This window comes from Melozone crissalis, unplaced genomic scaffold, assembly GCF_028551555.1.
Source record: "Melozone crissalis strain CALT ecotype California unplaced genomic scaffold, PUWL_Pcris_2 ptg000027l_1, whole genome shotgun sequence".
NCBI classification, from domain to species: Eukaryota; Metazoa; Chordata; class Aves; order Passeriformes; family Passerellidae; genus Melozone; species Melozone crissalis.
In genome coordinates, this window is record NW_026535805.1 from 1,978,856 (window position 1) to 2,050,944 (window position 72,089).

Sequence of the window (72,089 nt, forward strand, 5' to 3'; positions counted from 1 at the left end):
GATAGCAATATTGCTAATGTTTATATTGGTTTACTGTAATGAAAACAGTATTTTCCAAACTATGAACAAATGCATACCAGTAGTTTTACAGTGGCTTAACCAAAGTACTGGTAGTACTTCAAGAAGGGAATTTATACAATATGTACATTTCTCAGTGCTTCTCATGCCAAACGTAGTAAGGGGGTTCCACTATGAAGATGGAACTTGCTTTTGTCACCAGCAGAGCTGATCTAAGTCCCTTTGTGAGCCATGCAGGGAGCACAAGGCCAGCAGGACTATGGGCAATTCCAGGCTTGACAGCTTGCTGGGTCCAAAAATGACTTCCAAACACTGGAAAACCAAATATTCAGAGCTGGTGGAGTGGAGCATGACACAAGGTTCTCACTTCTCATGACATTACAGAAATTATGAAGGTAATCACTTAACCGCTATTTCAACTGAATGTTAAACGCCTAATTGCAAATATGAAACCAAGGACCTTTATATAAAATGTGAAATTCACATACCATCATCTATCTGGTCAACAAAGCTGCCAAATATTTACATATACACAAAAACATTGACAACCAAGTTGTGCTATAAAAACACTAAAACATCTTGAGGATTTCACTCAGTAATTCCATGCGGTCTGGCATTAATCAGTTGGACATCTTCAGAAAAAATATATTTCCTTAGTGAGGAAAAAATCTGGTTCTTCCAATAAAGTCACCTTCAGTGCTCCCCATGTTTATATTTTTGCTTAGAGAAGCATCATTTAAAAAAAAAAAAACAACAACTGAGAAGGAGCCAAGGATGATTTAATGATGCACTTACTGAAACCTCTGCAAATTGTCCTTTTTGTCAGCTTTTGATATACAAAATCTGCCCTGGCACTTCCAATACTAATATCCATTCTTTTCACCAGCAGAGTTCTGACTTCTGGTTATGATTCATGCTAAATTATAAATACAAACAGAAGCAGAGGCCACATTGTTTCCAAAAAAACATATTAATATATTATTATAAATACCGTCAGCACTATTTGCCATCCAGTTCATTTCTCAGGAAATTATGTTAAATTAGCATGTAGCACTCCACACCACCTCTGTACACGCTGGAGGTGGCCACAGTACAAAAATCTGTAGGGTTCCAAGTGTAGATCTGATGTGATGTGTCATGAAATGAAATGTTTCTCCACAGAATGACTGCCTGAAAGGAGAGGGAACCTACTTCTAAACAAGCTTCCTCTTCCTTCCCAAACCAGTGGGGAAGGAAAGGGGGCAGTCAGACCTGTAAGCCTTACAGTAAACTGAAAGTCCTAACTGAAAAATACTCTGCTGCAAACCAAAGAAAAGTTTAATTCCATTTCTGAACCTTGAGTTCCTCACTGACCATTTGTTTAGCCAAGTTAGAGTGCAATCTGTTCAGTGGAAACAGTGAAAACTATTAATTTCTCTGAGAAAAGCAGGCTCAAGGCTTAAGTCTAAATAGGTCTATGGGTAAACCTGACTTCAATTACCGTGTATTTGGAAAAATCCTAGTGATGAAAATGCCCTAGTTCTTGCCCAGAAGGTCATCAGTCAGCCATTTCTATTTCTGCAGTGCAAAGACAATGAAGGGAAGCTCTGTTTTAAGAGTAGATGAAGTTAGTTGCCTAAATCATGCATTGCATTAACCTGAAAGTTATTCCAACTTCCACTTCATAAAAAGGCAAACACAAAAGAGACTCTCTCCTCTGATACAAAAACAAACCTTGTGTGGACTAGAGATTAGCAATGTAAACTATGGAAGGGGAGCATGGTTAGAACTCAACCATTCTTATTAGTCTGGAAGCATTAAATCACTGCCTTGGCAATTTTGGCATATTAGTGTGACTAAGATTCATAATAATTTTGACTTCTCCTCACAACACCTTGGCTACATTGAGAACTTCACCCCAAATTGTCCAAATTCAAACAAAATAAACTCTATCTTTGAAGCTACGCTTTCCACATAGATCCATCAGTGGGAACCATAGGCTCTAAGGCTCAGAGCTCACATTCACATGCTTGAATATCAGTATTTGACTGGAACATGCCCCAGAAAACATTTTTTCTGCTAAGATGAACTATGACAGCAGGTAACACTTGCAGTCTGATTATTTGTTTCTGCATATTTTAAAAGTCAAGAAGCAGCAGAAGTCATATTTTTATAAATTTTCTACTGTATGCATGACATAAGATCTTGATGGCTGCTTGATTCAAACTATGATCTGACATACTTGATGCCTATCACTGTACATTGTTTGTGGCAACAAACACCTTTAACTAACTAAGAGAGCACAAGCAAGCAATTAATTCTTCTAAGCTTTCATTAGGAGTTGCAGACTATTAGATTATTACTGCTTAATGTTGCATTTAATTTTACACAGTAACTACGTTTAAGAAGCAGGGTAAAATATTCACCAACCACAAAATACTGGCCCTTAGAAGTGGTGGAAGGTTCTAAGCACACTCTCTGGGTCTATTTTGACAATCTCCACTGTGTATTAAGACACAGGTTACAAAGCCTTATTGGCTTTGTTGTCTGGAATAATGATAAATGACAAATTCCTTGTCATTAGCAATTAATGGTTCAAGAGTAATGTCTAACACTCATTACACAACTTTTTTTAAGCACTTAACAAGGAGATACCAACTTTTCCTTGCATTTTTAAAGGATCCTACATATTCACACACTTAACCCACAGAAGATTTTAGGTGCCTCCTCACCAGAACAGTGCCTATAGCCCTCACATACCTAACAGAAGAGTGGGATTTTTGTACTCCAAGCTCACAAAACTTATCTTGATGACAGCAGGTTTGGTATGGTACTCAGGCTCAATGCTACGCCATGGGGAATAAGAGGCCTTCCTGGATTGATGCCACTGGCTCTTTTAAATTACGATTTTTTAATCTAACTGTTCAGTAAACACAGAGCTCACCCAAGGCACAGCTGGGTGCTAAGTCCCAGTGCAGTGTGCCGAGAAATATTTGACCAGATGTGATATTGAAAATAGAACGGCTAGTTTCTCTTCTGAGTCGTGGTATCAGGTTCACACAGTGGAAGAGGATTTGAAAAAGAAACAGAAGTAGGAAACTGAATTGGTAATCATTATTTCCTTTCTCCAGAGCACCCTTTACCAGCTGCATCTCAAATGAAGGTTGAGTCAAGCTGGAAAACTTATGGAACAGATTTCTCTTCTACGATCTCCCAAAGAATCTTCACAGCTGTTCTAGAACATGTGTCAACTGCAAAGTAAACTCATATCTACTTTCCTCCATCTATGTCTTAACAAATTTTGTTCTAACATTGTCCACTAGGTTTCCATTTCCATGTTTTGCCATCTGGATCTCATCGTTATAAATACAAGTTACTCTCACCCACTTGGCTCACTTCATATGTAGAGCCTTTTTAAATGGCTTTAAAGATGATTTACTAAAAAAGCAGTGAAAGATCTAACATGGGAAGAGATTAACTTAAGCAGAGAATTTCTTGCTTTAATGTCAAAATTATGTTACCGATGACTTCTGGCTTCCCACATTGTTCAGCCAATTTCTGCCTTATTCATATTTGTTCTTTGACTTTATATATCTATACAAGCACATTAATTACTCAGAAGGCACCCACATTCACAGCAATGATCTACTCACAAATTTTAAACATCTGAAATACGAATGTGAAGTGTCAGAGAAGTAGAAAGAAGAAAAGGTCCAAACAATACTGCTTTGTTTCTGAAGCACTATGGAACACAGTAACTGAGCCCAAGAGTTAAAGACTTTATTAAATAAGCTTTCTTTTGCCTACTGAATTGTGTATTTCACCAAAACAGAACCAAGTTCCAAGAAAATAGTATCAATCTGAAAGGACTTAGTTATTCCAGTTACACTTTTAAATGGTTTTAGAAGTTTCTACTTTAAAGCCAAACTCTTATCTAACTTTGAAAGGAAAGAAAAAAGTACCTTAAAAAGACTTACAGTAAGAACATAAATCAGCATTGCCAACTAATTGCTCCTGCCCTATCCCTGGAGCAGGACAAAACCACCCTCTTTCGAGTTTATGTTCTCATACTTTCAGTAGGTCAAGTGGTACAGACCCAGGCACGGCTCTTAAATTTTCCAGTATCTTCCTCAAAATGCTGTTCAGGACTGTATCTTTAAACAGGACAAAAACAGAAAGGGGAAAAAAAAAAAAAAAAAAAAAAGGAAAGCACCTCAATTTGATTCCTCCCAAAAGTGAACGGCATCTTTTGCCTTAAGATTTTTGAATGATCAGGAGTGAAACATTATGGATGAACCAGAAATGTTGCATTCTTTATCATTCTCCTCATCTGAATCTAAATTCAGCTGGTAAGACATACCAGTTCAGGGCTCTGTATGCCCTGGCACCTGGTACAGGAAGTCTGTCGCAATAACAAGCAACCATTTAGGCAAAAGTGAAGTTCTTTTTGATTCTTACCGTCTCTAAGAAGCACTTTAAACTCTATCCAGAAATTAACAGGCAGCTCCTGGAGCTGCAGTGCCATAAGCATTGCAGAGATGCTGTTTTGGCAAATAAACCCCCACCCTATTTCCAGTATTAAATTAAAAAATAATTTTTAAAAGTGTAGTAAGAAAGGGCCAGGTTAAAAAAAAGGGCCAATCAGTCAAAAAGCTGTCTGAATTACTTCTAAAACATGCTGTCAAAGAGCTGGGCTAATTTTTGACTATTAAGGTTTTCATTTGACTAGAGATCTAACAGCAGGCCCACTGTCTTCAAGGACTAATATTGCCTCTGGATGCTTCTCAATACCAACCAATAACCCAAATTTTTCTGGGCTAAACTTCAATCTGTTTGTCCAATATGAGCTTGGCACAATCTGGAACACACAGCCACACCATTGTCAGCTAAAGGGACAGGCGAGTCCCACTGTGCTCACTTCTCACAGACTGAAGGAAATCTACTGAGTTCTCCAACATCCCAAAAGTGACCTCAAAGCCTCTGAGATCTGGGGCTCTGTTCAGCATATACCTGATGGATTTCCACTGCTATGTTACAATGCATCTCCTGATTGGTTGGTGTTCACTCACAAGCCAAGAAGATGGAAGAAAATAGATGCAAACTGGGGACTTACTGTTTTCTAAGGATGTCATGACATTTGTGATTCCTTCTCAACTTATAACAGGGGAACTAAGCTAAACCCTGTATCCACTGTATTTGCAATTATTCACATTGCAAAAGCAATCAAAAGAGCTGGGTTTGGCTTGGTAATGTATTCTATTTTCTCCACGGTATTACTTCAACTGTTTTAGGCTATTCTCTGACCCTGTTAAAAGCCACCTTGCCAGAGACCTGCCACTTTCCCATGTGAATGCACTTGTCACCAAAATTAACTGCCACCTTGCATTAGTGGTTCAAAGAGCCTCCTGATAGGAGCTCAGGAAGAGCAGAAAATGGGGCAAAAGTGATGCTTTATCCCTAAAATGCCACTACTTCACTTGTCAGGGATTGCAATCAGAGTTGGGCCAAGGCAATGTTAGCTCAGCTGCATCCGAACACACCTGTTTCAATTTAATTTGCAGTAATTAGGAAGCCTAGGGCACCAGGAAAAACTGCTGTTCACTCCCTCTTTCAAATAGCTGAGTTTTCATGTGCCATTTAAAATGCTGTTTTTCAGAACAGACTGCTGACTTGCTAATGCTAGGAAAATGAAATACAGCAAAATATTTTTAGCAGCAGGAAGTTGTTACTTGCTACTGCCAATTACATGGCTTGTACTTGAACAGTGACATTTTTTTCCCCTTGCTTACTCTTCAAGATAGGTAAAAGCTGGCTGAGGTCTCAGGGCATGAGGATTTGAATAAAACTTAGTCCCTGGGAGCTGGCTGATATTTCTGGAGTCATAGTCAGTACTGGCAGCAATCTGCTGTGACAGAGCAAACAACAGTGTCCCAGATCCACTCCTCAAAAACGGGAAAAGGAGAGGATTAAGCAAGAGACTTGGATCTATTGGCTTTGGCAAAAGGCTGAATAGCTTGTCATGCTAAAAAAATTACTGAAATTGGGGAGTAGAAAATGGGGCAGAGGGGGGGAGAAATAAAAAAAGCATTACAATTACATAAGAATAGATATTTATACTCTGAGTTAATTTATCAAACTGACAGAGAGATGAATCATCCACCATTAAAATAAGGGGATACAAGTTTTCTTTATATCACAATCATTATTTACAACTTTTAAATATTCATGGAGGAGTCAAGTATCCTCATCTTTTAATTTAAAATGTGGCCATGCAGGCCAAAAGAAAAGTCTTGGCAAAAATAAGTTTCTGCAGGAACAGGGCCCAAAGAATGATTTTTTTCAAAAACAGGATAGATCTTAGCAATCATGATGGTAATTCTTTTTTTTTTTTAAATCTACACTGCAAACCACAGAGGGCTCAATAAACTCACACAAACCTAGAGCTCTGTAACAAAACAATGAGAAAGGACAATAACAAGACCCTGTGGTATAGCTAGACACAGCTACTTAGGACTTTTTAAAATAAAACACAAACCTGTTTTTTTTTCAGGGGACATACAGCTCTGCTTTGAGGCAGGTTCATTTCCACATGCTGAGAATCCAATTGAAGCCAATACAGTCCCTACAGTCCCTCTCACTAAACTAACTTGAATAGATGCATGCATTTGTACAAGTAAAACTGTATTATATTAGTAACTGGCCTTTTTTGTTGCTACAATGCCATTAGACACTACCATGCCACTGTATATTTTTCCATCTTAGAACACTTTCCTGCCCAATCCTCCTCACCCAAAAAAAAAAAAAATTATCTGGGAGATTCACAGAACTGCTTCCTGAATATTGCTTTGACTATTTTGGAATGCTTTTAATATTATCAGTTAGTATTTTTTGTAGACTGGCACGTGCCTAAAAACTGGACAAGAAAACAGAAAAAGAAATCCATATAATAAAGTGAGGTTTAGTGTTCAGCATCTTTTTTCACCTCTTAGGTGAACTTTATGGAATATAAAAGTGTTTGCCTGAAGCTATGCTCATATAAGGATATGGGACACCCACATATATGTCACACATGATTTTAAAACTATGAAAAATCAGAAAGTATGAGGCTGGATCTTCATTTATTCATTAGTCTTTGGTGCTTCAACAGGCAATTTCTTTATAATCCAGGATTTTAATTTTTCTATTTCAGTTCTGTTCAGCTCATGATGGAGGTTTGGAAAAGTATGAAGTGACGTTGATACTCCCAGAGACTTTAAGATCTTGTTGGTCTCTTCACCCCATGAGTAGAGAACTAGATTATCAGCAGTTCCATGGCACTGAAATAATTCTGGAAGAGCACTTTCATTTCTTTTCAAAGCCTAGATGGAAAGGAGATACTGTCAGACATACTGCCAAAAATTTAAAAGGAATATTTACAATTACATGGTGACAATTATTGCACTTACTGATCTACATTTTAGGGGTTATACTGTACTATCTCTATAGAAGTAAATAAGGAAATACTGGAAAAAACTGCCCTTCAAGTTTTAATACAAGAACTCTCGACAAATGGTAATGTTTACTTTAAGGTCTATATCCCTCTCCAAATAAGAGAAAGAGAAAAAACTCATGATAGCAAATGGAGCTCGTATTATCATCACACATTTTAAAAGAATACTTATACTTACACAGTCTCTTTAACAATTAAGGACAACTAGTAAAGCATTTCATTTGTTAATCTCTTTCTACACTTTAATATTGTACTGTCTGTGCAAAAAAGTGCAATAAAACATTATTTAAAGACAGCTTTAAAGCTTCACTTTCCTAATATTCTGCTTGTGTATTTCCCAGAAGTAACACAAGTTTGGAATGTGAATCAACTGCCTCAGATGTATAAACATGTATATTGAATTTTAATCACCATGTTTTCCATGTAGCTAAACATGTTTTATATAATATCTACTACACACTCACCTGGTAAACAGCAGAGTCTTTATTCAGAAAACTGGACAAGGCAAAGACTCCTGCCAGATCCTGATGAAACCTAAAGGCCAAATGCATTGCCATTGCACCTCCCATTGAAAAGCCTCCTAGGATGCACCAAAAGAAAAAAAGATTTTTCTATAAGTCTTTGTAACCCAATGTACAATTTATTATCTTCAAACTTGTTTCTTTTATACATAATACAACAAAAAAACCCATCTTGAGTATCATAAAGGTTACAAAGATTTTAGAACTACAGAGTCACTTAGGTTGGAAAAGATGTCTAAGATCATAAAGCCCAACCTATGACTCAACACCACCTTGTCAAGTAGATCATTGCACCAAGTTCCACATTCAGTCATTTCTTGAGCACCTCCAGGGACAGTGCCTCCAGCACCTCCCTGGGCAGCCCATCCCAAAAGTTTAACAACCTTTTTGTGAAGAAATTCTTTCTGACATCCAACCTGAACCTGACGTGGCATAGCTTGAGGTTTAAATCTAAGCATGATGCAATTAAGACAATGGATAGCTAAAGCAGTGCTAAAGATTCATTACTGAGAGAGGACAAAAAATGCCATCAAGTAATACTTCAGAAGGTATTCAGGTAGCTGAATACTGTGGACATGCATACTCTGACATAAACGAAGTAAAACTCTGTGAACAGGTAATTCTCACTGCTTTTTGTATTCAAGTTATTTCTCCCCTAGGCTAGCAGCATTCACACATGAAAGATCTCTATTTTACATAATCAATGAGCACTCACATTCAACTAGCATTGAGGATATTTTTGTTGTTATACCTTGGGATATATCATAAATAGGGAATAAATGCAATGTATATCCCTGAGCTCTAACAGGATCTCTGAACTAATGGCCCTCTGTGATCCATATGTCTCTTCAACTACACTAATTCCTTACCAAAGGTAATTCCTCAGGGATAATTTTTATATGACAAATGCTTATTCAGTAGGAAAGAAATCCAGACAACTACATTACTTCACAAAGACACAGTACACAGGCCATTATATTGACTGTATCCAGATAATGAATAGAGTGAAGCTTCCTTTATTTTCTTATGCAAAATATGGTCACTTATTTCATTTCCTTTTGATCATTCTGAAGAATGCTGTCATCTCCAAACCCCAAAAGAAGCACTTGTACTCTAAGAAACCATTTTTCATTTGCTTACAAATAAATACAGACAATGCTTTATCAACAAAATAAAATGAAGTCCATTTAAAGTATTTCAGATTACAGAAAGAAAAGCTGCATTGAAAAGTCATTACTAGTTTGTAAATGATTTAATCTTAAAATTTTGTACCCAGTTAGTCACAATCTGGCACACTGTCTGCAATTACTCACCAGCAGTCTTTGACAATGCAGTCACCTTCTGTTTAGAAGAATATTAGGTAATGGTTCTTTTATGTGGCTCATACTACTACCAAAAAATGCAATACAAAGGACTAGCTCTTTGAATTTGATTTGCATGGGAATACCTGAAGTTTATCACCCAATACCACAACAATCTCTGAGTAAATGCCATATGCTAAATGCTTCAAAAACAACAATTTGAATAAACATTTATAGATGCAGATTATTTTTTCAATTAAAAGAACCATTTCAGTATATGTGCATGTTTGACATAACACATAAAAGACACTCTTAGTCAAGAACTTCTAAAAGAATTCAAATTTTGGATGAAGGAAAAACAAAAGGAAGGTATAGATATTACACAAAGCCAATGTATGAAATGACAGACTGTAAACAAAACACAAAAGTACATGTATACAGATGATCTCACCATGAAGAATACATAAACTGTACAGCATTGTTAAGCAGATTGTGTCAGGAGTGTTAGATAAAATCAAAATGACACAGCAACATTTCATCCTTAGATGGGCAGAATACTGCAAGGTCTTCACCAATCTACTTCTCTACTTGAGACCAATCTACCTTCAAGAAACACAAAGACTGTGCACAGAAGTTCAGAATTTGCCAGAAGTACGTTCACTTTCAGTTTTCCCTTCATGCCTATTTTATGAGAACTGTGATTAATGCTTCACAACAGTTAAACAGGGTTAGCTCAACAATGCTCAGGATGCCAGTTCAGGAAAGCACCTAACTCTTTGTGTTAACTTCCCTGACTCACAAAGGAGGTTTATGTGTAGACAAATAGGGGAGCACACAAAAAAGACTCAGTTATGTAAAACACTTCCAGTTGCAGAGAAAGTTCACTCAAGGATGCATTTATGAGCTCAAATCTGCTTCAGTGTGGTGCTGATTTTTAGGTAGCACCCCTCTGCAATAAGAAGAAAGCTGCTTGTGACTCACCTTGACAGCTGAGAAAGATCTGCTGAAATCAGACAATCATCACACTTCCAAATTAAAGAATTTGAATCAGAAGGAAACTCCCATGCAATACTTTACTAAAACTAAAACATTCTTTTCTGGAATATAATCTGTAACTAAATTCGGGTGATCTCAGGCACAGGATGATGTAACACAATGTGAACAGAAACAGAATTTCTCAAATGGAATTTATTCCTGATTGAATGAGACAGAAATCCTCACCACAGTTGCCATTTTTCAGTGATAAAATATTTCTTGTAAATGGCCTTAGGAGCCTTTTAAACAAAACTCCAGTTCATTTTTGTAAAAGATCTTGATTTGTATTAATTTGCTTCCCATTTGTATTTGCCTGAAATGATAATCTGGTCCATGATGACATTTGAACGTTATACAGGGCTCAGGAAACCAAGTATTTACCTACTGTCAAACTTTAGCTTTATTTGTTTCTTTATACTTTGTCTAACAATGTCTGTGTTTGCATCTCAGAAAAGACAAACTTTATTATCCAGCACAAAGATTTATTTTGTATCTCCTGTCCTGTATACATAAGAGAATGCTAAAAACAGCCTTCTCCCCTATGCATCACTTTAGTGTCTGCAATGAGCTATTCCTGAATTCACGAAGTTCTTTAGGTGCTCAGTCTTCTTCACAGAAAAAACAGCTCTCTAGCACACACAGGTTTGACATTGCCAAGTGCATCCTGAACCATACAAACCTGACTGTAAAACCTTAGTCCATTTGTTATAATGATCATGGAAACATCACTTTTTCATGCTTTTCAGTAAAACTTTAACATGTGCCCAAAGCTGCTTGCCATACTAGAAATCACAGCCATGGGGAAAAAAAACCAATTATGAATTATATCTAGTGCACAAATTTTGAAGAGAAAAAAGAACAGGAGAAGCTAAACCCCAGATTTTGATGAGATTAGGATTTGGACTTGGGTGTAGGGATGCAGTTTGGGGTGTTTGTTTTAAGCAATATTTCTTCACTAGTTTTTCTGTATTAGTTGTTATTCATCTTTCCTGTATTTTTTCCCATTTGTCAGTACAGCTTTGGTAACAAAGTGGCAAGAAATTAATCCTCCAGCACACAGAGCCTGTGCCAGCCCAGCACAAGACAAACACTCTTCTGTTGTATAAGGCTACACCAGCATAGTCAGAAATTGTCTTGGCCTGTTCTGATATTATTACAATACATTACATACTCTTGCCTCCTTTTCATTCCATTCTCACAGCATTTTTCATTCTCAATTTTTCCTTTTTTAGTATTTCAACTTAGAGTTGCTTTAATCAGTTTGTTATCAAGAATTTCTCCCTAAAGTTATATTCCAGTTTACTTTCCCTCTCCCTAGGGACTAAGTGATTTACCTTATATTAACGGTAACAGCACAACCTTGTTCTACACATCATCTGCAAAGAAGCTGACTTTCTGTTTCGACCTTCCATTTTCATCAATGAATGGAAGTATTATATATATTTAACAGTGTACACAAATGAATATCAGCAAACAGTACAAATGCCAGTGGAACAGCAAATTCCCTTCTCCACAGAACTCCCTGAACACTGCTCCTGTGTTAAGTATTCAAACACTTGCTTTGTCTCAAGTGAATTTCCTCACAGCAGTGATTTTCTCCTTTTAATCTCTTCATGAAACTTCATCAAACCCAAACTTTGCACAGCAGCAGAACTGCAATGAACGATTTCCACCTTTGATAGCCTTGTTATTCTGGTTGTTACTTAGTCTTTACAAGAGCAACAAACTTGAGAGTCGTTATAAGAACAAAGGCAACTTCCCTTGAGTGGCTCAGCCACTTGCTCTTGTTAGGAACGTGAATTAACTTGCTCCCCAACTTTCTCACCAGTCAAAACACATTTTGAAATGCATATTTAAGTGGTATGACTTTTACCACTTTCTTGTAAAAACAAGTGTACTATTGTTTCTAACCAGTTACATTTTATTTTCAACTATTACAGGTAATAGAGGGGAACCCAACATGTGTACCTAAGGGGCTGTAATTTTTAGCACTGGAAGGAAAAAAAAATCCATTAAAAGTCTCGAATCAATTTTTATTACGATGTTACTCTGCCAATCTATGGCTTGCTTCATTTACCCAGTGTGTGTTGTCTTGGTTGTTTCTACAGAGGACAGCAGTGTCTTGCTGCAACACTAACCTGTCATTTTTATAGTCGGCATAACTGCACAACATGGGAAAAAGGAAGAGAAAAACCTATCCTTTATGCTTACAGCATTTGTGACTCTAAAGTGAATCACAGGAAGGAAAGTGGAAAATTGCTCTCTAAAGCAAAGAGTAGCAACGCACAGAAACAAGCTGCTGTTCTGCAGAGCAGTGAACCTTCTGTTAGCAGAGGTCTTTTAGAATTCAGAAAAGCAATGATAAGGATTTGCCTAAATAGAGCTGAGCCTGCACTGGCACATGACAATCGAATAGCAAATGCTGTGAAGTCTCACTTTTCTGTGACTCTGTTGGCACAACTGTGAAGAAAGTACAGGTTAATTTGTACCCTGTGGCATGTCTGCACAACTCCCAAGCATTCTAAAAGCCCATCCATCCATCCATCCATCCATTTAATTTTGCACTGAATTCAGGTATTTATTAAAGATGAGTAAGGACATGTCTTCAACAGAGTTCTTAGTAAGGCTGAAAAGATCAGAACTTGATTATATATAATTATTTTCTTACCAAAGCCATTATCTTATATGCAACGACAAGATCATGATTGAATTATTTTTGAATGATTTTATTAATTTACTTCTGTGAGTCTTGTTTACTCCTAATCTTCACTATCATTTGCTAGACCTGTCATTCACCATACTGGGAATGTGTCATCTTTCAGAGTCTTTAGACACATTAATACTGACACCATCACATGTTGCAACAAGTAATGGTCTAGTCTTGGTTAAAATTAGCATTGTACCTCCTAGCAAAAGACTTACAAAGGAAACAAAGATTAATTTGTTAATGTCTCTTTTTACTTCCTGATGTGTGAGCTAGACTAGCAGAGATCCAAAAGAGACACATGGTCAGTTCAGATACAAAAAAAAAAAAAAACAAAACCAAGAGGACCAAACATTTACCCCAAAGTATAAATGCAAGGCAAATTTACACTGATGCACTGAAAATTAATAAAATGTTGCAGGTATTATGGGGCAGATGAACTAACAGTACTTCTTTCAGCCCAGAGAGAAACCACAAAGCCATGTAATGGGAGGTAGAGAAAGAGAAATCGCATTTGAACTGCAGAGAGAAACAGCAAAATAAACCCATAAATTTCCTCTGTAAGGACAAGGCAGTAAGTACCTCTGAATGGAAGACAATGTCCTCCTAATAAAGACAGAAAATAAAAGATAGGATGAGTGACAGCAAAAGGCTCAGAAGCCAAAAGCATTAAGTGCCAAGATTGTGGGTGAACTAGATGGCTCAACACTTCAACAATTTATTGTTGCAAGTTTTTATCTCCACATATTTATAGAATCTGTTCTCTGGGGCGTCAAAGCCAAGATATTTCCCCCCCATCCCATTCTCACACACACTGAGAGAGAAGGAAATGCTAATATTTACAAGAAGCACAGAGCTTTCATGTTACTTCCACCATGGTTCAGTAGCTATGTAAGAAGTCTAGCAATAAACAAAAAGTGGTTGCGTGCCTTGTGTTACTGTTACAGCACAAGGGGTCAGGAATCATGCATGTGTTTTTTGGCATTTAGTCAAATCTACAGGACTGTTATGGAAAGTTTATTTTCACTGGCTGCTTACACGAGTGACTACAGGTGGCAGAGACCAACGTGCTTGGATCAGCACTTCTGCACTACACAAAAAGTGACCTGTGAAAGCAGGAAAGCAGTGCTAAATTAAGAACAAAAAAAGAATAAAAAGACTGCCTTTCACCAAAGTGTAGTTGACTACAGTAAGCCCCATCAAAATGCTCAAAAAACAAGAGAGCCATTTCTTTCAAGAGCTTCTAACATATTCTTGAATAATATTGTTGAAATCTTAAACAGTTTTCACTGAAGTGGACTTATTTTACAGGGCACTGTCACTAAGGAAGCAGTTAAAAAAACCCAAAACAAAGGAACAACCAGAAGAAAACAAAAAACAAAAGCACCACCACCTGAAAAACCAACTTAGCTTTAGATAGAAAAAGAAATTATTGTCCCACATTTTAAACTGTGGCTTGCTTGACCAATTTAGGAATGAATTCAGGCATTTATAAAGAAGAAATACATCCTGTTTTTAAAGAAAGGATATTATCAAAGCTCCAAGTGTCAAAATTTGACTAAATTTATAACACTCTTTTATCTCCAAAGTCAATAAAAACCTACTTACAGGACTATTTACAAAAAGTCCTTTAGCCAGGAAGACCAGTAAGAGTAACTCAATAAGAATGTCTGGCTAAAAACTAAGTGCCATTATCAAATTCTGGGGATGATATAATTATTTTTTTGAATAATTATGTATTGCTGCTAGTCTCGCTTCCTTCCTCCTCCAAGGTCAGAGGAAATAAAACCTAATCAGAAGTCTACTTTCTTCAAAAGATTTGTGTTAAAAGGAAAGCAACTAATGAAACTGTTAGGAGATAAGAATGGGTAGATAAGCCATGTCACAAAATTAATACGGATGTTTTAAAAATAAGACTTCCTTTAGATCCAGCAAACTAACTAATTTATTTCTTTAGAAGAAGTTTCATAGAGCAGTTGTTAAAGGCAAGGTTGCACCAGCATTTTCCTTGATTAGGAAGAGAGGAGTGGCACTGTACAACCTGGACTCCATCCTCAGCTTTAGAGTTCTGATCTGCAAGCAGTCACATGTGAATTTCAGAGGTATCGAAGCAAACAATGCAGGGTACAATTTCTTTCAGAGAAAATGCTCTTACTGTCCCACTATCTTAGCTCTGTGGAAAGTCTGAATGGCTCAAGAAGGGGAATCATCCCCCAGAACACCAGGTGCTGGGCTTCTCATTGTCCACGTTTGAGAGCCCACTGCTGCTCCCCGTCTCTTCCCACTCGCTCACCTTCACACAGTGCTCTCTCAGATCTTGCCTTCTTATCCCACACCTCTGAGCTGTCAGCCACTGCCCACCTTCCTGCTTGCCCAACACCTCGCTCACCCTCATCCAACAATATCTGACACCCACCCTCAGCCTGTAATTTCTAGTCCTCTATTCCATATAAAACCATAACCTTCAATCTTGTTATGCTCCTCATACTCATTTTGTTTTCTTTCCAGTCATTAAAACTCCCACTTACTACAAAATGGTCACTCAACCCAATTCTCCTTAACCCTTTAAGGAGCATTTAATTCCCTGTAAATACCTTCATATGACTGCTCTGCTCTTTGGCTTCTGTGACTCTACCCAAAAAGGCCCCCACTGTTCTTCACAGACTCCCAAGTTCTCCAGTTGCTTCTCTCAACTATATTGTCTCTGTTTTCCATAAAAAGATGTGTACCATTATGGATTTCCAATATGACTCAACAACACTGCACTATGAATTCATAGCAAAATTTCACCCAACTTCCCCTGCTATAAATGCCTTATTTTTTCCCTTTACCTCACAAAGGCTGCCTCCTCCAACTCCATGGTACCAGCAGTGACAAATCCATCTGTTACCTTAGGCCTCATCTTATTGTACTAGATGGATATTCCTGATATTTTCCAAGAGAAATCTAAAAAGATCTGAGAGAATTTAGTTATCTGACATTCTAAGCAAGTAACCAAACCTTCCCTTATCCCCTGTACACCCATCTTCTAAACTCAGAAAAATTTCAGGCCGTACATTTCTCCTTTTTGAGTGGATATTACACTATGGTGCAGACATACTGACTTGGCCTCATATTTTCTTTTGATAAAAAAAAACACAGAATGGTTTGGGTTGGAAGAAATTCTAAAGACCATTTGGTTCAAACCCTCTGCCATGGGCAGGAAGTCCTTCCATTAGACCAGGTTCCTCAGGGCCCCATCCAACCTGGCCTTCAACACTTCCAGGGATGGACACCCCCAGCTTCTCTGGGCAATATATTCCAGTGTGTTACCACCTTCAAAGTAACAAATTTCTTTTTAATATCTAATCTAAACCTACCCTCTTTCAGTCTAAAGCCATTTCACTCAGTCCTATCATTACATGGCCATGTAAAAAGTCCCTCCTCAGCTTTTATGTGGGACCCTTTAGGTATTGGCAAGTGCTGCAAAATCTCCCCAGAGCCTTCTGTTCTTCAGGCTGAATACTATAAATCTGCAGAGTACCTTTACAGAAGTCCTAGTTTCCTGTAAGAAAGAATGCCAGAAGATGGGCAATTATTTGCACAAAGTCCTAGGACAGTTAATGCCACCTTTATGCATAGAGACCTTAGAGGATCTCTTAAGTTTCACTCTTCCCTGCATCACACACTGGTTAATCATCAAAAATAGCACAGAAAAGGCACAAAGTTCTTGTGGAAGAACACTTAATCTTGTACAGCCACGAGTGATACAACTTTCCACTACCAAGCTCCTTATGCATCCGCATGAGTCCCCTTCTGTACTTTGGACAAAGTAACTCAGGGCTTCCTTATTTTGCTTCTTGCATAAATATTGGACTGCACCACGAGGATGTAGGCTTGTAGTCTCTGTCAGGTGGGGAAGCAGAGCTCTCCAGAGTGACAAAACAAGTACAGTTATTTCTGATTTATATGTGAGGAATGCAAACACACAGAGACGGGGACTTCCAAAGAATCTACGGGATGAAACACACAGTGCATGCCAACTTCCTTACTCTGCTTATGACTTGGAAAACAACCTTCATACTTTGCAGTCTGGCTATTTCTAATTTTGAAGGCTACAGAGGAAAGGAAAACAGCCTAGTAGCACACTGGATCTGTACATAGAGCATCTCTCAGCTCACTCAACAGCAAAGCACCTGCACTTCTCCAGCTACTTCCAAGCCAGCAGGTATAACAACACAGGAAAGACAGATCAAAGGGACTCTGCTGACAGCCATCCAAAACAATGCAGCCAGCACAACGAGCCAGCAAGGGAAAGGAATTACAGGCCTTCACAGAGCAACATGGGGCTAGACCAGGAAAACACACCAGGCTGAATGGCAGTGGCTTGGCCACACAAGATTTTGATGGCATGACTTAGCTGGACATACGTTTATAAGACATCACTTTAAGAGTTTTTTCCCCGACCCGAAATAGTTTGTGTTCTAGAGATGGGACAAGGATCCATGGACTTGTGAATTCTCATTCCCTCTCTGCCACAGGCTATTTCATCACCCTCAACTCCTGTGCCTCAATATCTCATCATCTATTTCACTGAAGTACTGTGAAAGTTACTGGAAATTTGTGGAAAGAGAAATAAAGATAGACACATATGAACTATTACAGCTAATCCTTCATTTGTTATCAAGTGTCAGCCTTTAGTGCTATGTAACACACACATTTTTCCTGCATGAATTAATTTAACCCAAAATTATTAGAGCAGTAAGGAAAAGTTCATGATTATTTATATGCTACATCTCCATTCTCCAAAATGCACGTCATTTTTGGAAAGTGTACTTTTCCATCCTTGAAAAGGGCTTAAAGGAAATAGTAAAACTATGTACTTCTCAAAGGAAATCACTGCCCCCTCTATTTTAAATAATGACTACAAATGGCTGTTGCAAATAAAAACAGTTTTACATTTTGAGGATATTGCTTACAGTTAGCCCCACTCTCCACCTGGTATGGGTTTAAATAAGGATTCAATATTGCTGAGGATAGGCTACTGAAAAGGCTGTTCAGCAGTTTCAAGCCATGATCATGACCCTTCAGGAGAGAGAAAATTCAAAGAAGTTAATCTCTTAACCATTAAAAAACCATTAGGATAAACACATTATAAATATATCTCTTACCTATGAGTATCCTGCTCTTGGCAATGCCATTGTTAACCTCATCATTGATCAAGTCTGTAAGGCCTCGGCACATGGAATCAACGCTTTCAATGTGTTCAGGACAGTCATTACAGATCTTATACCTGTCAAACCACACATTGGAAAAGGCTCCTTTCATGGGTGTATATGGCCTAGAGTGGTGGAACAAAAGAAAACAAAGATTAACCAAGCACAGGATCAAATGCCTTGATCATATGTATTAAATAAAAAACCCAGTGTTTCTCCAGCAAAGGAGAGAATAAACCCTATTGAAGTCTAAATCCATTTACATCCAGCCACATTGCATTTCCTTGCATTGAATTCATGGTCCTTCAAGAATGAAGCCAACATTTGGAAGTTATGTAAAATGCAATTTTCAGCCAGTTCAGTATTAAGGTTGGTTAGGTCAGCTAAACATTTTAAATCTTAAACCTGTCAAGAAGTTCTTAATCCTAAACAAAGTTAGGGTTGAAATCCATGCTGGAATACGATAAACTGAAGTAACTTCTAAACAAGACAGCTTTGCAAGAGCTAACTTTATGTAATTCAATTGCCTAATTCTTGACAAAACTGACAGGAGATGGGTATTATAAACCTCTAGGTATTAAAAAAAAAAACTGCCAATTTTTCTTTCTGTCAAATAAATACAGCCATCCTCATCTTAATGGGGCAGGTATCTCATAAACATAACTGAAAGAAATGCCATGTGCTTACTGGACTGGTGCACAAGCAAGAGTTATGATACTCCTCACCATAATACTCTGTAGTCAGAATGTTATTTTAAGTGCTTCAACAGGCTGCCCAAATCCTAGATAATCAAGAAACCTTCAATTCAAAGAAGCCTTTTCTTTGGTTTTAAATAAAGATGATTAATAGAGCCCTGAAATCCCAAGAAGGGTGATCTAATTGCCTTGCAATGGCTCTACAACATATTACAAAACATACTGCTATGAGATCGATCATCTCAAACAAAGCCCCTTGAAACCCTTATTTGCTATGTTCAACCAGGGCAAATTCTTCACTTTTACTTAAGCTTGGATCAGATTACAATCACTATCCACAAAACAGACAGTTTTTGATACATTTCTGGATAGGAACACACTGAAAATGCTAAAGTTGACTTCTGTGCTGTCTGGAATTTTTTCAATGCTAGGATTAAATAAAGCTACAGCTAACCTAAAATGAGAAAGTCACAAATTCAATTATTCTTAATGAAGGAACAAATTCTGCCTTTATTAACACCAGGGAGGCCTCACATATGCAAACAGCTATTTCTAAACCAGTGCTGCCACTAGGATGAGTGTTCAAGATATTGGACTATTTGGACTATTCAGCCATAATAGTAAAAATGAGAGAGCATAGGTTTTCTTCTGCCTGTTGTCATGAACACAAAAAAAAAAAAAGCCATGAATTAAAAATTATTAAGAAAAATATACTGAAAGAGGCAACAAACAGCAACAGATAGGTACAAACAGAAACACTACAGGTTCATCTTTTTCAGCAGAGCTTCAAAGTACCTAAAATGTACTGTTATTGAAAGTACCATACAGTATGTGGTCAAGTGCCTTAAGTAAGTAAAAAAGTGCCTCATTTCTTTAATTCAAAACAAACTGTATACTCAAGCACCAGAATTTTAAAAATTGAGCTATTCGTTTTCAAGGTAGCCCTTACCTGTCTATTAAAAAGCTAACTCAAAAATTAAAGTAAATTCAGTGGAAAAATCTTGTATACCCAGCAATTTAAAGCTGTGTTTAAAAAATGGTATTAAAATTATTTGCTTTCTGATTGTCTTTTCTTCAGAATAGTGTCTCCAGAAATGAATTGATCAAAACCTAAGAAATAAGATTACGAATATCTAATTCACAAAAGTCAGTTTCTAAGAGCAGACATTCCAGTCAAATCTATCAAGAGCAGAATCAATGGAGTTTCTGGAAGTCACTTGGACAATGTGCCATACAACAGACGAAATGCCTGGGTAAACAGCATTTAATCCATTATTTTAGCTTCTTTCAAACACTTTTACATCAATCCTGGTTAAGATGTTTAGTAGCAGAGTGCTTCATTTTCTAGTAAAATCAGGGTACCTAATATCTGTGTAAGAAAAGATGTGAAAGGTTTTAATATTACCACAGCATGTTGACCTGGATTTATTATTACAGCAGGTTAACCTCCAGGATGTATATGGAACATAGATACATACATATACTGCATTACAGCAATTTACTTTTACATTCCATAAATATTAAAACATGTTTCCCCACAACTAAATGACAAGCTCATGACATTTAAAATAGATCAAAACTCTTCATGAGATTGTAATACTTGATCAGATGTTGAAACTCAGGACTTCTACCTGCTTTTTTTGCTAATTCTTCATAAGACAGATGAAAGACCAACATCTTTCAAGCCCACAGGAAAAGACCCCCAAGAAAACAGACAAGTGGCTTTCAGCTGCCCCAAAAACATCCTTGCAAGCACTCTTGATTTCTCAGAAATGCATTAAAAATAACCTTTACATAAAGCTGAAAAGTAAGATTCTTTTAGTGGTTCACCCAGCTGGCACATCTGTTTTAGTCATTCACCTTTTTCTTTAAATAATCCCTTTATTAGCTGGCACACTACAACTCAGACATTACCACGGTAAACAAATATGTTTGGCATGGAACCATCTGTACAGCTCCAAGAATACAGCACCAAATTTTTTCAAACAATTAAACCACAAAAAAAAAAAATAAAATTCCCTATGTTACAGTGACATGAGAAGCTGTACTGAAATATACAAAACCAAAAAAAATACAGAGTGCAGTGGAAACTCCATCCAACAAGACCAACATGGTCAGTTAAGGACAATATCAGACCAAATAATCAGCTTTAAGTTTGGAATTGGTTTTGCTCTCTTAAGTTTAATTAAAATTCATACCATCAGTCCATCTGTGCCTCACTTTCTTCATTCTCTTTTAAAAATGATACTAGAAATAAAGCTCTGTCCCTAAAACTGTGGACTGTTGAAAGTGTAAATGAAAATATATAGTCCCCCAAGCTGCATGGATATTTTTTCTTATTTGGTTTTAAGGGGTGTGTGTGAGTATGTTTTGCTTGTTCTGGAGCACATACAAGATTCAAATCCATATAAGAAAATACAAATCAAGCATCCTCTCTCTGTGTAGATCAAGCTTCCAAACTTGTATCCATTTTTAAGAGACACTTGAAAGAAAGTTCAGTTTGTATGAATTTCTTTCTTAACATTTAAATGTTAGGAGCATGGACAGCAAAGGAGACATGGCTAGTATCAAACATTGTTTAAGAAACTGCAGGATTAGAAGGATTAGAGTATTAGGAGGATTAGAATCTTTAAAATGCTTCCCAATACCCCCAATCACTCTAAATCATGTTTTCTGATTACTTTATAGCTCCTATTTGTAAGGGTGTTTTTGTAGATTACTACATCTCTTGTATGAGAGTGCAGTCTCAAGAAGATCCTACACAACACATCAATGTCTTAAAAGGAAAATATATCCTGTAATATCTTTGTAAGTACTTATCATCCTTTCCATCTCAGACAGAAGTAATTTTCACTGTTGACCTCACTGCAAAGTTTCAAAGCAGGACATATCATTACAGATTTTACAAACTCAAGATAGATTAGCTTCTGCTAAGCTGAGTTCTGAGCAGTAATAAAAAAAAACATGATGAAAAGTAGGTAGCAGCAACACCATCTATCTCCACTTTCCTGAAGCACAAATATATCCTCTAGACCTTCTTCTTCATGTTTAGAATTGTGCCAGCTAGTCTGAAATTATCTTAACAGAAGTGGAGAGCAACCCAATGATGCTACACAAGGCTCAGATTCAGATCTCAAACCACGGCAAATTCCATCTCCAAAATGATGCTATTAGCATGGTGATTCACATAAAATTACAGGTGGTTTTGCTCATTACCCAATAAATCACTGTCCCTATCCAAGATTATAAGTCAGAAGACAAGCCAGCAGTTCTAGCTGCTTTAAATGAGACAGCACATTGATAAATGGTAAGTATTCTTCCCCCAACTCTTTCTCCTGATGCATGATTGTATCACTGCCTTCATGCTCAGCACTATGATCATTCTGCATTAGCAGACACATAAACCCAGACCTCTGATGCTGGCTTCCAGGCTTCCAGACAGAACTTCCCGAAATGCCAGACAGAACTGGAAATTTATAGTGAAGTTGGGCTTCAAGATTGAAATAAAGACTAAGAAAGATAAAAAATTACTGAAATCCTTCATTTTTCCTGCTTCCCAAACCCATCTCCCCTCAGTTAGGAGGTAGGGCCTCTCAAATTGCAATGTTGTCTTTTGGAAGACTGTGCACCCCTCTGAAAAATCTACAGGGCACACCACCTCAGCAGTTCCACATTGTTCTGCTGAGACTCCAGCTGGAGAACTACATCCAGTCCTGGAATCCTCAGAACAGGAAAGACATGGACCTGTTGGAGCAGGTCCAGAGGAGGGCCACAGAAATTATCAAATCACCTTTTCCCACAAAGAAAGTCTGAGAGAGTTGGGTTTGTTCAGCCTCAAGGAGATAAAGCTCCAGGGAGACTTTACTGAAGCCTTCCAGTACTTAAAGGGACCTATAAGAAAATGGGAACACACCTTTTAGTGGGACCTGCTGGAACAGGCAAAGGGGGAATGACTTTCAATTTAAATTGGTTGGATTTAGACATGATATAAGGAAGATGGATTTTTACAACAAGGATGCTGAAACACCAACACAGGTTGAATAGAGGTGGCAGATGTCTCACCCTGGAAACATTTTAGGACGGGCTGGATGGGATTTCAAGCCACATGATCTAGCTGAAGATGTCCCTGCTCATTGTTGGGGGGGGTTGAACTAGATGACCTTGAAAGTCCCTTCCAATCCAAAATATGGAGTAGTTCTAGAAGCAAGTCTTGACTCTCTTAAAGCTGACGGCAGGTTTTCTGAATGAAAGCATATTACTCCCTAATCCCAAATTCTCTCATAGCGTAATGTCACTGCTGAATTTCAGTATTACATTTCAACAGAAAATGTAGGTTCCCAAATATGATTTTTAATTCCCACTGTCTGCTTGAAGCAGAAAGCAAATTTTAAAAGAAATGGGGAGGAAAAGAGAGAATTCAGCTAGTTAAATAAGAAGTATAAATCAGAAACTCTAGTCCAAGGTACATCTTGTGTTAAAACTGAGGGTCAGCATATCTTAAAAATGAAGCTTTGTGGTATGGTAACAGAGCATATGATGTGTCCAAAATTCAACTTAGAACTATACTTTAAAAAAAAAAATTACCAAAAGGAAGGCAAGAGTCATCTCCATGAGAAGCAATTTTGGCTGTTCTCCAGGAAAGGCTGTGCCTGTTCACTCAACCACATGCAAATGCTTTTGATAGAGTTGTTCTGGATGCACATTGTCTGAAATGAGAGCTGACTGAGCCACTACAGAACGGTTACCTGAAGAAATACTATGCTGACAGCTTTTGTTACTTGAGACAAATCTTATTCATTCAAGACAAAGGGAGCAGCAATAGAGTCTGGCATAAAACTCAGTGGGAGAAATTAAGTTTGTTTCTGTTTCTTTGTTTTTGTGGATTTGCTGGGTTGGTTTTGTTGTTTGGAAGATTTTTCTTTTTGGAGAGAGTAGTGTAAATTCTGGGGATTGGTACTAATCAGAGAACAGCAATAATTTTATGGTTGAAAAGACCATAAAAGACCTTTAATACATATTGCCAGTTCCTCAGCAACCAATACTGGCTGCCTTACAAATTCACTGAAACAAAGTGGCAAGAGGCTAACCAGGGTCCAATCTGCATCAGTTCTCCATTAGGGGTCTGAAAGACGATCTGGGATTCTAAGTGGCATCTTTCACAAGCTGGTGGCAAACACTGAGGATGGATGAATGACACTAGCTAAGCACAGAAACCTTTGAAAAGACTGTAAAGCAAGAGCACAGAATGGCACATAACTTAGAAATCCACAACTGCTTGCAGGAAGGGTGATATAAAAACGAATGTCTCCAATTCTTCTGTACTGGAAAAGGGTTGAGAGAAGAAAAACCAGATGAAGGATGCCTAAGAGCACAATGCAATAAAAGGGATTACAAATCCAAGATTATTTCTATCATGTTCTAATTTGTTTTCCCCAAGCATGACTTCAGTTATCTCTGAGAAGTGTTTAGTGCATCCCATGTGCTATTTAGCATCTGATGTGAGCATTAGATATATGCAGTTTTCCTCTGCATATATAATCTAATTCCAGACCAGAAATAAAAGGAAAATACAAAGTTTATCCAAGCATACTTTAAGCATTATTATGCAGAACACATTGAATTTCTACTTAAAGGAGATGAAAGAACCACCCCATGATACCAACCCAAAACTTTCCCATTTCTCCCTCAAGCTCCCACCTTTAAAAAATACTCCTTTGTGTTAAATTTATGAATGAGGTTAGGGCTTACAAAAGTCAAGGATTAATAACATTTGCTTGAGCCAAAAACAGTATGATAGGCACTATGCACGCTCCCCTCCAATCCATCTCAAGTCCGAGCTGCAGTACCCCTGCTGCTTTTCCAATCCGAGGCCTCTCACAGGCAGAGGCTGCCAGAGGAGCTGAGTGGTGCCAAACTGTCTGGTGGTTTTGTGATAGAGCCAGATGGGGACTATGGTGAGATGAAGCTCATTTCCACCCATGAGCTGAGCAGAGATGTGAACTGAGGAGAAGAGATGGAGCAGTGGGCCTTTTAGTCCTTACCAGCCGCATAATGATAATGAAAATCAGAATACATTGGGGCCCCTGCACCCCAGACAACAAGTTCTGCACAGAGACTTACATCCCACAGAAAGGTTTGTTGAGTGAATGTCAAAAAGATCCATGAAATAGCCAAAGTAGTTATTATAGTTTATAGTTGATTTTCTGACTTGCAAAAGAGAAGGACTGTCAGAATGGAACGCAAGACAATGCAAAGAATCTTTGGCCTAGATTTTTTCAGGGAATTATAGAAGGCAAGGTATATGTATTAAAACAAGCAGAGCCTAAATGGTTTTAGATTTACCACGTTAGCTCCTGCAATGCCAATTTAAACTATCACTTTCTATTAAAAAAAAAAGTTTAAATTGGGTGGTATTCAGTTCTGATTTAGAAACTCAATAGAAACCTAATGTTTAAGTCACAATTGTAGCAGCTGAAACAGTATTTAAAGTTGTAGGCATCCTGACCCAAATAAAAAGAGAAAAAGGAAACCCTTTCCTTTAAAACTATTAGTGTAGACGTGGCTTTAGGGATTGCATCAGCTACTAGGGCTTCAATTTGAGCTTGGGGTTTTTTTTAAAGATATATATTAGCATTACAATGGAGAGAAAATAGAATTCTGCTATGTTTAACAAGTTTAATCTATGTGCAGACGCACTAATCTTGACAGAAAGCTAGACACAGCTAAAACAAGTTCTCTGCAGTATATTACTGAGATACTTGGAAAAAAAAAAAAAACAAACCTCCAAGCAATGTGTAAAACTTTTAATTTGTAAAGCAAAATTTGTAAACCCCAGGCAAATGCACCTAATTTCCAACAATATTCCAAACTCAGGTGTCAGTACTCTCACTACATCACATCAAGTCTTGGAATCCACATATTTTTTCCATTTTTATCTAAGCATGCTTTTTACCATATGCGATTTATTTAGTATTTTTGGAAGTTTTTATTTTTTAACTGTAAATTTTACTATCCACATTCTGTTATTTTTGCTCAAGAAACAACCAAATATGAGAATGCACTTTCCAATGTGATGGGGAATAAGTGAAACAAAATGCTGTTAACACTTCCTGTCCAGGGGGCATCAGGTGATTGCTCTCTGCACAAACCCTGAACATCACAAAAATTATTAAAGTAAATCTCTTTTAAAAAAAGAAGTGTGACTTTTTACACATATCTAAAGAGAGGAGTAAGAAACAGTTTTATAAAATGTAGTTCAGTTAAATTCCATTGCTTTTATCCATAATCTTCTTCAGTGTTTGCTGAAATCAATGCTAGTGAAGCCAAAGAACATATTTCAGAATTCTTCCAGATTATATGCTGGACTGGTTTTCCAAAATAATTTTCAAATACATTGACTCTTGAATCAAACCATGTCTAAACCTCTGATGCTGTACAAATGAAAAATATGCATGTTTCAGCACCTGGGATAAAATCTAAACAAAACATAAGTACAACCCAAATTCATCCTCCACAAAAAAAAAAAAAAGTTGTGTTGAAAAATGTGAATTCCACTGCTTTTCAAAACTCTGTTGAACAGACATGAAGAATGTATATCTATGGATCTATTAATTTCCATCAAAAATATGAAGAGGTATTCCCAACCTGCAGTTTATCCTGCCAAAGCCCCCAGCTTTGCAGTTATATCATCATGCTTTTACTGGCATAGCTGCTTTGACAAAGAACATTCACTGTGCATGTGCAAAGTTATCCCAGAAAAGACAGGAGCTCAGAGCATGAAGCACATCCACATTAACGGTATTTTGCCAGAAGAGCCATCAGCCAATCCTAGGAGGGAGTTGCCAAGCTTCAAGCTTTTCTTTGATTTCATCATCAGCACAAGAACCTGCAGGCAAGCTTTGCACTGACGGTGCAGTGGCAGGTCAGAGACCCACGGAGGCTCTCTCTCAGCAGCCTGACTTTCAGCCAGCACATTCCTCAGCCTCTGGGTGGGCAAAGAACCTGGTGTCAGAATTTTCTCAGCAGATCTCTATGTCCATAACCACCCAGCTATACGGCTCATTAACAAGGATGCTGAATTACTCCCCTGCTGCCAGAAACATTTTGAGTTCTTATCAAAATATATATGCGTATAAATATACACATAAATAAAACCAACATATGTACTCAAGTTTAATTACTTTAATGTCAGCCATTCAAGTTTGGAACGTCTAGGCCTTGCTTTTATTTTCTGTGAAAGAAAGGAAGACAACTGTTACAAAACCATTTCAAAAAAGCATAATGTGGTTTGTTCTTGAATACCAAAACAATATGAAATAGGTCTGTAAATGTTTCGTTATTTTGGTTTCAACCAATGACATGTATCATCACAAACTTCAGCACTGCTGCAAACAGTGGCAAGCTGCTTAGGAGCATCTGTCTTATTTTACTGTGTCAGCTAGGGCTGTTCATCAGCACCAAAGAGCTATACACAAGAGTGCTTTGCCAGTTAAAGACAAACAGTGTGGGTATTTTATATTCTTTGAATGTACAACTTCTCTGTTTTGCTAAAAGCCACTCAATCCGCTAATGCATGACTCTACCTGCTCTAGAAAAGAACAAGAATAACCTCAACTTAAAAAAGAAAAGAAGAGAGTGAAATAAACTGTTTATTCACATATTTTAATAACAACAGAATCTTCCCATCTGTTTAGCAAAGTACTGAAATTCGAAGTCATAAGATAAAAACAAATTCCTTCATTTGAGTCAGGAGATGTTGCTGGTTAATCATTCATACATCGTTTACATCTGTAGTTACCCAAAGAAACCAGAATAAATAAGAAAAGGACTGGACCTCAGAAGTGCAGTGGGATGGACAAGTCAAGCACTGGCCCACCAGATGTGGTCTGAGGTGCTCTGGCTGCATATAACAGAAGGGAAAAAAACAATTTTCCAGGGAGGCAGCTCCTCCTGCATTTCCCCAGTACCTGCTGTGCTGGGAGGGAAGCAGTGGAGCCACTCAGTGTGTGCGATGTGCCACTGATAACTCTAGCACCACTTCAGCCTGTCATCAGGCTGAAATTATTTACAGAAAATGGGATTCACTCCCTGCTAACCCAGAACACAGTGCTTCAAAAGCTTCCACTCACGGGCTTGATTTTTCTGTAACACAGCGAGTACATTCACTGCAATCTCTCAGTTGCTTTTCCTGCCCAAGTAGACCATAAAAAATACATGGCCAAGGAAAAGGGTTTTTTTTCATGTAATAGTGAGTGCCAGACAAAATCTGCTATTATACTTGTTTAAACCCTCCAAGAATTTTTCCTGACTTTGAAACCTCTGTACCTCAAAAGTCTATGTAACAATTTCCTTTTCCGTTCAGCATTCATCCACACTTATACACAAATTCAGAAAGAAACTCAACCCCATTACCTTTCAAGGAAACATTTTCCTAATTTAGAGCCACAGACACCTTAAAAAATTGTATTAAGAAAAAATTAAACACTTTTAAAATTTAGTATTATATATTTAATATATGTTACATACATAATATATGTAATTAATTATATATTCTGTATTTAATATTATCTTTGGATAGCTATGGGGGTAGGTGTCCAACTTTTACCCTCTAGGTTTGACCGCATAAACTTTCAAATTCCTGCAGGAAAAAAATTTTATCTATATATCCATCTACCACTGAATACACAGTGTCATTTAAAAACAAGACTTGAGCTCACAGCAAATGTTGCTCAATTCTCTTTGAAATAGTTGGGCCAGGATTCAAACAAGAAGTAATGTGCATTTTCGAATTCCCAGTCCTTTCTCCAGGAGCTGAGGATCTTTGACATCCTACTTGCCAAAAAGACTGACCACCTTCAGTACTGAAACCTGGCATTAAATACAAAACAATATATTCATAGTTAATATGTGGGAGTTATTATGGGTAGAATTGTGATCTGGATCACGACTCTCTAGTGCCACTACAACACACATTGCAGGATCATCTTCCACTTATATGAAGGAAATGAAAAGCTACTATGAGTACAATACCCAAATTTCAAATAGAGGCTGTGACTTCTGGGAATCCTTTGGAGTCTTAACCACTTAGAATCACAATTCCTGGACAACAATGCATGGTTGAGTTTCCGTTTTGTCAGAAAGCATATACATGAGAAAGAAGAAAGAATTGTTAAGACAATTTGTACTAATATCTAGAACTGTACTTTATAGCACTGGAACAGAGGAACTTAATCCTACAGTTACAATATATTAAATGGTACCTGGCAGGAGCTGTTGGGTAAATTACTTTTATATGTTGGAATGCCATGTCTTGATTCAAAATCTGTTTTATCCATGCTCTTGCTCCTTGACCAGTATCACCTGTATCACACAGAAGAGTATAAGAATTATGCAGTGCATTTAGCAAGAAAATGATACAATATCAAATATACTTCCGATTGACTTAATTTCAAATTATGAAGTTAATACACTAAAATGCTAAAACAGGACTTTCTAGAACAACTTCCGTTCCCTTTCCAATTGATTCAAAACTTCCTAGAAAAAGACTATAAGAGATGCCACAACATAAGTTTAATCAATACTTTACTGCATTTCATGACTTAAGTGTCTCCCAAGCAGATACAAGGTTACTTGTGTCTTACTCTCTTACTTACAGTTGACCATATTTGCTCTTAAGTGATAAACAAAAATCTTGATGAACATCTTAAAAAGTGAGGTTAAATAATTGTTGCTCCCCTTAGAAAAGTTAATTACTTTTACTAGAGAATTTTATTAACCCACTTCAGAACCCAGTAAAAAAGATCTTCACATTTAATTATGCTAACATTGCATATAGGCTTTATGGGAAAAGACAATTTGTAAAGAGATAGGTTCAGCTAAAATACCTAGCAGACTCTTAAAGAAACTTTAACCACACAGTTCTGTTTGAAAACTAGAGTTGACATCCACTCCCAATCTGTTTTTTCCTAGTCTCACCAACACAGCCTATGGCCAAAACCCCTGTAGACTGAAGTACTACAAACAGGATGAATTCTTCTGTAGATAGCATTTGCTCCTTTTAAATAAATATACATATATACACCAAATAGTGCCTACAGTTTGTCTTTGCACCACTGCAGTGTATTTTCAGCCATAATTTCACTGCCACCCCTCTCAAGAGCAGGCACTAGTAAGTCCTCAGTGTATACAATACTTCAAGCTTAAGCAAATCAGTCCATCAAGGAATATATTTTACAGTAGCAAGGATGTTCAACCTAAAAATTTGAGTGGCAGCTCAGCAAACTGGAATTTCACTACTGCCACTCATGCCATAGGACTTCAGTCTTGCTTGAAGTTGAGGTTCCCACATATTATCAACTCAAAGTGCTAAAATTCTCTATTATTTTAGTTCAAGTTGTTTGGTTTGACTTTAGAACTTGCCCCATTCTTTTCAATAAAATGGCCAAACCAAAAAAAAAAAATATACCACTGTCCTTAGCCAGGCTTATTGGCACATTACATGGGCTCATCTGAACAAGGCCACATGAATACAGCAATGCATTGTTAAATTTATCATAATTCCCCAATGGAGAAAATCTGCTCTTAAGCATTCTAACAAAATTGAGATGGTTTTTATTTACAAACATAATTAATGTATCTTCAAAATTAAAACAGAAGGCAAGAAGGATTCAAACCCAGCAATTTTCTTCCTGTTAAGCACAATTAGCATAACTAGAACTAACTGTTCTCTGACCTAAATACTCCACGTGACAAAAAACAGGGTTGCAAAACTGACACAGATCTCACCCTGTGCTAAGTTAAACAGTAAAATCAAAGTTACTTCCTTAACTAGATGCTTCCAAACACACCCCCACAAGCATTTTGCTTATGCAAGTACTGTGATCTGAAGTCCACAAGCATCTCTGATTCTGGGACACTCCTGACACACAAGGGTTTCCTCAAGGCTCTTGTCACCTCAATTATAAACAATGTATCTTAGGGAGGCTTGAACTAACACTTTTTTTCCCCTTATACACTGCTTTTGTTTTGTGTTTTTTTTTTTTTCCCCAGTTAGAAAGCCAAGATCTAGGCCTTGCAAATACTTGCACAGAATGAACCCTGAGGTAACTCAATCAACTATCTAAATGATTACAGAATTGGGACTTGGAACTTTACAAATTCCTTAACGATGTAGGATAAATCATTATTCTATGATCTATTCCCACCTCTTAAACTTCACAAAGATCTTCAAAAACCTCTACTGTTATTGAATACAATTTATCCATGAAAAGGTCACGGAAAACTCAGTAAGAGAAAATTTAACTATGACCTTCTGTGTCAAGAACTGTCATGGTCCAAATACTACTCAAATGTGAGCACTTGTGTGCTCAGATAATGTATTTTGATTTTAGGAACGGAACTTGGCGGAGAAGGAGGAGGAGACTGAGACATCAAACAAAAGCCAACAAATCTCCTGAAATGCTAGTCTTTCAGGCTCTTTAGAAATTTTAGCATTATATGTTTTGAACACTACAAAAAAAAATCAAATGATGGGTGATTCTGCTTTGAGACAGTTTACAAAGTGAAAAAGACTCATGGCAGCTCTATTATCTTCTTCCCCCTCCTTAAGTAAAACATTACTTTCTTTCCTTTCAAATACTGTCTGTATTTCCAAGTTTTCTTTCCATGCAAAGTTTAAATTTAATGTGTAACATGTAGACTGGACATTAGGAAAAACTTATTCACCAAAAGGGCTTTCAAGCACTGGAACAGGCTGCCCAGGAAAGTCACTGAGTCACCATCCCTGGAGGTATTTAAAAGATGTGTAGATGTGGCACTTAAGGACATGGTTTACTGGTGGACTTGGCAGCATTTGGTTAATGGTTGGACTCAATGTTCTAAAAGGTCTTTTCCAGCCTATGATTCTGTGCTTGTTACAACTTGCAAAGTTGTAATCCTCAGCCTAAAAAGCTATTACACACTTGCTATGTCCAGTTGCCTTCCTTGCCAAGCTACAAATGGAACCTCTACCTAAATCTGATGTATAGCACCAGGGTTGTTCTAATACTTTTCTATACTGTTTTGCACTTGCATTCTGCACTTGTTATAGTTTGTCTGGAGCAAGCATTATGTACAAAATGGATTCATGTAATTTACCACCACTTTCCATCACAAGTGCTGTACAAAGGTTTACAACTCAGGTTTACAGGCCAGCCCACAGCAACAGCACTGTGGCAACTTCTGTTTTAAATTCTATTCTGGAACTGCAAGAAACCAAATAAAATCGCCCCATTACAGACATTATGAACAAAATAATATATATTAAAAAAAAGAAAATTGTAGAGTACTTTAACCACATGCAGAATCAACCTCTAACCATAATCTTCCCTTACTCCTCCAACATTACAGAAAATTATTTCCTCAAGCATTAAAGCATTAGCATTAACAAGAGAGCTGGACACATAAACTCTTTCACTTTCATTTTTTTACTCACAGAATTTTTAAAAAACAAAATTAAACTAGACTATAAAAAAGAAATTAATTTAGTAAGGATACACACCTTTGTTAAACTAAACAGAAGCACCAGCTAAAAACAAAAGTAAGTAAAAGACGGAAAGTGTTGAGCATGTTACCATATGCACATGGCCAGCTCAGTAGTATTCTCAAGGCCTTGATCTAGTAAATCTAAGAGTGCTGGTTTTCTTATTTTCTTTTTTTTTTTTTCCCCACGTCATGTGTACCTTGTTGTTATTTAGCTCATTAGAACAACTTTTGAGGAATTAAACCCAACAAAACACATGTTCCCCTCCTGCTCTCAGACCAGTCGCTGATGTAGGTAACTCCCCTCTGCAGAGCATGGCTGTGAAGCCCGTCTGGACATGGACAGGGCCCTTCTGAACAATCACAAATAGATAAATGAACACTGGCTTTTAAAGGGTGCCTCATGCCGATTCTAAACCAGCAAGAAACACTTTAACTGGGAAAGTCATCCTCCAAATGCGGCTGCTTTCTGAGAAGGGCAATTTAGGGAGTAACAGGACTCGAGGAAACGGCACGAAGTGTGAAGTCGGGCATCAGGAAAAGGTTCTTCACCCAGAGGGTGGCTGGACACTGGAACCCGCTGCCCAGGGCAGTGGTCACAGCACCAGGCAGCCTGACAGAGTCCAAGAAGCCTTCGGAGAGTGCTCTGAGGCCATGGTGTGACTCTCGGGGTGTCCTGTGCAGGGCCAGGAGCTGGCCTGTGATGATCCTGATGCGCCCCTTCCCACTGAGCACGTTCCGTGATCTCCCGGAACGCGTGTGTTCTCACGGAACTCCGGGGACCGCACACGGCTTTGCCGCCCACCGCCTCCACCCTGCGGGCCCGCGGAGGGCAGAGCCGCGGGGACAGAGTCACCTCAAAGCCCTTCCCAGTCCTGGCCACCCCGCCCCGCCGCCCCCCTCCCGCAGCACCGGAGGGGCAGACCCTGCCCGCTTCGCCCGCTCCCGGGAGCGCCCCGTCCCCACGGGCAGCGGGAGAGAAGGGAGGGAAAGCAGGCACCTGAGCCGTGCAGGAAGATGAGGGAAGCGGTGTGCCTGCCCGCGGGGGCCACCACGCTCCGCTGCAGCGCGGCGGGCGCCGCCATGCCCAGCGCTCTCCTCCTCCTCCTCCGGGCTAGCCCTGCCGGTTCCGGGCCTCCTGTCGCCCTGTCTCCGCCCCCCGCTCCTCTGCTGAGGCATCCTGGGCTCTCCTGGCGCCGGGCTAGGAAGTTTGTCACTGCAGGCCCTGCGCTGGGTGAGCAAAGCTTGTTTACAGGCAGCGCGACCTCGCTCCGGACGCCGTATTTAGCAGTGTCCTGTGACAGGAACCGATCTGCCCCTTTGGTGTCACACGTGAGAGAGAGAAAGCCCTGCGGGCGTGTGCCCCAGTGAACTCCCTGCCTTTATTCGAATTAAGTTGCAGGACTCCTCTGTCTCCTTTTAGGACGTGAACCTCTGGCGTTTGTGGGTTTTCCTGGCACACGCGTGCGGGGAGGTGCCTGGCAGCAGCTCACCGGAGCAGCCCTTCAAGGGCAAGGCCTGGCTGCAGGAGAGCCGAGGGGAGGCGGGTGGCGCTGGGGGCTTTGTCCTTTGAGCCGCTGCAGAGACTGAAGGACCTTCAAGGAGCACCATGGAAAAGGTCCCGCCGACATTTGACAACTTGTCCGACCTTAATCCATGTCTAAGCACAACTATCCTGGCGCTCTCGCTAGTCTCTACTGAACTGCCATAAGAGTATAAGGAGTAGGAGCTTACTTTTGCACTTTTGGGTAACCTATACACTTTCAAGGTCATAATTATTTGTTTTTTACCCCACTAGTGCTGTGCAGATTAGCCGCTTGCTTTAGCGCTTTGAGGTCTACGACAGTGGGACTAGGATGGCCGGCCATAAACTGCACTGCTGCCATTTCACTGGCCAGGTGCAGCGCGACCCGGGGTGAGCAGCGAGTGCACGGATTAGTTTTGCAGTTCATCACAACGCGCTTTGGCAAGCCATAGGGGCGCACCTGCTAGTTCTTAAAAATGTAATGAAACCCTAGCCTCTTGAGGTAGCACGTTATTACCTACAGAATGGCCTGTGGGTTCAGTAGATGAATCAGTGTGTAGTATGAGGAGCATACTGTGCTTGTATTTCTGTTCAAATTACTGTCCTTACTACTCTATTCCTGTTTATTTAGGCCATGAAATCTTAGGGCACTGGTTATTTTGCCCCTCAAGCAAAATGCAGCTATGCAGCTATATTTTTAATATATCTGAAAGTGTTCTGCAGTGAGGCCAAGAAGTAAAGAGAAGGAAAAAAAAAATCTGATAGTTGGGGAAATGAATAAATTGCATGGTGGGAAGAAATGAAAGGTATATCTAAAATTTTCTATAGTGTCAGTTGTTGAGTTGATGAATACAAAATCTCAGGAGTGTAGTGCCAAAATGAACAAGTCAGTATTGATGGTGTTTAGTAGCTAAGCCACAACTTTCTTTTCCTTTGACTTCCAGGACACAAAACTGATTTTGGTATTTGAGCCATTAAGGCTCATTTATTTTATTAGCTTAGAAGGAAATTTAGTTGTTGTTATTATAGGACAGAGTCACTCATTTAATTATGCTTATTTGCAATTTTTTAATTTGTCTTAACATCTTCCATAAGCAATGTCATTTTTTGAGGATTATTACTTGTGAAGAGTTACTAAACAAAGGTACATCAGTGATGTGTAGCTTTGAAAACACTCTTCTGCACAGTTGTGGGAACAAACTGTGATCAGGTTTTTTTAAAGCTTATAAAGTCATTCCCTGCCCCTGAGTTACAAGCTTGGAGGTACAAGATTTCTTTGTGCCAACAAATAAAGCTTGATGCCAGGAATAAAATAAAGAATAAAATATCACACTATGCAAAAACAGTACTCAAGGTTTGGAGGATTTTGTGTATTGGTTTTTGTTTGTTGTTGTTGTTTGTTTGTTTGTTTGTTTGTTTTTAAAGAGAAACAGTCCAGGCATAAGATTTATCCTTTTTTTTCCTGTCAGAAAACAAAGAAAAAGCTAACTTAATCTTTCCCTGAATAGAGGGCTGGCTATTCAGGACTGGCTTCAGGGAAAAGACTAATAATTTTTTTTAAAGAATGAAACAGAGGTCTTCAGAGAAACTTGTGAGAGAGTGGGAGCTCTGAACAAACATAAATGGAAAAGTGGTGTGTTGCAATTTGAATGACAACAAATATACTGTAATAACTTGTTATTTATACCTGAGGAAAATGTTTTATTTGGTTTCTCTTGAAGTTTATAAATTATATTGAATATTAAAGATTTTAAATGACATTTAATGATATATGAAATTTAATTAAATTTTTAAAAACCCCCCAAACCCACCCTTCATACGGTAATGGGTCTAAATCAAGTTCTCAGACTTGGCCAGTAGATGATTCTATTGTTTATGGGAGTTTTCTGTTGTCAGAGGAATAAGAGCCCCCTTCCCTGCCCATTTTGCCTTCTGCCTAAAGGAGAAGGAAGGAGGAAACATGCCTGGAGTAAGAACTAGAATAGGGTTATAACTCTTTTCCTGGGCCAGAGCTGTAAAGTCAATGAAGCAGAGAGATGTAGCCCATAGAAATGGTGGCTCCTAAGAACTAGCCTTACTAACTGAAAGGACTCTCCTGAATGAATTAATAGTATGTTAATAACTGTAGGAGATTATAGGCAATATGGAAATACCTTGCAAATTTTGTTAAACTAACATATGCTTAAGTTCTAATGCTTGTGGTGTTTTACAAGTCTTTCACTGCTGACATGTAACATCTCGAAAAGGAATTTATTACATTTCACAGCGTTAATAAAATGTGATCCCACACCCTTAAAAAACATATTCTGTTGCAATTGCTTCTCTTTTTTTTTTTTCTGGCCTTTATGAAATAAATGGGCTACATTGTGACTTAAATGTGAAATAAATATGGAAATGTAAATATGTAGCCTTATTTAAGTTTTCCAAGAAAGTAAATGTTAAGCTTTGTTTTGTTCCTTCGGATAGGCCCTTCTCTAAGTGCTCACTGATTAGGTTCTGTTCTCTCACACTGACTCTGCTCAGAAAAAAACAGAAGACTTTAATTTGCTTGAAACCATTTTGATACTTTTTCTCATTTAAAATGGCTTTGCACTTTGGAATTTACTTTCGCTGAAAGCAGTATGTTGCAGAGTAATTTTTATGTTCAGCATGTGTACATATATAACATCCAGAAAAACTGCTACAGCTGTGTATGCAGAGCTAAGGCTCCTGCACTCAATATTGAAAAATAGGTTTCAGGTATTGTACAGTTACTGCTGGGTTTTTTTAGTAGGTGAGTTAATCCATAGATGCTTCACTGGTGGTTACAAAGAATTACATCTGATTTCTAATTGGTTGTATTATTATATAAAGCTTATGATTATATTATTATGTTATTATTATATATCTAGGTGATTTTGACAGAAGCAGGGATTGTGGTGTGGAAATAAAGGTATCAAATGTTTGAAGCTTTTCAAATCCCCCCTTTATTTTCTTTCTCAGTAGTGTGGGATTATCATCATCTCCATATCAGGAGATGGCAAAATTGAGTGAAGCTACTTGTATTCTTCATTATTGAGCATTAAAACTAAATGCTGAACTTGACTCTTTTGTACATTTCTTCCCTCTCCTACCCTTCTTACAGGGCTCAAGGGTCTGTCCCTTCTATTTTTTAGAACTTCATGCCACTTACTGTGGTCTGATAGAAACAAGAAACTGTCCTCTAATTTGCAGGTGGTTTCATGTATTGGAACTCAGTGGCAGTGTTTTGACATAGAATTTATATTTTTATTTTTCTGCTTTCTATACATCTTGGCATAGTATATTTTGAATAGTTCTTATCAAAAGCTCTTTGCACAACTGCCACAGTAGAGGTAGGAAATGCCACAGAAATTACTATTCAGGCACACAACCTAGTGGTCCATTTATCATGCAAAACCGGTCATACTCAAACCAAACCAAACAAAAATGTATTTCCATTCATACTTTTCAAATAGTTGAGCCTTTAGCAAATGATCAACTTTCAAAATACATAGATTTTGAAAAGCTGTTTTCTGTCCAGTCAGGAGTATGTTTTGGGGCTGCATTCTCCTGTTTCTTAGAATAAAAGACCCATGGCTGGGCTGCATCAATAATATTGTGCATCATAGGTAGGATTTAGTGTGGAGTTGGGTAAGGGTTTTCAGTCCGCAAGAGAAAAGCAAGTATGAATACTGTCTGGCTGCATGAGATCTTGACCCAATGTTTCTAGTTACCAGAACAAGGTAAGCAAGTAATAAATAAACAGATCATGTTCTTCTTGGCCCAAGAGACAATCAGTATTTAGGGTCTTGAAAGATAATTTTGCTAGCAGGAACCAGATATTTACTGCATGCCATCCAATTTATTTGAAAACAAACAAGGGCTCTGTCCCAGGGACAACAGGATGCTGTTCCCTTTTTCAGGAATCTGAGCCTGCACCTAGCCAACAAGCTGCCAAAACAAACCCAGGCTTGGCTAAGTTTGTGGTGCCTGTGTGTTTCTTCTGCTTGTTTTTTGCAGCAGGTTTGCTATTTCTGATTCATATGGAAGTCCACTCAGGTGCTGCATCTTCGGGCACCTTCCAGGCAAGCTCCTTGGCCCATCTTGTTTAGCTCAGAGCCTGCTGGAGACTGGAGGGATGTTCCTTGACCCACCCTCCCCAAAGAATTTCACAGACATGCTCAAGGCTTACCAAAATCATATTAACAGTGTTTTCAGCAAATAGTGAAGCTACTTTCTATTAATATGTGGACTAGTGGTGTCTGCCATTATTTCATATATTGTTGTGAATGGTTTTACATGGGTTTGAAAGTTGCTAGCAGAGCTGCCTTATGTATCAGACAGAATTTCAAACACTCTCCTCCTGGGCTGTGAACACACCTGAACGTGGGAGATCTTCTGCAGAAGACTGAAGTGCTGTAGAAGGATTTGGCTCCATGGGGAATGCAAGATCCTTCATCAGTTTAACCTGTTTATGTGGCAAGTTGGTTACACCTCATAATTTTGTTGTGTTTTGGTATTTCTCTCAAGGACCAGTGTTCTTGCATATATGTTACTGAAGATAAATATCAGGTTCTTGTTGCCTTAAAAGGACGTAGGCACTATAGGTGGAGAAAGAAGCTGTGAAAACATGAACCTTAAAATCCAGACTTGCATGAAAATACTCCCAAGACTGCTATTTTAAAACTCCTAAAATTTGATTCAATTTTTAAAGTTCAGATTTGCAAAACAGAAATTCTTGAAATTAATAAGAATATTCTACTGAGATTTCTGCACTGCAGTTCATAAATGAATGTGCCCAGAGCACTGCTGCCCCATTTTACTTTCATGTGTAGATGAATTGAGCATATTGAACATGCCACACTCTCAAATAACACAGCTAGGCTAGAAAGCTCTCTCAATTTCTCCATAGAAATGCAGGCTATCCAACTGAAGCATCTTGTGCCAATGTGGAATGCCTTTGCCAGTATAAATTGTAAGTCTGAAAGAGAGCTTTGCTCATATGAATATATTGGCAAGACTTAATGCAGTCACGAGAAAATCTACATTTGCTTTCTTAATGGTAAAATCTGGTTTTGGTTACCTTACTGTCAGTCTAGAGTAACTCTCTAGTTGATCCAAAGGTAAGTTGAATACAACAAAAGAGTCTTTTGGACTCACAGTCTTGTGATGCCATTGACCATGGAAATGGCAGAAGGTGCTTTTTTAATATGCAAGTAGAAAGTAGTCGTGTTCACATTGGTTTTGGTTAATTTGCCTTTTCTGGGCCTGAGCAGGTGAAATCTAGAGATTTATATCAACACTGGAAACATGTATTACAGAACTCCTTGACAGAACTGTTTGTTGCTTTTTTCCTGCTTTCATACCAGTGGAACTTTATATGGCTTCCACAGTTTGGCTGTTATTTGTAAAGATTGGGGCGTAGATGTGAGCAATTTTTTGCGCCAATTTACATGATGCCATAAAGCAGCGTTTTCCTTTTTTTCAACACTCGTTAGCTCAGCTCCTCAGCTGTGCAGCACCACACCCTGGGGTCAAACTTATTCTGGTTATCATGTTTACGTTGGCCTAAGTATGTAGTATTTCATTTGGGAAAATTGATGTTTTGTTCACATTTCCAGTACAGTGTTGTGACTATTTGACAAGCTCAACCACCAAGACTTTTGGAAGACTGGTAATCAGAGGGTGTCCTAAAGATACATTTCCACTTTCAGACAGTGCATTAATGGAACCCCCATTTCTTTAAGTTGAATGTGCTCCATTTTAAATTACTTTTGTGTCACTGCATCATGTTCTTCCAAAACAGTGTGCAGCTTGTTCATACAAAAATATGTAACTAAAACTAAGGTAGGATGAAAAGTGCAATATTGTACTTCAGATTTTTGAGGTAATGTTTATGGTGCTTTGGAGTAAAACACTCTGGTGAATCTGTTTTGTCACAGACCAGAGGTTACAGAAGGGCATGCACTATGCATCAGTGCATTTTTCCTATAGATGGTTTTATGATTGAATATAAAAGCAGGGTGCAGAATGACTATGATATATAGATTTTTTTAACTTTTATTTAATTTTTTACAATTAAATGTCCTGAAAGAGTAGTTCTGTAACCTCTGTTAACAAATTCTGTATGTACAGTTTTTTCTGTGTGCTGAGGATAAAATCTGTGGCTGGTCCTTACTCTTTTATTTAGTTGGACTTCACGTATCTTTTTCTGAATCTGTAGCATTGTCCCTTTTCTGTAGTGAGTAGAGGCAGTGATTCTTTTCTGTGGTCTGTAAAGAATCCTGGTTTCAGCTATGGCCATGAGCTCAGCTATATCCACCTGAAGTATGGACATCTTAAGTTAGGTGAGATTAAACACATCCTAAGTTTGGCTTTGGTTTTGTATTGTTGGATTCCGTGTCATGGGCATAGTATTATTAGCAGGCCACTGAAAATTATGTCACTCAGAAATTTAATTGGGTCCCAGTTTGGATCTGCAAACAGTCTTGGTTGGAGAGTGGTGGCTGAGTGGCCACAAAATAGTTAAGAGCCAGTCATGTCGTATCTGAAATGTACCTACATTTTTCAAATCAGCACCATCAAGCTAGCAATAACAAGGTTTTGTTTTGTTTCCTGCAGCAGAGAACTATGGAATGGGAGTATGAAAAATATGAACAGGTCACTGTAGAAAGGTTATCCACGGGGTGTTGGATCTGCGCTAAGCACACGTAGCTGTAGGGCAGATTTTCCATTACATATCTGAATGAATTCTCACACATGAAATCTGCAAAATCAGCCACCTCTGGATAATTCTGTCTGAGTCAATTAACAGAGAGGATTATGTAGAAAATTAAAAAATTCTCTATTCAGACAATGGGAAACATTGTAGGTTATATTTGCATAACATTATCAGTGTTTTTAGAAACAATTGCAAAGAGACCTAGGCATGCATTATATGAAGAAATCTGGAACAAAGTGTTCCATGTTATGTGGGTGCAGATTGTTAAATGTTGTCTTGAAATGTGGACTGTATTAGATACCTGTGAGTTACAATAAAATTTGATATATTCACGACATTAGAACCACATTGGTTTATAAGAACTGACTCAGGAATAATGAAATGTTCTCATTAAGAAGTTCCTTGTTTGGATTCCTGTGTTTTCCATTATGCAAAATTTAGCCAATATTTTCAAATTAATTGTGTACTCTTTCAGATTCAAAGGGAATTACTCAGTTGAATAAATCCTGCTGTAAGTTGGTCCTGTCCAAGTGAAAGCCAGTATTATGTGAGAGCAATTACTTTTCATTGTCCTTTGCCTAAACCGTGGGATGTTGGGAAGTTCTGAGTGTTTGAATATGCTAATTATTCTTCCCTTTGCTCTGTGGTAGATGCTGTTTTGCTATACAAATTGGCTCAGGAATCTGCATGTTTTTGTGGTGTGCTAGTTGCCATCTGCTTTGGAGATATTCCCATGCATTTTTGTACATGCAACAGTTATAATGTTTGCAAATGTTGATCCTATGAAAATGCAATGTGATTTGGCTTGGACAGGTGCCTTAAACAGACCACCCATCATATTTACTTTGCTGCTGGTCAGAGCAGGCAAACTCTTTGGTAAAATGTTAAAGTTCTTTGAACTTTCCAGATAGATAGTGATGAATTTGTGATTCGTATTCAAAGAGATTTTGATAGTCCTGAAAAAGCCCTGCTTGACTAAATCCACCATTAAGGTGCAAATTTTCAAAGCTTACTATTTAGTTTCATTTGATTCTTCAGTTTCATAACTATTTTAACAATAAATATTCAACTAAGATGCCTTTTTTGATGGTAGAGGGAAAAAATACTTGTGAAAGAGTAAGATGGAACAGTATAAATTAATTAATATTATTACTGTAAGTCAAATGCAGAGCAGGCAGCTCTGTTTATACAGTGACTAGATTTGGTATAAAAGGCACATCAAAGATTCTGAATCCATATATATATATATAAACAACAATGTTTAATGTAGGAACAGATGCTTAGATATGGTGTGGACACTGAGGCATAAATATTTTTATGTCACCAGCACAGTTGAAAAATCACTGGGTTCAGATCCAGTAAGAATATTTTGCTTCTGCCAGTTCCAGAAAAATTGCAAACTCAGGGTTCAAGCCACTACTACAAACTACATACACAATAATACACACTCATGCATGCCTTAACCTATTTATTGTCTTGGTTTTGCCTTAATGGTAAACAGAAGCAAAAACTTTTGACTGGAAGTCTTAACTATTCAAGCATTAGTGACTGCAGGTGGCTGCTGGAAAATACCTGTAGAAATATAGGGTAGAATACAGGTGGTGGAAGGAGATTGAAATATAAGAGATCACAGTGAAACTGTGTTATCATCACGGACTGGAAAAATTATGTAATATTGGATACAAAAAAATGTGTTACACAACAGGAACATTTCTTGTGGTAACTGCTATCACTATTAACAGAAACGGAATAATGGAATGGCAAACAGGAAAAAAAAAAAGATTGAGTGAAAACTAACACAGCAGAGAGACAGGATCTTGTTCTCTGAAAGGTTAGATGCAATTAAATGTAATTCACTTAAATTATGGCACTGGAAGATTGACATAAATGAAAGGAGGATTTATGCATGGTCACTCCTGCAAAAATATGAGACTTGGAGTTTAATTTTTATGTGACCTTATAAAAAGAGCATGCTTCTTATCACATAAATGCTCAGCTATCATTCATAAAAAAAAAGTGTGCAGTAGGAAAGGTTTTATCTGTAAAGATTCTCATGAAGAGCAAGTGAATCTTTAGGAGCTTCAGAACTGTAACATTTTGAACTTCAAATTGGCTGGTGTTGTGCCAGACAGGAAGCAAAGGCTTAGGTGTGGTTGTTTTTTTTTTTCTGAAAAAGAGATAGTGTTGACAATCATTAATAGAAAAAATTAAGTCTCAAGAGAGGATGGCCTAATGGCAGAGCTATTAGCTACATCCAAAAAGATGGTCTCACATCCTTGCTGAAATGTTCAAATTACATGAGAACATAGCGTGCTTTCCCAGATGGGTGAAAGAGAAACATAGTCATCTCTGCCTTTAAGAACGATGACAGAAATAGCTAAGAAAATTATACCTCAATTATCTTGATCAATCTTGTAATAAACTCTGCACACAATCTATCTGTCTTTTCTAGGAAGAAGGTCAGGAAGAAAAAATAAACCCTTTTTTTTTAAAGAGAACCAAGATGAACTTGGGGTGAAATTTTTTCATGAGTGTATCTATTTATTAGAGATACTGTGGAAGCAGATGTTGCTGCTATAATATTTTAAGCTAAGCAAAAGTTCAGTACAGAATCAAGTAAGAGATTTTTGTCATGGTATTCTATTATAATGAATAAAATCAGCATTTTGTGGTGAAGAGTCTTGCCCAAAATATTGCAGTAACATCTTGCACAAGCAAATCCCGATTTACAATTGCTCAAACGTTGGTTTGAATTTGTAAGGATTTCAATTTAGTTTTGGTTACTAATCATCATGTGGCTTTTAGAGTACGTGTTTTGCTATTCAAATACAAAAAATGAAAAAGTCCTCAGGCCCATAAGATGGTGCAGGCATTTACCTTGGGTAGGCAAGACTGTTGCAACTCGGATTCTGGTATATTTTGTACACATATTATGTACACATAACACGGTGACTGTAAGTGCAAATTTTCTTTATGCTTAACTTAAAGAAACACTGTAGGTTTTGAACTCTTTGTAATGTTATCATAGGTGGTTGCTGGTAATTGGCTGATGGGTAGAGAAGTGGTCTAGAGACCTTTGGTGTGAAGACAGTGCTCTTCTCATGAAACAGGTGAATTAGAAAATATTTCAGAAAAGTAAATAAGGAACTTGAAGTACTGAAAGGATTTTACAAACCAGGTAGAAGCTGCAGATGAGAATGAAATGTGCTGTTATATCTCTTTTAAATTGATGTTATAGGCAGTGAGCTTGAGAAGATAGGATTTCAGAGAAATGGAATATGGAAAAAAATACCTTTCGCACATCATCACTTTTGCTTACTTTTGTTCCATGAGATCATGTGTGAACTTAACTCTACTGACTGAATAAAGAAATTAAAGATTTAAATGTAATCTTTCTTTTTCAATAGAATGGAGACTGTGAGACATTTTTGCAGAAAAATACTGGAAACACTAATCTCTCAGACCCTGATTCAATTAGCTCAGAATGCTGAAATTAGATTGTATTGTCCTCAAATGGGTAACGGAGAGATACAGAGTAGGGATGTCGAGTACACACAATCATTGTGTGTTTTTCTTTTTATTTGAAACAATAAAGTCCTGTTGGATAGATTTTGGAGTGAAATTCTTTTCTACGCCTCTCTGTCCTGGTCACTGCCATTCCATATGGGAAGTATTCAAAATACTAAATGGGACTGTTTGGCAAAGGTTTTTTGCTGGTTCTTACATTGTATGATCCTTTGTAGTTCTGAACTTCAAGTTTAGAAAGTCCAAAAATCTGGGCCACAATTAAATTATATACTTTTGAATCAGCTGAAGTGTTCAGTATTAGAACCTTTTTGATAAAAATGTGGGAGAATTGCTGTTTTAAACACCCTGATTTCCAAGTTTTACCAGCATCTTTCCACCTTCTGATATATGAAGATAGACATGTAGATTTACTAAAGCTTTCAATTTTACTATGTTTTATTAGAGGAAAAGCAGGAAAACTTTAGTAATGCTCAACTTGAGTAATGCTCAGATTCTCTACTGCCTTCTCCTGTTAAAAAGATGGGGGAGGAAGGGGGAAAGAAACATAATGGACTGTGAGTCAAAACTGTAGGTTTTGATCTACTTTATGGGGCATAAAAGTATAACTTTTTTATATGGTTTTGTTTATAGTGGCATAGAAAGCACCTATTGACATTTTTAATATTAAAGCAAAGCTTTTGGTTAATGAAGTCACACCCTAATATTTTAGCAGAACAGGAAAACTACAGTTTGCATGTCACCATGTATCAGAACATTTGATAACACTACAAAGGGATCTGTTTTACCAAGCTGGTTCTGATCCATGAAATCTCTGACTGCAAATCATTTCCCCCTTTTAAAATTCTTAGTGATTATTTTTTCTCAATACTAGGGTTGTTATATTTGTTTCCTAAGGGTATCCAGGTGTTTTTGCTGGAATAATGCAATTTTGAGAGATTTCTTTTCTGCATGCCAAATTCACTGAATTAATCACCGTGGGCGAACGCGGCCCAGCACTGTCCAGCAGCAGTAATGAGATGCAGCTTCCCAGTGGATGGTTTCCAAGCTGGCAGAGAGCAGTGGGGAGTGACAGCCATCACCATCTTCTACTGGTTTGGCTGCTGGACATGGGGCCAGAGCTGGAGCACCCTCAGGCCCAAACCGCCACATCCACAGTGGGCGGTAATCAGCACTCTTCCAAGCAAAGCACTAATGAAACCCTGTTGCTTCTTGCCCCAAGACACAGTCTGTTGAGAAAACATCTTCTGAAGACTGGGAAGAAAACTTGGGCTGAGGATTGTCCTCTGTGTAAACAGAGGGCTGTCATCCAGCGTGCTTGGGCAGTATCTGAACATGTGAGCTCTGTGCTTCAGGGCAGAAGTTAGGAGAACTGAGGAAGCCTAGAGCTGTTAAAGTAAAAAAATGTAATAAACTTCCATATTAAATGATATTAAGGATTTAACACTCTTTTCAAAGTCTGTGTCAAAATGTATGTGTATTGGGCATAGGGTACATGGGCTTTTTCAGCTTGTCTCTAGAGAACCACACACTCAGCAAGTGTAAATCAATGTGGCTTCAATAAAGCAACTGAGAACCAGGCTCAGAGAAGGGGCTAAGTTTCAAAACTAGGGACTGAACCATTCCTTTCAGGTTTTGGATTTGGGGTTCAGAGCTAATTTTAAGTAGAGCAAATCTGTTTTGAGAGGCCAGGCAGGTTTTTCAAACCAGGAAATATTCTTGACAACAATGGTCTTATTTCTGAAAGGTTATCCTCCTTCCTGAGTGGTCAGACATAGTATGTGCCAACATCTTCCCCAGTGGTAGCTCACAGTAAGAAATCAAGACGTGCTCCTGCAGACCTTGTAAGCATGGATGTACTTAATTCCACTGTAAGTATCTGGCTTTGATTTCATATACTTTTTGTATCAGAAGGATGAATAAAGTAACAATAATTAATAATAGTGAACAGTTGCTTTTTCACAGTTGCTTTTAATACATATGCAGCCTGCTCATGGATGTGCTCAAGTGTTTTCATTTTCTGGTTATATTTATCTGATTTCTGCTTTTCAGTGGTTTATATTTTTATTTACAATACAAAAATACTTAGAACATGGTTGCAATTTTTTATCGTCCTGTGCCACCATTTATTCCAGGTTGTTTCATTATCTTAGTGAAATAGGTTTTTACTGGATTTTATTTGTGTTTATGTTTAGAATGCTTCTGCCACGTTTCATGGTGGTTGGGCATCTTGGATGGAAGGATATTTTACCATATACATCATTATCACTTCCTTCATTGTTTTGTATATATCTATTAGCTCATCCTAAATGTTTTTTGTCTTCAAGGAAAATATTCTTAACACACAACAGGTGTGGAGCCGGATGAGGAGAGAAAGCGTGAAGGAAAAATACTGATTTATCCACTTCAGTGCAGGCTCTATCTCCATCAAACAGCACAAGCACATATTGATGCAAAGGGAGGGCAACACCTTCAGAGCCCACTCCCTCTGTAAATCCTTTGCAGAAAGGCTTTGCTTTGAATGTCCATATGACAGAAGAAAGTAATGTAAAATAAGGAAGTCTTCCAGCTCCAAAAATTCTAATCACTGACTGTCTATCTGCCAATTATCACTCTTCACAACCTGTTATGTCATACTGATATTTAATATTTTCTTAGTACTGTGGTTTATTTTTTTCCTTTATTTTTTCATATACACAAGGTATAAACGAAGTAACTAGAGAGTTACCTAAGTGTTCCTGAGCTGCCTTGGGTTTTGTCTAGGGTGTGGAGTGTCAAATAATGTTGTAATGGCTTTATATAGAATGCCCTTCTAATTGGCATCAAGTTGGGCTGAATCTTGTAAGTGATCAGAAAAGAATGAGTCTGAGTGATTCACAGATACCAGAAAGGCATCTTTAGGATCACTGTGGCCAGGTGAAATTTGTAGGAGTTTCATGTCTTTCTTTTACAAGCATAGGAGCCTGAGCCAGCCCCATAATCACAATTGGGAGAAAAGGTGGAGAAATTGGTGTGCTTTGTCCTGCCTTTTGTGTCTTGTTGTCTGCCTGGTGCAGATGAATGTTGGCCAATAAAAGAGTAAACAGTTGCATTTCAATTCCTGTAGGACTGGGCTCTGAATCAGGAACAGTAATATAATTCTTGTTTTTTCCCTTCCTCCTCTTTAATATTAAACCATTTCCTTTGTCCCTCTTTCTAATTTTTGTGCATTATTAGGAGACCACTATAATATTTTCTTTTTTCTTTACTGTGAGTATGTCTAAAGAGCTCATTGTTGTTGAAATATTTATGTAGTTTAGCATTCAGTAATTCCATTTGCTCCTTTAATTTGATCCTTTAACTTACTTCTGCTTGTTTTTACATACAGTTCCTCCAAATCCTCTGCCCCAGATCTGTTTATATTTTTTAAAAGCTTTCAGCTTTCTGCTTGTAAAACTCTTTTCATTTCATTCCTTACCTAACCACAATGGCCTATGTTGCACTTTTCCCTGTTTAGGTTGAAGTGGGAAGAATTTCAACTGCACTCTTTCTAACAGTTCCCAGTGTTCCCACTTTTCCTGTAGTAGCTTTCCCACAGGTAGTAGAACCCAAATCAAAAGTAATTTCCATTCTTTATGAAGTCAGCTACTTTATTTCTCTTATACTCTCTGGTAATATTTTATGCCCACCATTGACATTTCTTGGTCATCGTAAATGTTTGGAGAAAATGTTATATTGTGTGTATGTGTGTGAGTAAATATGCACATGTATGCACACAGGCAACTGTATTTAACCTTTTTTTTTTCTTTCTTTCCTCACCTCAGCTTCCAAACTTCTCATATCCCACTGTTGTGTTTTGGGGCGTGTTTCTTTTTTAAACCACTGCACTATTTTTTTGTATAGCAAGAACTATTAGTGGGAAGGAGAGACATCTGATATAAGGCATTTGTCCAATCCCTGGGGATATCTGACTAATTGGACGACTTGGTGTGAGTTCTGGCACAGGCCACCACCCCAGATGTTTTGGTGGTATGTAGGACAGCGAGAAAGGAGTGATGTTGAGCTGAGGAGGGAGAGACTATAAACAGAAAACATTGGATTTGTTTTTCCTAAACAGATGAGTGCTGAACTGAAGCTGCCTTTTAAAAGTAGAAGTCAGAGAGTTACAGAAGGCTGCCTGGTAGATAGACTGTCTCAAAACCCATTCACTGAGTTACCTGTCACTGTCACACTGCCACTATCCCACAGCTTCATGTCCCAAATTTCTGAAGTCGAAGTCTCTGCAAGATAAACACATTTGGTGCTTAGTATTAACAGGAACTGTAAAAGCTTTAGCTGATCAACCCTTTCAAAATCCTTGGGCTTAATTGAGCTCTGTGTGGCTCCAGTTTTATGCTGGCTTGGATCCAGCAGTTTCACTTACAAAGAGAGGATGAATCAGGCACTTGCAGTATTGTTTAATGAACTGATTGTTCGTAGAAAGGCCAACTGGAGCAGGAGCACAAGGTGGCTCGAGTAAAGATTTTCTGCTCTTGTGCTCATTCTTCAAGGCTGTGCTTCCACATCAAGGGCGTGTAGTGGACAGGATGTGCAGTTTGGTCAAAGCCAAAAGCTGTGGGCTGTGGGCTAGCTCTTCAGCTGGTTTGAACTGGCACAGTTCCCATGAAACCAAGTTTTAATTCATGGAGCAATTCCAGTTTTATACTTGTTGGGGGAAATCTGGCCACTGGTTGTAGTTCTCAAACTCATATATTTGTTTATTTTCTCCACCCAGACAGTGTCTCCAATGCAGCTTTTTTTCCACATGATTGCTGTGCTGCACATTTCTGTTTGAAAATCAGCCTCCAACAATATTTCTCTGGAATGAGTTGTCCCTTGCTAATTTGCAGGTGATGACCTGAGAACTAGTGGATTGCAAGTGCAGCACTTCGAAATACCCTTTGAAAACCTGAGCAGAACTGCAGCAAGTAAATATATCTGTAATAGTAAGGGCAGGAAACACATTATAAAAAGGGGAATAGAAAGACACTAGGACCAAGTAAATAGAAGAACATGCCCCAGTGTATGAACTTGATGGAAAGGGTAGAGATAAGATTCACAGAATATGGATGGGTTCACCAGCTGTCATAAAACCAAATGATGCGTAGTTTATTTGGGGACCTTTTTTTTTTTTGTGTGTGTGTGTGTTAAAACAAATAAACAAAATATAGTTGTGAAATAGTATGTCTAAGCACACCTGTACTACATTTTGTTTCTTATGCAACCTTTTCTGCTAAGTATTAGATGTGTTGTCCTGCAACTGGATAAGGACTAGATGTTTCTGAGCAAGAGACATTTTGAAAGAGCTGCACTGAGAAATGTACAGTAATAAATGCAGCATCCAGGGTTCTCTCAGAATATTACCAGATTATCAGCAGGTGTTTAAAAACCCAATGATTTGTTTCTTTATTTGGAGTTCTGGGGTTTATTTTTCTTTTTTTTTTTTTTAAGGCAATGTGGCAGTAATACTTCTTTTATAAGAGAAATAACGTCAACAGAAAGCTAAACAGCACGTGTCTGTAGAACATCTGCTCTGAGAAGCCACTTGAAGAATAACCACTCAGTAGCATGATAAGAAAACATCTGTGAAGCACTGGGAGGAATATTAGCAATGGGAGGAGGCAAGGAAGGACAAGTGAGGTTGGACCTAGATCAGGGACAGACATTTACCAACTGGCAGCGCCTCTGTTACTTCTTGCATGACTTCATCTATATGTAATGCTCCAATTTTGTTAGAAGCAGGGGGGATGTGGCAAGGGCAAAACGGAACAGGGTGGCCATCATCTTACCATGTGCGAGGCTGAAGCCTCAGCTTCCCTCCTCATCCAGTGGAGGTGTTGGGATGGGAGGGAGGGAGCGCAGCCCTGGTCAGGCTCCAGGCGGGCAGCGCAGCATTTTGTGTAACCAGAACCCAGTGATGTATGTGTGTACCCCACTCCGTGTTTGCCTTTGTTGTGCTGTACATGTTGGATAAACCATACACCATTTTATAAGAAAAACGCTGTTCATATTAATATTGTATATAAACAAGCCATCTGCCTTCACAAATCTATTTGAAGATTTTTTTTTCTTAGCACTGGCAATTAGGTTTCAAAGCATTTATGGAACACTTCTTTGATGAATACTGGCAGGATAGCAGATAGCAGTCTCTTAACCATTAAGTAGACATTTGGCTTTAATTGATGCGCAGATTATGCTCCCTTTTAAAAGTGAGATAGTTAGTGTTCAATTACACCAACGCAGCTCCTCTGCAACTCTAACAAAGAACACATACTACTGAGACATTTCCCACAACATAGCATGGCCTCAAAACCCCATTGGTTCACTATAGAATAAACAGTCAGGAATTCCTGGAAATTAAAAAACAAAAACCACATGGACGGTAGGAGAAAATTAAATTAGTGACCCTAGGTAGAAGCAAGTAAGATTTTCAAGCATCCACTCTGTTTCCAATCTTATTTATTCCTTTTCTGGTATTAATCAACCTCTTAGATTTCCCTTCGGATCTGGCTTTTTCCATTACAAATCCAAGGATATTGTGGAATGACAACTTCAATATACCATAGGTTGTGTATTATTCTTCTAATAACACATGCAGAGGTTGATACATGTGGGTAAAGAGCTGAGTATAGATAGATGGGAATGTATGTTTATATTTAAAGAGTAGGTCAGATGCTGTGCATAGAGAGTAGATCAGATACTAGCAAACTGATGGATCAGTTCATTATGAGATGCTCTGCCTACAGGAAGAAAAAAAGAAATCCAGACCACTTTTTGTGGACAGTTACAGATCCTACTTCATGAAGTAAATAATGAAATAGAAGAAAGGAGAAACTGTGATGAAGAGCCAGGCATTTGAGCCAGGTTGTTTTGTCACCCTGAAAAAATAAAATTTGCTCATTTTCCAAAAAAAGTGGAGCAAATATCTCAGCTTATTCAAGGTGCTCTAACACTAACTGGTCAGGAATTCCCCCAGGAAAACATTAATCATGCCTTAATGAGCATAGTATTTGAACACCTCCTTATTTCAGTGGACTTAACCATGGACCAGCCTAACAAGGCACAGTTCTGTGAACCACAACCTGAGGCCTGCATTGTAAGCTGGCTATAGTCAGGGCAGATACTTATAATTTATTAAAAATCAGTGCTCTTTCAGTTATCTCCAGCTGAGAGAGTAAATCATAATACAATAAAGCAAGATTCTTTGGAGAAAAAACCCTTGTCTTTCTGCAGAAAGCAAGTTTGATTCTTTGTTGTTTTCATAGGTTCAAGTTAAGAATATTCTTCCCAAATTTTCTGTCTCTGACATGCACAACACACAAAGCACATGTTTTAAGACTCAGTTTGCAACATGATCTGCCCAGGCAGACATTCTGTTCCTGGGAACTACTGATTTGTTTGGCCATGTAATAGGATGGAGACTGCCAGCAAATATGAGAACAAGCCTTCACCTAAACTGAAAATGTAAACTCCCATCATCTTTTAGGTAAAGAGATGTTCCATGTTCAGGTGTTTTCCTTTTCTGCCTCCAGAGGCTTCCATCTCTTCTTATCTGCTGGTGATTGGGGAATATGGAGTTTTGGTGATGGTGTTTTGGTGTTTAGGATGGTGTTTTGGAGTGTTTATCTGTTCTAAAGGTACAACATGTCTAGAATAATGTGCCTCTACAGTTTTAAAGCAATGCCAGTTTAACCTAAATTTCAAATTGACAAAATTGACCCCTTACAAAGCTCTGTTTCAACTCATATCTTGTTTCATACCTTTTTGTCAAATCAGTCTCTTGTGCAAGTTAAATAAAACTTAGGAGTGTCCAAACAACCATCCGTGCCAGTTTAAATAATCTTTTAAAAAATATATAAAGCTCAGCTGAGTAAGATTTTGTTCAGAGTTGGGAACACAAATAGTAAAATATAATAAGGATTGCATGACCTTATCCCTACCTTCATAATTTTTGTGCTTCTTTCCATTCATTCTTCTAAAATGTTATGTGTACTGGAGTGTGTACAGTTCCTGACACATTAATGAACAGATGTTCATTCAGCTTTTTGGTATGACCAGAATGTATATATATTTTTGGTAATAAAGGGATGAAAAGAAAATTTGACCTTAACTGTTAGAAAAGAGTTATTTGAAACTATCCCAAAGTTTACTAAGCTTTTTGAAATCTAAATACCACTACTTGGTGAAATTTGATTTTCTCCAGACTTGTTGCCTTGTCCTGCATTGATGACAAAAATTGTCTTCATCACCTGCAGCATTCCAATTCTTCCAAGGGATACAGAGGGAAGAAAGAAAGTCTCTAATGCTAATAAACATGCAAGCCATTTATTTCAATAGTTAGTAATTGCTGTATAACGATTTACAAAAATTGCACATCCTCTGTTTAACTAAGGTTTTGCCTGTGATCATCATAATCAGTTCTGCCTGTTTGAAGAAACGCATGCTTGCACAGCTTGAAACATTTAAAACCTTTCAAGTCAGACTTTGGCACCTCTGATGGTATGTACTGTGCTTATGACAGTTAATCATGTGAACTGAACTTTTTTTCTCTTCCCTTTAAACTTGGTAGATTTAAGATTATCTTTTTTCCCCCTCATGTTATTTCTTCAAAGTTAAGTTTCCAGCACATGAAACTCCTTGACCTGGAAAATAAACACAGCACTACATATAGCACTGTGGGATAGCAAAAGAAATCTGACCTAACTAACAAAAGAGACACATCAAGCAATGAGGGGCTGATTTTCCATAGTGCTTTTAGCAACAGTTTTAGAGTACCTAAACTCAGGGATGTGTCTGCAATTGTCTTCAATGTCCAGTACGCTCCATATAGGAGTTTTAAAAATCTAGTCCTTGAATCTTGAGTGACCTACCTTTAATTTCCTCAAAGTAATAAAAGTTGACATATATTACAGACTTCAGTGGAAACAGCTGATGTTTATTCCCTCTGAGAAAATCAGACCCTGCAGACTAGAATCTGCTGGTGAGCTGTGAGCAGGCTCCTCTCACAATAGTGAAGATGTCTAATTTTATACCTGTGGACTCTTCCAGTCCTGTTCTACCTTCTCTGCGATTTTTATTTTACTAATATTCAAGTACAATTTTTTTTCCCTATGATCTGTGTTGCTGCTTTTTCTGTGTGGCTTGAGAAGAGTCTGGCTGTGTATTTTCTATGATCAGCCTTTCATAAGGAGTGGCAGACAGGAGTTAAATTCCAATTTTAGACTCCTTTCTCCTGACCCGCTTGATTTCTTCTCTTACTTTCATGCTCCAGGCTATGGTGTCTCCATGGCATTCACTTCAGTTTGTAGATTTCTTGAATGGAGTAAGGGACAAAAAGAGTACTCCAAATGCACCCTCAAGAAAGCCAGGTGCATAATTACCAAAACTATATTCATTTTGTGTTATGATACTTAAAAAATCCCTCCATGTTTTGTAGAATGGGATATTCAGATGCTCTCAAGCCACTTTGGACATCCCCACTCTGGATGCAGGGGAACATGGCAGGGATGGACATTTTAGCATGACTGGTAAATACTGTGTCTTGTATTTGAGTAAGTTGGAGATGATCCATGGAAACAGAGATCCTGAAGTAACAGAACTGCCTTGTAGCCAATGTTACATTTGTGAGCAGTATTGCTATGATCAGTCCTTTGGCCATCCTATGTCAGACCCTCTGTTGTCATTATACTTTCAAATATCAGTCAGGATCTATCTGGACCAGATATGAACTGGCAGGTGACCTCAAAAAGGAAGTTTGCATGAACTCTGAATAATATGATCCACGTCAGTTCTGCTCAATTACATAAAATAGCCATTTCAGTGATGGAGTAGTCATTAGTGATATTAAGATATTAGAAAGATAATAGACCATAATGCTTTCACATTAAAGAAGGCTGAAGAGTACAACAGAAGCTAAAGAACCCTTGTAACTTTGGAACTCTTATAACTCATTATACTTGAATAAAATTTGCATGACTTCTCATGGCAGTTGCAAGGCATAGGTTATGGAATAATTCAAATTCTTTGGAAAAGATAAGTTATGCAAGAGATAATCAGGGCTTTTATTTCTTAAAGGACTGCAGGGCGATATTCTCTCCTTAGACTTTGTCAGAGTGTACTTTTCCTTTCTGATTCACAGTACAAATGCTTACATAATGTTTGCATCATCAATATACCTTATTTTTTCAGAGACAAAGAATTGATATAATGGAATACAGAAGTCACTGCTTTTCCCCTAAAGAAAGGCAGTTGCCTCAAGAAAAGGTCTATCCCCCTACCTAGACATCAGGCTCCAGTATGAAGCTGGAGTAAGAGAGGATGGTATAGATTGTCCCTCTTTAACTGTAGACATTCAGTGATTTCTTAAAATCAGATTCTCATCATGCTTCTCTTATCTTTGCTGCACCATTCTCTTCATGCTATTATGGCAGCTTGTCTTGGATTTTTCTCTCTCCTTTGAATAGTGCCTTGTATGAGGTTGGGCTTTGATGGGCACTCCCAGTTGCCACATCAATGCAAATTCTATTGTGAATATAGACAAGTATTGCTAATACATGATTACATTTTATGTTTGTGAAGTATTTCAGTGTTTCAGCAGAGAAGCAAGCTAGAAAGGCTGAATGTTAAAGCATAGGGATTGGGGCTCTTGAGAAAATGATTGCTTCTAACACCATTAGATGTATTTTTCCATTCTGTTTGTATTGGATGTTTTTGATGCCAAAAAGGAATTCCATTCAAATTTCATTTCAAAACAGCATCAAAAGGTAGCATTAAGTACTGGATACATGCTTATTAATAACTGTTCTTTGTCTCCTGCAGACATTATATCTGTAATAAAGAGATGGCATATGGGTTGTACAAATTTTAGTGAGATGCTTGAAGTAAAAGCAACTCAAACAATTTGATGTGTTGATGTGAAAGAATGGCATACTGCAACAGAATGTTCTTATGACCAAAACAATGGCAGCACATGAACTGCAATCGGGTTTTGTTTAGCCCTTTCTGATGGGGAACTGTTTTTCTAGGTGATCTGAACAAGGTTTTTGTGAACCACGATTGAGTGTTTGCGCTAGCAATTCTCCAGCAGAGTTTTCATTAAACAACATTTTCTTTACATTTTCTTTGGAAAAACGAAGGGGAACAGGAAGATTGTGCAACTGCTTTGCAATGAGATGTCATCCTGGACAAAAATTTGGAAGAGAAACATGAGTGTGCTTTCAGAAGGGTCCCACAGAACAATGTCTTGTTTCTGAGTCTGTACACCCACACAGTGACTAAGTACTGTGGCATATCAAGGACATTTGTGATTTTCTAAAGGTAAATTAACATGATTTAGGGGAATTTATAAGGAACTGAATAAATGAAGATATTTTTCATCTTGTCCTGTACCAACCTTGTAATTTTACCTCATTTAGCTTTCCATTTTGTTAAACACCTCACACAATGTTTCTAATATAAGCCTTAGAAGATTTATTGTTTCTTGAGAGGAGCTGGAGAGCAGCAGCATGTCCTTTATCATACCTTTACAGTGTTGCCTGAAACCCAGCCTTGCTTATTGAATTATTCCAAATTATCACATATACTTGGACACAAACAGAATACTTTCATTCAGGAAAGATTAATGATAGACTTGATGATTTATTAATCTCTGGGTCCTAAAAGGATGTATTCAAGGGACCAAATTTCCCTCTTTAAATTTGTTTACAGTTTAAGTTTTTGACATGTATTAAGTAACTTCGAGAAGGTTTGCCGGAAAATTTACTAAAGAAGCTGAACTCATATGTAGTCAGCATTTCTTCATCACACAGACATGCACTATTCATAATGGGACATTTGACTCACACTTAGCAACCTAATTATTTTCTTGCAAGGATGTATGTTAAACCAGGCCCAGGGTCTGAAGATGTTTGCTGCCTATGCACATCAAAACAAGGCCTCCTTTTTTACTGTGATCCTCATTAGCCTACATTTTGAAAGGACATCTTCACTTACAATGCTTTTCAAACTTGTGAACTAAAGGAATTTCTTTTTTTAATTCTTTCCTTTAAGTAAATAGTGGGCTACCCCAGTGCTAGCTAGCAATAGCTGTGGGAGATGAGCTGGTTTCTGCTGTGAAAAATGGATAATCTACACTGATGAAAGAAATCCCATTTATTCCAGGAGGCTAAAGTATGCCCTGAGGTGGAACACCTAATTCTGCTTTATTTATTTCTCCCAGTGGCCCCAAGGGATCACAGCTGGAATCTTGGTTAGTATCTAAGATTTTTTAGATAACCAATTTGAGATTCCAATAATCGTAAACTCATCCCAGCCCAGAATATACTGTCCAATGCAGGGGGCCATAAACCACCTCTTCCTCTTAAGCCGCTTTTTACTAGTAGCTACAGCTGAGTAATTGGCCAGGCTATCTGTTTAGTTTTCAGTCTTCTCCAAGTAATCTTCTTGGTGATGAGATTTTTCCTGTGACTGATGCATAATACTTCTGTGTGCAAAGATCTGTAATGGTGGTTTACACCTGAAAAACATTTCAGCTGGGAAATATCCTTAAACCATCTGCTTTTGGCTAAATGTGGTTTTAATCCTCAATTTGGATACACAGCAATGATAGTTGGCCATTGTCGGCATTTTCGTGGTTAATGCAACTTCAGAAAAAAAGCAAACACTAAGGCAAATCTGAAAGGGGAAAGTCTCAGACCAAGCAAGGTAATTGATATGTTTTTATTATCATGTTATTGGTAAACACAATGGAATGGTATTTGTGTATGAACTGGATTCCTCCTTTTCAAAGTCTGTCACATCTCACTTCCACAGTTCACATACAGTTTAGATGCAGTGACAACTGGTAACACATGCAGCAACTGGTGACTCTCTAATAAGTATTAAATGGGTATAAATCTGAGTGATCTCTCTGGAAGGTGATCTGGCACTCTGGATCATTGAGGATGAAGGATTCTGTTCTGTTACCTGTATGTAAATGACATCATCTTCAAGCTACACAAAATAGCAAAGTACCCCTTCCCCTCATGACTCCTCAGTCCTTAGCAATCATCTGGGCTTGTTGGCAGGTCCTGGTCCTGTTTGCCATTGGCACTTGCCCATCACAGTTAACCCAGGGGCTCCTCAGGTGCATGGACTCCCTGCAGTTGTATCACCTGCAGATGTGAAGGATTTGCCATGGTTTTGGGACATCAGCTTTTCCACTGTCTGCTTTTCTGTCAGACATTTATCTTTGAAGCTTCAAAGTGCCCGTGCTGAATCTTGTCTCTTTTCCTTGTTCTGTACTATAATTCTCAGAAGGCTGTCCTTCTGAGAAGGATTTCTGAGGAAAGCTTTTGGATAGCTGAGGCTTGACTCAGTCCCCACTGGTTACTCAGATCACTTTCCAGCAGTAGAGGCACTTTGCTGCATCTTCTCTTCTCTGATACACCAAGAAAAAACACCTCATATTGGCAAGAGGATAAGGTAATACTGTTAAAAGTATTGTAGATAATGAGTATGTCATAATTCTTCTTTTTTTCTAAGATTAAATCTTAGAAATTGGAGGGAGGTCCTGTAGAATACAGCACTGTTGACTGTTGTTTCTGCAAATGCCTTTTGTCACCTTTATTTGCTAATGTGTATGTTATATGTGATGTGTTGGCCTGAGTCAACAGTCTGGATTCTCATGCAGGAATTTTTGCACTTGGTCACTTACTTTTCAGGCTGTGTCTTCCCTAGGGTTTGGGTAAAGACATCATATTTCTTGTCAGCATTAATGTATGCCAGCATTAATGTATACCTAACGGAAGAAAAATCTAGTGTTAAATAAGGGACTAGGCTGAAATTACAGAGCACCACCTTGCAATTTCACAGAGGACATCTGAGGAAGAGAGGTTTGACCAAGAGATTTCTATGAGGAAAATCCATATTTACTCAAGAATTGTTACTGTACATGTGGAAGTGAAAAGTGTCTCTTCACCTTTGATTCAACTTTTCATTTCTTGCTTTGTAGTTAGCTTATAACTTCACTGTTTGAAGCAATAAGTTTGAAATTAAGGTGCCTTATTTCACGCTTCTACTGCATAAATAACACTGAAATAAGGAGAAGAAGACAATACTTAATTGGGACATGTTAATAACTTGGACAAGGAGATTAGAGCTTCTGTCTGATTGCTTCTGTCATGCACTTGTCTTTTCTTTTCTGAATGATTGCATTTTATCCTTTTCTTTTGTTTTTTTAAATGGTGATCTTTCCTACCTTTTGCTGACTGGGCTTTGACAAAAGACTAATTTTCTGTATATTTTCATATACAGAAATCTGCATTCAGAGGTTTGGAGATCCTTAAAGAAAAGGCAGTTCTGAAGTGAAGTGTTATCAAACAATGTTTTCTGCCTCCCCATGGTGTCATCTAACATCAGAAATATATTACTTGTTCCTATCACCAAAATGCTGTAGTGGAAAGACTAATAACAGAAATTAAAAAACAAAGCAGTTGAAAGTGAACTGCATTCCCTACCAACTCTGACAGCACTTTTTGAGTTTTCTCATCTCTTTGAAAAGGTATCAAAATCAGCAGATGAAAATTAAAAGCAGTTTTGGCAGAGCAACATTCATATATCCTAGAAGTTCTGCAATTTTCTTGGAAAATTAAGGAGATTTAAAGCTGAGATTCAGCCACCTAACTTTTGACCCATGACTAATGCCTAGAGAGAAGCCTAGTCACTCTGAGCTTCATTTCCAAGCAGTCAGAAGAGATGGATTTGGCTGAAGGGGGGAGAGTGTAGTTTCCTCTCAGATATGCTTCAGTATTTCGTAAAGGGCCAGCTGGGATATTTGGAACTGAACCGTCAGCGCTACCGTAATAGGAGTTTAGCCAGAGGGAACACTGCATCTTCAGGCCCTTCTAGGTTGTAATCTCTGGCTTCACAACACTGGTTTTTCAGAAAAATAGCCTGGAAACTTGTCTAAAACACAGAACTGAGTCCCAGTAGTGGTCTCCATCACATTTGTATTTGTGTGTCTTTTCTTGAAATAACTCTAACCTCATCTGCATTGCTCATAGGTTCTGGGTTGTGTTTATGAATATATGTCTGGAATAGAACTTCTAAAAGTGCTTTGTGCAAAAACTACTTGGAGGTCTCTCTTCCAAGGACCAAATTCAGAGGATTTCCAAACTGTGACCACAGATTGTGTCAATTTTCTGTAAGAAAGACAGTACTTCATTATTGCCACAGGGGGTACTGTTGGCTTAATTTTGTACTTCAGTCACTGCTGCTGAAATTATTAAGTTAATGATTTATGCTCCTATGATACAACAATCTCTAGTGTTTAAATTGGTTACTATGTTTTGTTTACTGTTTATAACTACCACAGTTGTTTTAAATGCCACTAAAACTACTTGCCAGCTTGTATGGTTTATTTTTCCCTGCAGGTTTTTACAAACCACTTATTGATATAGTGGGAGGAAAAAAAAACTATAGTGATTTATGCTTGAAAAAAAATCCCAAGAGCTATGAATTAACCACTGTTCTGCTATATAGAAAAAAATAACACTCTAGCAACATTGAACAATGGATGTCAAAGCCTACTTATTCTAGCACTTGCTTCTGGTTTTATCATAGTGGAAAATTTGAGTGCTTTTTTCTTTCTTTTTCTTTGAGTACCATGACTGCATCAGTTTGGGACTATGAGCTCACTACTTTTTCCCCAGGGTTCCTCCTCATCATGCCATGTTAAGTACTTGATTCACTTAAACAGACTAATGTTTGCAAAAATGGAAAAAATGTCCCAGAATTCACTGCTTGACAGAAGGTTAGCTCATTTTGCTCCTGGTACACACAGAAAATTTGAGAGGCTGATTTACAGCTCCAAGGAAATCATCTGATAATGAAGCTCAGGTAGATTCTGGGCCTCTATTGCTTTAAGGAAAAGAAACACGTTTCTGTTTTTCACTGGAGAAAGCACACAGCAGTGAGGTCAGAGCTGATCTGTGTAGGGCAGGACAAAGAGGTTCTACCGGAGCATTACAGCAATTGCCTGACAGTGGGCACTTTCCTTCACCCTGCTGGGTGAAATTGTGGTCACAGTAAAGCACAGAAAAATACACCTGGTATCACATCTTAGACCTCCTTTCTGCAGCTCTAGTGCCCATGTTGGATTTGTCTCCTTTTCATGTGCCTCCTGAGCCACTACTTCCACATGCTTAGCCAGCTACTTCTTGGTGGGTTTGTAATCAAAACTAGGGGTGCAAGCTAAATGGGTTTATGGCAATATGTAAAACACACAGGAGTACCCTTACAGATAGCTGGAATCCCAAATTCCATCCAGCTGCTCTGTGTCCATAGATACACAGACTGTGGATCAACATCTGAACAGCTTCTCTGGAATCCCAAATTTCACTGACCTGCTCCATGTCCATAGATACACAGACTGTGTGGATCAGTATCTGAACAGCTTTTCATTCAGCAAAGAGGTCATGCTGCTGTTCCACCCCTCAGCCTTCAGTGCTTCAGCCACTGGCCTAGCTCCTAGCAACTTCAGGCTGTCCAGACAGACCTAAATGGATGGAGCTGATTAAGTGGTGCTGTCAGAGACATCCCAGCAGCACCACCAGACCCCCTCTTTTATGCCCCAACACATGGGGTGGGATTTCCCCACTGTTGGGATCTCTGGAATCTAATACTTACCCTTAGACTGACCTAACATGCTCAAACACAAGGCAGAGTGATGAGCCTGAGTGTCAAGTAGAAGAGAGATGTTGACAAATGTAGAAAATCAGGCACAAGTACTTTTAAGACAAAAAGGAGCAGGATTCCACTTCTATATTACAATACAATGTAAACCCAAGTACTTACAGCTAATAAAGGCAAAACAGGGCTCTAATATTTCTGTTCCAGTTTCCCAGCAGAGAGTGGCACAGATCCTGTGCACAAGAGATTGGTGCATTTGGGGTCCATCTGACTCACTGCACGCAGCAGTACATCCACCTGGTGATCTGCACACACATTTGCCTGGGGCTGCTGTACATCTGGCAGCCAGAGAGCTACCTTTTCTCTGGGCTCACTTACCCAGACAAATGGGAAAAATTATCTTTTACTACCCAGAGAACATTTCCAGGCAGAAGGAGAAGGATATATTCTAGGAAACCCAAAGCATTTAGTAACCCCAGATAGTGACACAACCTGTTAAGTGTGGACTTTCACAAATTCATGTGATAGTTTCATTAACTGATTGCATGTAACAATGTGAAGTCCTGAAATCCACAACAGAAAAGCCTCAAGTCTCCCATAAATGAATGTAGGCTTAAGTTAAGTTTTGGGTATGTTCTCACATGCCTGTCGTGATCTTTCTGTGGATCCAATCCATCCTTCTCAACAAGCACTGCAGAGAGAACAAAGGCATTTCATGTGGTGTGAGAGAATTTCTCTGACATAAGAAAATTTTAGATGTGAGAGATAAGAGCATTGATTCACAGAGGAGATGGAGGAACAGGAAAGTTCAGCTGTCCAGAACACAGCTTTGAGTAACTACACCCAATCCTGTAAACCCTTCCCAGTATGGACTGGGAGAAAACACAGATGTAATTCCTCTGGAGATTCCTTTGAAATGCCAGTATCAATTTTACCTACAGCATACTGCAGCAGTGAGGGGTGGGTGTCCAGGTGCCTGGACTGTGGGAGATGCTGTCTATTCATCCTACACAGAACATTCTGTTCTGTGGGAAGAGAAGTCCATGAGTTCTGCTGTCCAGGCTCTTGTTAGGGAATACATCTGCCAGAGAAACTGGCAAAGGAAAATGCATATAGTCCTCTTGCTTCATTACGTATCTTTTTAACCTAACTGAGCACCTAGTCAGAGATGAGCTGCACTTTTAGTTTACTTTCAAAGACATTTCTTGTGAATTTTTCCAGAGCTGGAATGCTGTATATGTGATATTTCCTTTAATAAAACATCCAGGAGTTGTTATTCAAGGAGGTGGATGGGAGTCCACCATGCAAGGGAGGCCATGAGTAGAAGGTCTGAGAACCTGCTGGCAGAATTACCCTGCGACTTTATAGGACTTGAAGGGGTTTTATCCCTTCGCAGTTTATAGAATAACTCTAATCTGTGTGTTAATGTGTGGCCTGTGAAAGGTGTGTGAAAGGTCTGCTTAGCCTTTTGCACGGAAAAGACTCATCTCCTCTGATTTAGGTGACTCAAAAGGTTCATAATTTTCTCTAGGTGAAAATTAACTCATATAGGAAAGTGTCCATGGCAAGGAAAACATGAAAAAAAATCCTTTCTGGCATCAGGGAAATTTATTCATTAATACATTGTGGTACTAAGACTCTGGGAAAATAAAGGAAGGTGATAAATCCAAACTGTGAGCTTTTTGGAAACACCTCTCCCACGCACAACACCTGACACACACCTCTGGAAGGCTTTTAGAGGACTAAATGAAAGATCTCAAACAGACCAAGTAAGAAAGGAGACTCATTTTAATTATTTTCCCTTGAGGTTCTAGGATGAAATATTGATATAAAAATGTAAGTGATTATTTCTCTCTGTGATGCAAAACCTTAAGGTGGGAACTCCTGCATTTCAGGAGTAAAAGAAATACTAAACACAACAGAGTTCCATCTCCATTACTCTGCCAGGAAGATGGTACTTCCTAAAGCATTGAAACAACAGGGGCAAAAGAAGCTGCAAGCTCCTCAGGTGAAATTGTGCTCCTAAAACAAATGGGAAATGTCAGTTTTCAGAAATTAATTGCAATTTTTCAATGTTTCATGAGTTTTATTGCATCACTGCTGATCAGTCAGAAGAGAACTGTATTAAAGAGCCACCAGTGAGGTATGAAGTGTTTGGCTAATTTTACCAAGCAATAAAATTGTGTAGTAACATGGCAATAAAAAATTGTAAATTTTTAAAATAAAAACGCAAAATTCACTTTTTAAAAATTCTAGATGTAAAATCTGCCCTATTAAGTAAATGAATGTATAATTATGCTTTTCAATATATAATTATGCTTTTTAAATGTTTAACAATATTCTTTACAGTTTTTGCTGTATCAGGAAATATGAATATTAAGTTTGAAAATATGATCTCAACAGCTTTTATTCTAATAAAGTAGTATTCTGGTTTGTCAATTTCAGAACTTCCAGTTAACTCTGAAAACACTTTTTACACTGATTCTTCTCTGTGGTGACCAGTGACAGGGCCTGAGAGAATGGCCTGGAGCTCAGCCAGGGGAGGTTTAGGTTGGGGATCAGGAAAAGGTTCCTCCCACAGAGGGTGGTTGGGCCCTGGAATGGGCTCCCCAGGGAAGTGGGCACAGCACCAGCCTGACAGAGCTCAAGCAGCATTTGGAAAATGCTCTCAGGCTCATGGTGTGATCCTTGGGGCTGTCCTGTGCAGGGCCAAGAGTTAATGTGGTAATCCTTGAGAGTCCCTTCCAACTCAGTTCTGTGATTCTCTGCTTCTATGCACCCTATGTTCATGAAATTTGTATTAAGAAATTGTCTTAGAAGACTATATTGACTTGTAAGCTTCTTCCTTTCCTTCTTTTCTTCCTTCTGGGAGGAAAAATCCCAGTCAGAATGTAATTCGTTCAGCACTTTGTATTTTCACTAAAGTTGGTGGGAACTTAATTTCTGTCTAGAATTAAACTGTTTTAAACAACATCTGTTCAGCCCTTGTGGTTTTATTCTGGAGTTGTGATCATTATTCGAGCTGAGAGCAAAGGAAAATGCTTTCTTTTCACTTTTATTTACTGCATTAAAATGCCTTTGTCACTTACCAAGTGAGAGGTTTATCCCCCCCCACTGTCTCCTCTCCCTTTCTGCTCTCCCAGTCCTAGGCTCCTGTTATTTTTTTCCTTACCACCCTCAGTCACTGTGTCATCTCTAAAGCCAGCTTTGAAGTAAAACCCTGACAGTCGACAAGCTCATTCAGATGTGTGACACACTGAGTCTTTGAGCATATGATTTGCTACCTCTCCCTATATTGAACTCTTCACTCTTACTCATGCCTTCTGTTTCCTGCCCAGAAACCAGTTTTGAGGCTTACAATACTTGTACAGTCCTCTCTCTCTCTCTCTCTCTCTGTGTTTTAAAGGATTTCTGAGAACTTCATTACACCAGCCATCATACAGGGTTGTGCAAGAGGGAGGGAACCACAGAAAGTCATCCTCCCTCCTTGCTTGGCTTTCCTGCTATGCCTTAGGGAAACCTCTGTGCTGGGGGCAGAAAATGATCTTTCACTGGGGCTTAAATCAGAAGGAAAAAGTGTTTATTTCTGTGGACCTCAAGCTGTGCCCCAATACTTACACAGTAAAACAAATCATCTCCCATCAGAGAGCAGAATGGATTGAAGAGGTGGATGGGTCCTTGTCCCTTCCTCTTGCATATTTTCCTAGTCACTGCGGGGGGGGGAGGGAAGGACTAAGAAAAGCAGGCGATGGAAAGCAGAAGTCCCTTCACTCACTTTCCATACTGGGATGACAAAAACGTTGTGCTGAAGCACAGAAAGTGGAGGTCATTTTAACCTCCCAAATGAGAAATGTAAACAGTGCTTTGAGAACAGCATGACAACTGTCAGTAAACAGTTAAAACTTGTACAGAGGAAACCAGGTTGCATCAAGTTACCAAATGTTTTCTATAATATTATATTCCTCTCCTGTGGACAATTAGGAAGACTGTTCTGCATTGGAGGACTAGTGTTGACAGCACAGAGCAATGGACATTTCAATGAATAAGTTGCTGTTTTCTTCCTCCTGAGATCCAATAAAGATTTTATACTTTGGGGTTTGCCTTATTTCACTTCCATTATGACTTTAAGTAGAGAGTGGTGTTATTTATTTATGATACACTGTCTGTTTGCATGAATACATAACTATAAACAGGTACTTTCATTTTCTATGGAAGCTGTGTCAATCTTTTCTAATGACCTCTTACACTGATTTTAAACAATCTACCAAGCAACTTTTAAAAATGGGTTCAAGCTACAGTTACATGACTTTGCATCAATGTTTAAGTTTGTGTTTGATAATCTATCATAAACAAGCAAATCGATCCTCATTTGCCAAAGGAATGCTAATAGTGCCTTACTAGATTGTAAAATCACTAAGTCAAACTTTTCTGGCTTGTCCCCCACTGAAATCTCTATTCATGGAAATAATTTTAACTACAGAACATCTGCCCTTCTCTTGATCTTCCATACTCTGCACATCTTCAGAGCCTGACTTCTGTCCTTGGTGGCCATCATTTGCATGATGTTACCTTCAGGCCTGGGTAACCAGGTTCCCACAAGGAATCTGGCTGCTAGTTCCTGAGTGCTGTATCTGTCATTGTCATCACGGTCAGGGAAACACAGCTTTTAGTACTGAAGTTCTTTGTTGTCAAGTCTGCCCTTCCTGGCTTTCCCCTACAGGTCAGCCAGAGGAGGGGAATCAGAAATGTGGTTGTTTTCCCACCCTGCTTAGAGAACCCTGGTTGATCGCATACTTTGGATGTTGGACCTTGAAAGAGTTGTCCAGACGGACCATACAGACCTATGAAGAGGCAGCTGTAATTAGTTTAGTGTTACAGCAAATCCATGGCTCCTTGCTGAGGGTGAGATGGTGAGCTGTGAGCTGCTCCTCCCTGGGAAGGGCCCATCACAGGGTCTCTGGTCCTGGGCACCAGGAGTGAATATGTGGCATACACACAAGACAAGAGATCCAAATTGGGCTTGTCAGTCATCCTATGCTGTCAAGGCAGTAAGACAATAAAATAATTGCTAAAATATCCATTTCTGCCTCATCACCAAAAATTTCCCTTTTCTGAAAAAAGCTTCAGAAAAATTGCAGGCAAAGACAGTCCCTGGAAACAAGTGGATGTAAAGTGAGCCATTGTGGACAATGGTTCCATCCTGTTACCAGTAACCCTCTAGGAATAATGCCACAGAACTATTAAGCAAAAAAATTCTCAACTTTTCCAGGGTCCTGATGATCCTCCAATAAAGTATAATTTTCAATTTTTTTATTTTTTTTTTTAAATCTAGTTACCTAATGCTGTCTTATACTTTTTAAAAGTGCTATATAACTAACCCAAGAAATACTTATACAAAAAAGAGTTCTGGAAGTCTGATTTACCAGACCACTTACGTAGATTAAGCTGCTACCATGAAGCCAAAGCTGGACATTTGTACCATCTATGAATTAGGCTGATCAGTCAAAACAGTCAGAAGCCAAAGCTAAATCTGATCATTAATTATTACTCATTTGCAGTCCAAGAAAATATAAGGTCCCCTACATCATTGAAGTTTCTGGTTGGGGTCAAATTAATTTCTCCAGTACTGAACACAGTACTTTTGGAAAACTTGCAGACTTTTCTTGTACACCATAATACAGAGGTCTGCTAGCCTTTTTCAGACCATAGAGATAACATAAAGAGAAAAGAATGGATTGAAATGTAGATACAAAGAAAAGGCCAAAACAACAGAAAAAGCAGTGCTTTTTTTGAATGTCCCACCTGAATTCTAAAGCCCATGGGTAGCTGCCTTGATTCTAAAGATGTTTTTGCTACTTGGAATCCTTCAAAGAATCAGTTCTAAACTGCTTAGCAACAGCCTTCATTTCCCAAAGATAGAAATTAAAATTCATTTGGACTGATACGGATAGAAAGAGGGAGGGAGAAGAACAGATTGCTTTTTTCATACAGCCTTAACAAAAATGGTGTGTTAATTTGGCTCAGGAAAAAAAGTGCAATTAAAAAAAAGCAAAAGGGAGGGGAAAGAGAAAATAACTATGGTTTTAATTAATAAAGTTTATGTTAAAAAAAGGAGAAAATAATGGATTCAGTGATGTTATAACTAATTAATGATCCTTTAGAAGGATTTATCACATGCTGCCACTAAAATATATTTTAAAATATTGCTTAAGAAATATGTGGGAAAAGCTCCAGAATTTTAGAGACTGAATGGAAGGATTTAAAGCATTGCAGAAATTTCATCTGTAACACAATGGCCTGAGTTTTTACCATCTTATAGTGTCAATAAGACTGGTGTTCAGGCAGAGTTTAGGTGGATGCTGCAGTTGTAATTCATCACAGATGGGATTAATTTGATTATATTTACCATGCCTTCTTTGAGATTAAGCAACAGAGGCTGGATAGGATCTTCAGCAAGTGAAATCACTCATGTTTTGGGTATGATCTCCCACTTTGTTGGTGGGCAAGTGGGCAGGCACTCTGAATGCTGGATGCTGCAGGATGGCAGGGGTCAGACTCATCCTGTGTCACAGCACTGATTCAGCTCAATGTGTGAAATACACTTGTGTAAAGCTCTGACCACTCTCCTCCCTGTAATCTCCGAAGTCTGCTCTGAATCACACCAGTCAATCACAGTCCTTAGCAGAGAGGGGTCTGTCTTGTCTAACTTCAGCAATGCTCACCTAAAGTCTGTCAGGAGTCAAAGGAGATAGGTAGGAACTCCTACCAAACTTTGTACGGAATTTACTGGACTAAGTAGACCAGAGGAAGAATGACTAATTTAGACTGTGTGCCTAAAGTTAGGTGGCCAGGCTGGGTGAGATGATGTGCAGTCACTGTGGCTGTACCTGCTGGAGGATTAATGGATCACTGCTTGTTTTGCTACCCCACCACGAGAGTACCTTGAATATGGGAGTAGTGGTAGTGGTGGGAGGATCTGGATGTGGAATTACTGTACTCCTTGGAAATTTTCCTTTAGTGGAGGATTTCCCACGACAAGGCTTGTTGGAGAAATTTCAGGTTTTTTAAAGTCACTTTAGGAGGACAAAATGAAAGTCCTGATTTTGCATGTGTAGGATTCCCATGTCTTCAGGAAGCTAACAGAGCTTTAATCCATGCCGTAGTATACACCAAGCTTACAGTGTCAGAAAGCTGAGAGTAAGCCCCAAAATATAATCAAAACCAGCAGTTGTGTCAGAAAGCTGCAGAGACACATCTTTAGTTTTGCTGTTTTTCTTTTACCTCTGTGATGCAAGTGGACCTGTCAGTTGCTGTAGTGTGAATCTGACCTCATTTGAGGTTCTTTTTTGCAAAGAATAGGAGGTCTGTTCACCAGGCTCTGAAGATGTTCGGACTCTGCTCGTCCTTTGATCTCCAGAGCAGGCTGGGCTCACAGCCTCAGTGTGTATTGCCAAAAATTCAGTGACCCCACAGCTTCTCCTATTAATAAGATACCATCTGGTTTATAAGGGTGAGAGTAAATTTAAATTTAAAGTGAGAGGCATGCCTCACAATGTGAGTAAGTAAATGCATAGTGACATAGTGCTGTCAGTACTGTTTGCATGTGTGCAGTTCAATCACATGGGCCACACATATGTGGCCATGCTTTCAAAGATGGGGCCAGTTGCTTTGCATTTTATCTGGGGAATCATTATATTAGTAGGAATCAACCAGAACTCAAGCAGAAAGCAGAGCTTTTAATGTAGAGGGGGTTTTTTTTTGGTTTTTTTTCTTCCCTTTTCTGATGCCTCAAATAATCCTCATTCCTCAGTAAGTTCTGTCAGCCAGAGTTTTGATTTTTCCAGAGTTTGCATTTTTCATCTATCAGTTTGTGAAGGAAAAAATGTTGGGAGCTAGTAGCAAGGTTTTAATTGGGGAAACTACCCAAGAGCTCACATGTGTAGCTGACCTAGGTTATCTCACCCCCATGAATCAAATATACCCCAGAACAACCACACTGGAAATGAGAGGCCAGTTCCTCTCTCATAGCCTCCAGTGTGAATCAGAAATCATTATTTTGAAGGAAGAGCAATGAGGCTGTGTAAAAGCAGCACAAATTCTTGGAGAAAACCCAGCAGAGTTACTGGTAAGAATCACACTCTACAAAACTGAGTCCTGGGAATTCCAAGCATTCTCACACACCCAATTTGATCATGTTGTAAGTAAACCAAAGTCATCTTCCTCACCTTTGATCTGTGTTCCTGCTTCCACGCTGAAGAGAGAGATGAAAGAAAAGAAGAAACAAAAGAAAATATAACCAAGTATTTTTGAATATCAGAAAGTTTTGTGTCGGTAAAAAGCAAGGGTTTTTTTAATACATAGACTTGTAGAATCATAGAATGTTAAGGGGTTAAAATGAACCTTAAAATCACCTTGACCCAATCCCCCTGCCTTGGGCAGGGACACTCTCTACCAGACCAGGTTGCTCAAGGCTTTATCCAACCTAGCTTTAAACACTGCCAGGATTGGGGCATCAAAACTTCCCTGGGCAACCTGTCCAGTGTCTCACCTGGGATATGTAGAACTCTTATATTTTCTGAACCTGTCCCTTTTCCTACCAAATAACTGAAGGATCATTTTCATTCAAGTCTCAGGTCTCAGTCTTACAAAACCTTACAAATAGGCTTCCTTGCTCCCTCTCTCTCTCAGGCAGTGTCAGGAATATACATTCACAGTTCACCCGGTACAACCAATGCCGAGCAAGGATTTTGAACCAACAACTTGTACACAATATTTTTGCAAAACAAATGATATTTTTGCTGAGCTACAGCGCCTTATGTTGTCCCAAAATGTCAACTCCCAGAATACAGAGTGTTGAAGTGAAATATTAAAATTCTGCTTCTTAGTTTGTCTATTCAAATACACCATATTAACAGGGGTTATTAAGGAAATACATGCTAAGGGTAGGAGAACTGCAAACAGACAACATCTTTTTCATGGTTGGGCTAAATGTCAGCTTTCTGATAATGGTGGCAGAGGAGCATTAGTCAAATGTGAGCTTTGATTAAGAAAAACATCACTCTGGATAAAGAGCCAAAAATAAAATGTACCATTTACTTTACAGGCAGCACAGGTACAGGATGCAATAAGAGAGGGACAGGTACTCATTAGCAAATATGCTTGCATTAATACTATCTGTTACAGAACAAAGGGTTGTGATTACATTCAAGACTGAAACAATGTTCTCTGTGTGTGAAAACAGTTGATTATTCTTTCAGAAGGTAATGCTCCTTTTTCCAGCTTCCTCCTTACATCTATATTATTGCAGTCTCTCGAGGCACTCACAGACATAAGACAATTTCTAGTCCAGTTAAGAGGAACCAAATCTCGGGAGGTGACTGCGTTGCTTCCACATGCTGCTTTCCATCATTTTCCTTGGTGTTATGACCATTTGCAGATGAAGGAAGAAGGGAGTGTGTTGCAGATGCCTTCCCAAGCTGCAGAGTCTGTATTTTGAGACACTCTGGTGCCTGCAGCAGAGCATGGTCCAACATCCAGAAAAGCGAGCGGGACACTCTCCAGTCATCTTACCAAAAGTCCACAGCCATTGTATCGTGTAACTCAAGATCTCTCTGGTGGGTAGAGAAATGGCCAAAGCAGGCTCTGGGGTTGGGAACAGGCACTTTACATTCCATGTCTGTACACAATACTAGCGGGAAGTGCAGGAAAACAATAGCAACTCTAATTTTGCTTCCTAATTAACAGCATTTAATTTTCCCATATCCAACCTCAGATGCTTCTGTCACAGCTTTGTTGCCCATTTGTATCCAAAGAAATGTGCAGAAGAATGAGAAGCACACAGATCTGGGACTAGGTTTCCCCATGGATCTCCCCAATGTACATGGTGAGAAGACCACATGAAAGTCTTTATTACAAAAGTTTCTCTGAGAAGTCCCTGCTGTAGCAATTCCAAAAAAGCTCAGAAAATTAGCTTTATTACGTGTACCTCCTCAGGAGATTTTCTTGTCCGAGGACATTTTATTTACAAATTAGACAGTCTGTTCTGCCATGCATTCTTAATGCAGCTCATTATCTGTGCCAAAGGCCCCTTCAGGATGTACCTGAAAGATTTCAACTATGTTTAAAACTCGAGGAAAATGTCACCTAAAGACCACGGGGAATGTGATGGGTTCCCTCATACCCACAGCAATTATTCTTCACATGCTGTGAGATGCATCTGTAGAGTCTGAAAACACGAATCTGTCATCTGGTTTTATTTTGTTATTCTTAAGAATGTCAAGTTGATTCAGCAAGGTCATGCATGGTCTAAATATATGCCAATAACTTTTTTGTTGATGTGAAAATCATCTCTAGATTTATGACTACGAACAATAATCTAGCTTAAGCTCAGTTTTCTAGTTCTGCATGCTATTTTGAAAATAAAAATAGCTACAAACTTTGAGCTTTCAGACCAACCTTGAAGTTGGCATGAAAATGTACATGCTGAGCTATCAGTTTCCTAATGTTTGTACTGTGAATATGTTCCCTTTTCTTAACCCTGCAATGCCCTCACATTCAAGATGCAGTTCCTGTATATCCACTCTGAAGGGTACTGTGGTGCTTGTGTCATATTAACACACTCACAGAGGAGGTGGACGTGCTTGCATCCTCCCTTTTTGCTACACTTCACTGAAGCTCCAAAGAGCAATACTGCACAAATGTAGTTCCTAGAGGCTATATTGCAACTGGACATTTTTCAAAGCTCCTTGAAAGCCATAAGCAAACATGTAAAAGTTATGGTGTGGAAGTTAATGGTTTTGATCTGAGTTTCAGTAATGTCAATATTACTGGAATAACTTCAGTGGCCACATAAATGTATGCATATTTGTCTTTAGAATTTGGTTGTAGTCCCATCTACCAGGGTCCCATACATGCAACAGAAAGCTTTTACAGTGAGGTGTGGCAGCTGCTTAATGCTGCACAGGAAAGCACAATTTAGGAGAGTTCTGCACCAAACTCTGCTTTCAAACCATTTTTGCAGCACTGCAAAGGCATTGATCTATGCATTATTAAAGCATATACAATTAAAGGGTGATTGGAGAAAAAGAAAAATTACAGCCAGCTGAAATCAAAGGATTTCAATAGAAGCAAATAACTAATTATGGAAACAGTGTTTTTCATGCTCAGCAGGTTTAACA

The 72,089-nt window shown here is 38.5% G+C and overlaps 1 protein-coding gene across 2 annotated transcripts; it reads right to left on the reverse strand.

The window, feature by feature from the left end:
* Positions 1-7,096: 7,096 nt before the first annotated feature.
* LYPLAL1 (lysophospholipase like 1) lies at positions 7,097-33,778 on the reverse strand. 2 transcript variants are annotated; one of them, XM_054280125.1, is made up of 5 exons: positions 33,456-33,778; positions 29,197-29,296; positions 18,198-18,367; positions 7,951-8,066; positions 7,097-7,355 (listed from the first exon to the last, which is right to left on the reverse strand). In XM_054280125.1, exons 1-5 carry the CDS (start codon positions 33,538-33,540, stop codon positions 7,116-7,118), a joined length of 711 nt encoding a protein of 236 aa, XP_054136100.1. In that variant the 5' UTR covers positions 33,541-33,778; the 3' UTR covers positions 7,097-7,115. The 2 variants fall into 2 exon arrangements, with proteins under 2 accessions (XP_054136100.1, XP_054136099.1); XM_054280124.1 differs by lacking the exon at positions 29,197-29,296 and having other exon boundaries at positions 33,456-33,728.
* Positions 33,779-72,089: the final 38,311 nt, after the last annotated feature.

Bases quoted from the DNA above. Each gene is read 5' to 3' on its own strand.
- LYPLAL1 (XM_054280125.1), bottom strand. From the start codon at position 33,540: ATGGCGGCGCCCGCCGCGCTGCAGCGGAGCGTGGTGGCCCCCGCGGGC. The intron at 29,297-33,455 runs GTGCCTGCTTTC...TGTGTGATACAG, and splicing joins CATCTTCCTGCACGGCTCAG to GTGATACTGGTCAAGGAGCA. The intron at 18,368-29,196 runs GTACCATTTAAT...CCACCACTCTAG, and splicing joins TACCCAACAGCTCCTGCCAG to GCCATATACACCCATGAAAG.